This window comes from Myodes glareolus, unplaced genomic scaffold (assembly GCF_982192425.1).
Source record: "Myodes glareolus unplaced genomic scaffold, mMyoGla1.1 HAP1_SCAFFOLD_51, whole genome shotgun sequence".
Taxonomy (NCBI): domain Eukaryota; kingdom Metazoa; phylum Chordata; class Mammalia; order Rodentia; family Cricetidae; genus Myodes; species Myodes glareolus.
In genome coordinates, this window is record NW_028263222.1 from 1,177,183 (window position 1) to 1,249,271 (window position 72,089).

The window sequence follows — 72,089 nt, forward strand, 5'->3', positions numbered from 1 at the left end:
ACATCATTGGAGATAATGTTTAAAGGAGGAGGCATGTGCCACCTTCATCAAAGTGTCTTATTCAGAACTTAGTTCTTGTGAACTTACACTCTATATCAGCATGACACTATGAAAGGCACAAATACAAGGTTTTGAGAGAAAGGAAACTGGAAGATATGTTAGGTCTCATTTAAGCTCTACAGTTGCTTCTAGAGGGCAACCTAGTAGTAGCTATATAAGCTCAAATTACATGTCCATTATAAATGCAAATTATATAGACCTGACAATCCACTTTGAGAAATACATTTTATTGGGTATGGTGGTACATGCTTCTAAACTCAGAAATTCTGAAGTTGAGGCAGAATGATTATAAATTTGAGACAAACAGAGAGTAAGATCCTACCTTAGATAAAAGAAAACATGATAGGATGTCACATGAAGGCTGTCACAACAACAGAGTAGCATTCAATTCAACTTTAAAATATAAATTGCAAACACCATGAAGCCGCTCAAGTTGTGCCTTCTCCATTTCCCACCAGGGCCTCTTTTAGGAAGATGTGTTGTTGAACCAGGTGACATTTATGAATGAAATATATGTGAACATATGCATCTGTTGAAGTCCCTGAGTGTTAAAGAACAATGTGCACCAAATGTAAAGATCTCATATATTCACCAGAAAAACTTATAGATTTACATGTTCTAGGCAGTAAATAACACACTATACATCATGGTTATTTTTATATATTTACATGTTCTCGGTAGTAAATGCCACACTACAAATCATGGTTATTTTCAAAATGGTGTTAATGTGTTTTGTTTTATTTTTGGTTTTATTATTTGATTTTACTAATAGACTCTAGAGCCAGATGCTGGGATGAAACCTGCTAGCTCAGAGAAGCAGAGAAAACACCCAGCTGACCTTCTCCACAGATTTCTTTCTCTTTCTCTGTGTGGATAATCTCTCTCCATCCTCCTCACTCCCCTTACTCTCTATCGTTTTTCTTTTTTTTCTTGTTTTTAGGTGTATTTATTTATTTTGTATATATTTTACTGCTTTTATGTATGCCTGCAGGCCAGAAGAGGTCACCACATCTCAAATGGATTGTTGTGGACCATGATGTGGTTGCTGGGAATTGTATTCAGGACCTTTGGAAGAGCAGCCAGTGCTCTTAACCTCTGAGCCATCTCTCTAGCCCTATCATTTTTTCTTAATGATCCTAAATTCACTTCCTGTCAGCTTGTTGTTTGTTCTGCCTCTTGACCATGGTTGACTTTATTTACATTCTGTTTAAGGTATTCAGGCAGAAAGCTTTTGGATTAAAGGTGTGTGCTGGGGCTGTGAGCCATATCATAACTAGAAATGTTTTTTCACAATCTCAGATTCAAAGTATGATAAAATATCCTGAAATAGCCTAAGGAAGATTTTTAGTTTACAATTTTGGATGGGACATGAGTGAAATGTATATTTTTACTATTCACCATCAAAACTCATCTGTAATAAGAAAAAAACCACTTTTTTAAAAAAACCTTGAACTGAAGGTTCTTCTGTTCTTTGGGGCAGCAAAAACATACTATCTGTCATTTTCCCCCCCAAACTAAATTCTCTAGTCCTACATTCTCCATACCAACCTCAAGTTGACAGTCACTTGTAGGATGCTTGCCCTAGTCAGGCAGTGCTGGCATTCAGAGTAGTCTTTTTTAAAAGATTTGTTTATTTATTATGTACACAGTGTTCACCCTCCATGTGTGTCTGCAGGCCAGAAGAGGTCACCAGATCTCATTACAGATGGTTGTGAGCCACCATGTGGGCTGCTGAGAATTGAACTCAGGACCTCTGGAGGAGCAGTCAGTGCTTTTAACCTCTGAGCCATCTCTCCAGCCCCTCAAAGTAGTCTTTAAATAAACACTTTGGTGCATAATTTACAAAGACTAAAATTCACCCATTTTTTAGATGTACTTGTGTAATTACTATCACAAAATACATAGACCACCCAGCACACATATATTTTCATACATTTACAGAATTTCTTTCAAGATTGTGTTTTGTTTGTAGCTATGGCTGGCCTGGTATTCACTTTGTAGATGAGACTGACCTCAAATCCATGGTAGTCCTCTTGCCTCATCTCATGAATGCTTGGATTATAGGTGTGTGCCAGAGTCTGCCTGTTTCTACCACTTGAAATAGTGTAACCACCACTAAAATTGGAGTGTACAACAGTTCTGGACCCCTCCAGAGTTCTCTAGTGTTGTCCTTTGTCATCAAACTCTCTAATGTCTAACCTCTGCGAATTGTTCTACGTTACCTGCTCCTGTAGCTTATCTTTACCAATACACTGTATAGATAGACCCACACAGCTCGGATCCTTTTGACATTGATTTATTCACTGAGCAGGATACATTTGAGATTCATCTATGGTTCTGTATGTATCAGAGCATTCAGTCTTATTGCTGCTGAGTTTTCCATTAGTTGAATGTGTTAGTTTGTTTATTCAATCACTCCTTGAAAAAAACCAAGTAGTTTCTAGAATTTAATACTTTGGGAATATTATGAGACATATGCATCTTTATGTACGTGTAGTTCTCACTTCTCTAGTTTCATTAGGAGTAGTATTACTAAGTTTTGAGGTTAATTTACATGTAACTTCAGGCTAATCTGCCCTTAGCTCTCCATATCCTCTTCAGTGCTTGTTGTTTGCAGCATGGTCTCGTTATGGTTTTCAGTTGTATTTCCCAAGTGGGTAAAAATGTTGAATTATCTGCAGATATGCATGTTTGTCACCTGTCAATCTTCTGCAATGAAGTATCTGTTCAGAATGTCTATCTACTTTTATTGGCCAGTACACACTTTTTTGGAGTAAATTTGTAGGAATAGGTTTGAAGTTTTCAAAGACCTTGTAGACATCTCCTTCCTAAAAATTTCCTTTATGTTTTTGTTCAGCCTCTTGACACCTCAAATGGCTTCATTTTTCTCATCCAGTGACTCACCAAAAAATATCATCCTACAGAGTTTGGTCCCTGAGTGAGCTCAGAATGAGGTCACACAAAGTAAATCTCAGTAAATAGGGATTAGATTAGCCAGATAGCTTATTGTGTAAAGGTACTTGCTGCCAAGCCTGACAACCTGAATTGATTATGTGGGCCTAGGATAAACAAAGGTTGCTTTTAAATGGCAGAGGGGGCTGGGTGGTGGTGGCGCACACCTTTAATTCCAGCACTCAGGAGGCAGAGGCAGGCGGATCTCTGTGAGTTTGAGACCAGCCTGGTCTACAAGAACTAGTTCCAGGACAGGCTCCAAAGCTGCAGAGAAACCCTGTCTCAGAAAAACAAAACAAAAAAAAATGGCAGAGGGGAACATAAAGATAGTACCAATATTATCATGGTATGAGAGACTCAATCAGACTCAACACTCTTGCTCTTAAAGGAGGAAGGGGTTGTTGGTCAAAGAAGGCAGGAAGTTTCTAAAGGATAAAAAAGGCAATAGGAACATGGATATTCTGCTGGAGTTTCAGAAAGTTCAGAAAACATTGACTTCAGTGGTGAGAAATGAAGACTGATAGGCTTCGTTTTTTATTCATGTACTTGTCTGCAGGGTTTAGTATCTCAGTCTATTGGACTGAGGACTTAGTTTTTTGTTGGCTCTTGACCAAACACTTGTCCCATTTCCTGTCACATGTTCCAAAACATTTCACAGAATTGTAATTGTCTTTAATCAGAGTAAAGGAATAAAAAAGCCAGTTTGTTTATAGCCTAATCTTTCAAATTTTTTTTTACTCAGATTTTGAAGGGAATAATTGACAATTAAATGCCACATATTTCATAGGTATGGCATATTTAATGGGCATGTACATTGTTAAATGAATTAATTTAATAGATATCTCTCTTATTTCATATATTTAAGAGAGAACATCACTCTCATCATCAGTGATGATGACATCATCACTGTGCCATCAGTGACTTCAAACACCCAATATGGTATTTGTAGTCAGCATACTGTTCACCACAAAGTAGTTCTTTAGATTCAGCACATGTTCAAGAAAAGAAAATTGCATATGTAAATGATAGTCAGGGGGTTCATCTCTGACACTACCTACCACAGGATCATTTCTATTGTCAGGGTCCAAAGATGTGAGTCCATTCTACCTTGACTATTGGTCAGAGAGTTTGAGCTTGTTTTCTTCTCAGAGTTGTTGACTTCAGGTGGCAATACCATGAAGAAATTCTGACCTAGGGAATGTTTAATTACCATTTTGAGAATAGAGGTGTATCCGCTCATCTGGACCAAAGTTCAGAGATTCCCTGTCCTTGTATCATGTTAGTGAAGTATGTTGCCTTCCCCCTCTCCTTTTAGAGTGGGGGTATAAAAAGGTGTGGAACATTAACAAGAGATGATTCAGGGTTTGGTATTCACTAGAGTTCCCTCCAAAATGCTGGGATTAAAGAAATGCACCATCACCACCTTTTTTTTTATTATAGAGTGAATTTTCAACAGTATGGCTTCCATAATTTACTATTTGCACTTGATAGCATAAGTGTTCTTTAAAATATGGAAGAGCATTGTTTTGTTTTTTTCTCTGTATATTTCTGTGGAGAACAGCTTTTGCTTAAATTTAGTAGTGGGTATAGATATTGAGCTTCTCAAGTTCTCTGTTGAAATTTGTTAGAAATACTTCTTGCTTCTTGCCAAATAATTATGTCCCTCCATTCTTCTAGACCACTCCACATTCTTATACATATTGTATATTGAAGAAATATACACATAAACATTTACATTTTATATAAAATTCTGGAGAGTAAACAGAAATTTTAAAATTGATTTTTGTAAGCAACAATATCATTGCAACCAAAATTTCAAACTAAAGCAATTTGATTCAATTCCAAAATGAAGTAAGTCAGACAAGAATGTCAGAAAAACTGAGTCTAAAAGTAAGAAATAGCATGCCAAGTAGCTTAGTTCACAGCCAAGGCAGATATTTTCATGAAAAGAATTTTATTCTTTGATTTCAAACCCTCTCAGTTCTGGATTCTAAAGTAGTGGGGAATACAAAGCTGGAAGTATCTGATTTTATTTGTTTTAATTAGAATAGAATTATATAACTGATACATATATTAAAGAACAGTTAAATTTAATGAAAAATAATCAGCTGAATTTGCCAGTCAATATTGTTAAGAAAGGGGCAAACTTTAATCAGTGAGATGGCTCAGTGAGGAAAACATTCTACAGACCTCTGTTGAATCCCCTAGGTGGATGGAAGAATGAAACCAACTCATAAGTTGTCCTCTGACTTTTAAAGGAACACTGTCATGTGTATTGATTCACACACACACACACACACACACACACACACACACAGACACACACACACACACACACACTCACTCACACACATCCATACACACACATACACAGAGCGCAATAAAATTTTTAAATAATGAGTAAGCTTTAAACTGAACAGAAATAACCAGGCAAGGATTTCACAGAGTCTACTATTAAAGAGAAGAGAAGAAACTTAGGGTGAAAATCCGAGTCACTGTGTTTTCCTCCATCTTTAAGCAACACTGTCCCTCAACTTATTAGCACTTCCTTTCTTTCAAAAAACTGAAAGTTCAATATTTTGTCTTCTTCCAGAATGCTCCAGCCTGCATTGTCAGACTCATTCTCTGAACACTGGCTCAGCATTTCACACAGCACTTCTGTGTAGACATTTTACTAAGGTCACAAATGGCATCTGAAGCAACATCAAAGCAGAATTAAAATCTACTTCTTTTAATATGATTATAGGTTTTACTGTGAAATGTTGTCCACCTTTGCTCAGCCTGTGTTTCATTCATGTATTAATTAGTGCTGCTGATTCTCCTAAAGACCTCTGTGGGCTACTGCTGTACATGCTCCTTAAAAGTTGGAGCTTCTCCAATTCTGTTGTTGATCTTTTGCCCTCATTACTTCACATTCTCTCTTTGACCAACCTATCCAGTGTTACAATTCCCAGCATCCTGTGACACTGCACAAAATTTCTTCTCTCTGATGACTTAACTATGGGTTCCAAGTGCCTAAAGTTGGATTTGAATTACTCTCTTTGAAAATGATTTCATGCTTAATATGAATATTACATTTTGAAATATGATATCGGTGATACACATTCATTCTCTTTAGCCCTTACAGTGGAAATTTTATAATTTTAAATTGACCTTTGTCAATACTATCCATTTTTTTAATCGATTTTGTTTAGCTATACATTTTTCTCAGCTCTCCTCCCTTCTTCTCCCCTCCCCTTCTACTCTCTCCCATGGTCCCCATGCTTCCAATTTATTCAGGAGATCTTGTCTTTTTCTACATCCCATGTAGATTAGATCTATGCATGTCTCTCTTCAAGTTCTTATTATTGTCTAGGATCTCTGGGATTGTGATTGGTGGGTTAGTTTTCTTTGCTTTAAGTTTAAAAACCACCTATGAGTGTGTATATGTAATAATTGTCTTTCTGTTTCTGGGTTATCTCACTCAAAATGATGCTTTCTAGTTCCACCCATTTGTCTGCAAAATTTAAGATGTCATTATTTTTTTCTGCTGTGTAGTACTCCATTGTGTAAATGTACCACATTTTTTTAAAAAAACATCTGTTCTTTAATTGAGGGACATTTAGGTTGTTTCCAGGTTCTGGCTATGACAAACAAAGCTGCTATGAACATAGTTGAGCACATGTCCTTATGGCACAGTTGAGCCTCCTGTGGATATATACCCAAAAGTGGTATTGCTGAGTCTTGAGGAAGGTTGTTTCCTAATTTTCTGAGAAATTGTCACACTGGCATCCAAAGGGGTTGTACCAGCTTGCATTCCCACCATCAATGCAGGAGTGTTCCCTTTTCCCCACAACCTCTCCAGCATAAGTTGTCATCAGTGTTTTGATCTTGGCCATTCTTACAGGTGTATGATGGAATCTCAGAGTTGTCTTGATTTGCACTTCTCTGATGACTGAGGATGTTGAACATTTCCTTAAGTGTCTTTCAGCCATTTTAGATTCCTCTGTTGAGAGTTCTCTGATTATGTCTGTACTCTATTTTTAAAATGGATTATTTGCTCTTTTGATGACCAATTTCTTGAGTTCATTGTGTATTTTGGAGATCAGACCTCTGTCCAGTGTGGGATGAAGATCTTTTCCTGTTCTGTAGGCTGTTGTTTTGTCTATGACCTTTGCTTTACAGAAGCTTTTCAGTTTCAGGAGGTCCCATCTATTAATTGTTTGGGGTTATATTTAGGAAGTGGTCTCTTGTGCCTATGCATTTAAGTGTACTTCCTAATTTCTCTTCTATGAAGTTCAGTGTGGTTGGCTTTATGCTAAGGTCTTTGATCCATTTGGACTTGAGTTTTGTGCATGGTGATAGATAAGAATCTATTTTCATCCTTCTACATGTTGATATCCAGTTATGCCAGCACCATTTGTTAAATATGCTTTCTTTTTTCTATTTGGTATTTTTTGTTTCTTTGTCAAATATCAGCTGTTCGAAGGTGTGTGTATTCATATTTGGGTCTTTGATTCAGTTCCACTGGTCCTCCTGTCAGTTTTTATGCCAATACCAGGCTGTTTTCAGTAGAGTAGCTCTGTAGTAGAGTTTGAGAATAACATACTAGTACTCATGGAGAGGGGCAAGTTCTCACAGGGACCCTGAACTGGGGTCAGCATTGATGTGTCTAACTTCTGTCTGAAGGACTGCCCACTCTTCAATGAGGGTAGGCATTAGAGTCGTGAAGCTAGTGTCTAAAAATACTTTCTGTGTTACAAGATCAAAGCCAACTGGAGGCTGGGCGGTGGTGGCACACACCTTTAATCCCAGTCCTTGGGAGGTAGAGGCAGGCAAATCTCTGTGAGTTCGAGGCCAGCCTGGTCCAAAAGAGCTAGTTCCAGGACAGACTGAGAAACTATAGAGAAACCCTGTCTTGAAAAACCAACCAACCTACCAAACAAACAAACAAACAAATAAACAAAAAACACAATTGGAAACTCCTGGCAGAGCCAAGGTGCCTCTGCAGGAGTAGTCACCCAGAAATCTGCAGAAAGCCCTAGAAGCACCTTTGAGACCTGGGAACCTAGAGTTGAGACTAAGGCTATCAGCTCTCTCACTTCCCATGCCTGGTTGATTGGTTTTACTTTTTAAAAAACTTCATAGTGTGTGTGTGTGTGTGTGTGTGTGTGTGTGTGTGTGTGTGTGTGTGTGTGTCTTAGCAGATCTTGTGAAACTGGAGTTTATAGGTGATTGTAAACCACCTGACATAGGTACTTGGAACTGATTAAACTGGGGTCCTTTGGAAAACAGCAAATGCTCTCAAGTACTGGACCATGTCTCCAAGTGTCACCCCTGCCCCTCCACTGTACCCCTATAGATTTTATTCTCTTGTCCTTCAGTTTCTCTTGGAAGGGCAGTAGCATGGCTGAATGGTGAGTACAGAAACAGCTCCCAGAGCCAACCTGCCAAGCACCTGTGCTAACAGAATATGGCTTCTCAAGGACTCACAGAACCTGGCCCTGAAAAGCACTATGCCAAAAATAGGGGCCCCCAAAGCTCCACTCCCTTCTCAGTAGTGACATCAGCCTGTTGACCCAGCACAAGACGTTTGAGTGCAATGGACTTCAGTCCTAACATAGGATTTTTACCTGTGGCATTCCATGAAACCCATTCTTATTTTTTCCTGCCAGAGATGGGTATGCCCTGCAGTCCAAGATACCATTTTAAATGGAAAATACTCCCATACCTTTAAGGTGCAGGAAAGTCAGAAACTCCATTACGGTGTGCACGATGTTGCTCTCAGGCAGGGGCCCATCAATGCTGCTTAGATAATGGAGAAGAACAGTGTTCATGGCCTTTTTTCTTACCACCCTTGTATCACCCATCTGAAGCCAAAGAGGCTGGATGAAAGCCTGGGGTCATCCACACACAAAACAATGTAACATTAACTTAAAAGTTCAAGGCTATCTTGGACTGCATGCTGAGTTCTAGTCCAGTCTAATATATGTATGGACATATATGTCTAACCATCACTATGATCTCTCTTCAGAGTTCTTCCAACTTGTAGACACACCCTCAACTCCTCATCAGCTATTACCCATTGTCTGTTGCAGAATATTTATTTATATTGTGTGAAAATGTGTCACCGTGGCTGGTTTAATATAGAGCTGAATGGCCAATAGCTAGGCTGGAAGAGGTTAGGTGAGACTTCTGGGGACAGAGAGGGAAGAGGAAAGATGAGGTTGCCAGCCATAGGTGGATAAAACAGCATGAGTAGTATAGAAAGATGTGGCAACTAGTCACATGACTGTTGTGATCTAGCTGCCCTCACTTCCCCTGACTGACAGCAGGACTTCCTTGTGGTCTGTAATTGACAAGGATGTTTGTGTTCTTTCTGGCCTGTGATTTTCCACAGAAGCAGTAGAGGTATAAAAGACTTTAGCTGGGTCAAAATAAAGGTTACTTGTTCTTCCACCTGAAAAGAAGCCTCCGTGTCTCAATCCCGGCACCTCCCCCCCCACACCAGTCTTGGCATCCAGACTGCACTGGCTGCAGCAAAGTGGAAGTTCCACAGAGATCTGGAAAGTGGGGATTTGTGAACGGGGTTGCTCTGTCCACTGGCTAAACCAAGAAGCATATTGGGGAAGGTAAGTTGTTTTTTTTTCATCCCCAGAGATACTCGGAGGGACATGCTCTAAAAGACTAGCAAGTATAAAGAAGAGGTGGGAGGGTGAATTGAAGACCTCAAAAAGTAACTGAAACTCTTTTTTTTTTTGCCAGTTGAAAGTCTTTATTCCAGCCAGTATTTAGGACCAAAGTATAGCTCTAAGCTTTAGAGGAATGGGCTTCTAAAGGCAAAAAACACATCTGTATTTCACTTAGCAGTTACAGGGGGAGGTTTGTACTAGCAAGTAGCTTAACAAAAGCTAAAATAAGCTGTTAGATGGTGTGTGTGTGTGGGGTGCAGTCTATATAAGCAGGCAGTTTAGTGGAAGTCAAGATAATTTAGCAAGACTATCTTAACCTCAGGTTTCTGAAAAGAGTTGGGTTATTTTCTACAATACTCCACATCAAGGAGATCCCATTCTACTTAAAACTAAAATGGCCTCAGCAAGAATACATGATGGGGGAACCTCTGCACCATCTTGTCCTATAACAGAAGCTCAGATTTGTGATGTGGAGTAAAGAAAAAAAAAGCCCTTTTTTTTGTTTGTAACGCAACATTGTGGATTTATCAGTTTCTTTTTGTTTAACTAGATAATTTATAATGTATGGCTAATTGTGATACATAAAATAACCAAATGCTTTAATACTATTTAATACTACATCATTAGTTTCACTTTTATGTTTCACTTTTACATTTCCTCAAAGCATCTTTGAAGGATCATTGTTGTGTAAGAGTTTCCTCCATGGTTAAAACCTTCCATTTTGGAGGGAAACTTCTTGAGAAATGGACAATAAAAGGAAAGTAAAACAGAAGGAGGTTTGCAAGGAGGTGAAACAGCAGGATATTCTAGGGTGAGGTGAGAACACTACAGAGAAGCACCTCAACGGGAAGTAATCAAATAAAGATAGCTTCAGGAAGTCCCTGAAACTGACCAGGTACCTCTCTCTCCAAGAGTGCATAACCAGTAAATCCTACTGAGTCACTCTCAGCTGAGCAAAGCTCCTAAGGAGAAACTAACTGAGCAGCCTGGAAGAGACAACAAGCAGCAGAGCTCCTAGCAGAGGCTCAGGACAACTAAACCATGTGGAGAGGAAACTCACCACCTGCTGTGCTGCCTGCAGACTGTGTAGTGCACTCCCAGTTTCCCAGCTTCTGTGATCTGTTCCCCACGCTGAGTTAGTACTGGTGAGTAGATGCATGTGGGGAGTGTGTATCCCCAGGAAAAGTCAGCGCGCAACAGTCATGCCATTTCCATCTCTTTTGCTAACAGTAAGGCTTAGGCATTGGAAGGAGGCTTAATGAATGCAATGCCACAGTAGTTAGAAGCCATGAATGTATTGTTCTGGGAATTTGAAGGGATCAAGTTGTAGTGATTTTTTATTAATTTATAAAAGTTTCCACTTCCGCCCCTCCTCCCAATACCCTCCCACTCCCCCCACTCCCTCTCCTCCTTCCTCTCCAGCCCTAAGGGCAGTCAGGGTTTCCGGCCCTGTGGGAAGTTCAAGTTCCTCCCCACTCCCTCCAGGTCTAGGAAGGTGAGCATCCAAACTGACTAGGATCCCCAAAAGCCAGTACATGCAGAGGAAACAAGTCACAGTGCCATTATCAATGGCTTCTCAGACAGTCCTCGTGCCAGCCACATTCAGAGAATCCAGTTTGATCACGTGCTCGTTCAGTCCCAGTCCAGCTGGCCTTGGTGAACTCTCATTAGATCAGTCCACTTGTATCAGTGGTTGAACGCACTCCTCACGGTCCTGCCTTCCTTGTTCATGTTCTCCCTCCTTTTGCTCCTCATTTGGACCTTGGGAGCTCAGTCCAGTGCTCCAATGTGGGTCTCTGTCTCAATCTCCTTCCATTGTCGGGTGAAGGATCCCTCTGATCCTGCCTTCCTTGCTCACGTTCTCTCTCCTTCTGCTTCTCATTTGGACCTAGGGAGTTAAGTCCAGTGTTCCAATGTGGGTCTCTGTCTCTATCTCCATCCATTGCCCGATGAAGGGTCTATGGTGATATGCAAAAATATTCATCAGTATAGCTATGGGCCAAGGCCAGTTCAGGCACCCTCTCCTCTGCTGTCCAGGAAACAATCTGGGGATCTCTCCTTGGGTCTGGAAACCCCTCCAGAATTAAGACTCTTACAAACCCTAAAATGGCTCTCTTAGTTGAGATATATACTTCCCTAGTCCCATATCCATCCTTCCTCCCCCCTCCCATTCCCTCAAGCCATCCCCAATCCTCCCCCTCTCCCTTCTCTCTAACCCTCTCCCCTTACGTCCACCCCCCCCCCCCCCGCTGCACCCAAGTTTGCCTGGCAATCTTGTCTACTACCAATATCCAAGAGGATAACTGTAAGATTTTCTTCAAGTTCACCTTCTTATTTAACTTCTCTAGGATCAGGAATTATAGGCTCAAAGACCTTTAACTATGGCTAGAATCCACTAATGAGTGAGTACATACCATATTCCTCTTTTTGGGTCTGGGTTACCTCACTCAGTAAAGCGTTTTCTATTTCCATCCATTTGCATACAAAATTCAAGATGTCATTGTTTTTTACCGCTGAGTAAAACTCTAATGTATATATGTTCCACACCTTCTTTAATCATTCTTCTATTGAGGGGCACCTAGGTTGTTTTCAGGTTCTGGCTATTACAAATAGTGCTGCTATGAACATAGTTGAACAAATGCTTTTGTGGTATGATAGGGCATCTCTTGGGTATATTCCCAAGAGTGGAATTGCTGGGTCCTGAGGGAGGTTGACTCCCAGTTTCCTGAGAAACTGCCACACTGATTTCCACAGTGGCTGCACAAGTTTGCATTCCCACCAACAATGGATGAGTGTTCCCCTCACTCCACATCCTCTCCAGCATAGGCTATCATTGGTGTTTTTGAGTTTAGCTATTCTGACCACTGTAAAATGGTATCTCATAGTTGTTTTGATTTGCATTTCCCTGATCGCTAAGGAGGTTGAGCATGACCTTAAGTGTCTTTTGGCCATTCGAATTTCTTCTGTTGAGAATTCTCTGTTCAGATCAGTACCCCATTTTTAATTGGGTTAGAGTTTTAGTGTCTAGTTTCTTGAGTTGTTTATATATTTTGGAGATCAGACCTTTGTCTGATGAGGTGTTGGTGAAGATCTTCTCCCAGTTTGAAGGTAGCCTTTTGGTCTTACTGACAGTGTCCTTTGCTTTACAGAAGCTTCTCAGTTTCAGGAGGTCCCATTTATTCATTGATTCTCTTATTGTCTGTGCTACTGGGGTTCTACATAGGTAGTGGTTTCCTGTGCCTATGTCTTGTAGACTACTTCCCACTTTCTCTTCTATCAGGTTCAAAGTGGTCAGATTAATGTTGAGGTCTTTAATCCATTTGGACTTGATTTTTGTGCATGGTGATAGATATGGATCTACTTTCATTCTTCTACAGGTTGACATCCAGTTAAGCCAGCACCATTTGTTAAAGATGCTTTCCTTCTTCCATTGCATACCTTTAGCTCCCTTGTTGAAAATCAAGTGTTCATAGGTTTGTGGGTTAATATCTGGGTCTTCTATTCGATTCCATAGGTCTACTTCTCTGTTCTTATGCCAATACCAAGCTGTCTTCAATACTGTAGCTCTGTAATAGAGTTTGAAGTCAGGGATGGTTATACCTCCAGAAGTTCCTTTATTGTATAAGATTGTTTTGGCTATCCTGGGTTTTTTGTTTTTCCATATAAACTTGATTATTGTTCTCTCAAGGTCTGTGAAGAAGTTTGATGGGATTTTGATGGGGATTGCATTGAATCTATAGATTGCTTTTGGTAGAATTGCCATTTTAACTATGTTGATCCTCCCAATCCAAGAGCAGGGGAGATCTTTCCATTTTCTGGTATCCTCTTCAATTTCTTTCTTCAAAGACTTAAAGTTCTTGTCAAATAGGTTTTTCACTTCCTTGGTTAGAGTTATTCCAAGATATTTTATTCTATTTGTGGCTATCGTGAAAGGTGAAGTTTCTCTGATTTCCCTCCCTGCTTCTTTATCCTTTGTGTATAGGAAGGCAACTGATTTTTTGGAGTTGATCTTGTACCCTGCCACATTACTAAAGGTGTTTATCAGCTGTAGGAGTTCTTTGGTAGAGTTTTTGGGGTCGCTTATGTACACTATCATATCATCTGCAAATAACGAGAGTTTAACTTCTTCCTTTCCAATTCGAATCCCCTTGGTCCCCTTATGTTGTCGTATTGCTATTACTAGAACTTCAAGCACTATATTGAAGAGGTATGGGGAGAGTGGACAGCCTTGTCGTGTTCCTGATTTCAATGGAATGGCTTTGAGTTTCTCTCCATTCAGTTTGATGTTAGCTGTCGGCTTGCTGTAAATAGCTTTTATTATATTTAGGTATGATCCTTGTATCCCCAATCTCTTCAACACCTTTATCATAAAGGGATGTTGAATTTTGTCAAATGCTTTTTCAGCATCTAATGAAATGATCATATGTTTTTTTTCTTTCAGTTTATTTATATGATGGATTACATTGATGGATTTGCATATGTTGAGCCAGCCCTGCATCTCTGGGATGAAGCCTACTTGATCATAATGGATAATTTTTCTAATGTGTTCTTGGATTTGGTTTGCCAGGATTCTGTTGAGAATTTTTGCGTCGATGTTCATGAGTGAGATTGGCCTGTAATTCTCTTTCTTGGTTGTGTTTTTATGCGGTTTTGGTATCAGGGCAACTGTAGCTTCATAAAAAGAATTTCGCCATGATTCTTCTGTTTCTATATTGTGAAACACATTAAGGAGTATAGGTATTAGCACTTCTTGGAAGTTCTGGTAGAATTCTGCATTAAAACCATCTGGTCCTTGGCTTTTTTGGTCAGGAGGTTTTTGATAACAGCTTCTAATTCTTTCGCGACTAACCGGTCTATTTAGATTGTTCACCTGGTCTTGATTTAACTTTGGTAAATGGTACTTATCTAAAAACCAGTCCATTTCTTGTACATTTTCCAACTTTGTGGCATATAAACTTTCATAGTAAGATCTAATGATTCTCTGAATTTCCTCTGTGTCTGTTTTTATGTCCCCCTTTTCATTTCTAAACTTATTGATTTTAGTGTTCTCTCTCTGCCATTTGATTAGTTTGGCTAGGGGTTTGTCAACCTTGTTGATTTCTCCAAGAACCAACTTTTTGTTTCATTGATTCTTTGGATTGTTTTCTGCGTTTCTATTTTGTTGATTTCGGCCCTCAGTTTGATTATTTCCAGTCTTCTACTCCTCCTGGGTGAGTCTGTTTCTTTTTTTCTAGAGCTTTCAGGTGTGCTGTTAAGTCTCCTATGTGTGCTTTCTCCATTTTCTTTAATTGGGCACTTAGTGCTATGAACTTTCCTCTTAGCACTGCTTTCATTGTGTCCCATGAAACAATGGTTTGAGTATGCTGTGTCTATATTTTTGTTAAATTCAAGGAAGACTTTAATTTCTTTCTTTATTTCTTCCTTGACCCAGGGGTGATTCAGTAGTTGACTGTTTAGGTTCCATAAGTTCGTAGGTTTTCTGGTGTTAGAATTGTTATTGAATTCTAGCTTTATTTCATGGTGATCCGTTTACTAATATTTTTTTTGTATCTATGGAAGTTTGCTTTGTTACCGAGTATGTGGTCAATTTTCGAGAAGGTTCCATGAGCTGCAGAGAAGAAGGTGTATTCTTTTTTATTTGAGTGGAATATTCTATAGATATCTGTTAAGTCCATTTGATTCATTACCTCTATTAATTCTCTTATTTCTCTGTTTGGTTTCTGTCTGATTGACCTGTCCATTGGTGAGAGAGGTGTGTTGAAGTCTCCTACTATTAGTGTGTGTGGTTTGATGACTGCCTTGAGTTCTAAAAGTTTTTCTTTTACATAAGTGGGTGCTTTTATATTAGGGGCATAGATATTCAGGATTGAGACTTTCTCCTGATGAATTGTTCCTGTTATGAGTATAAAATGTACGTCTCCATCTCTTCTGATTGATTTTAGTTTGAAGTCAATTTTGTTGGAAATTAGAATGGCCACACCCGCTTGTTTCTTAGGTCCGTTTGCTTGGAAAACCTTTTCCCAATCCTTTACTCTGAGTAGATGTCTGTCTTTGTGGTTGAGGTGTGTTTCTTGTAAACAGCAGAAAGTTGGATCCAGTTTTCGTATACAATCTCCTAGTCTGTGCCTTTTTATAGGTGAGTTGAGTCCATTAATATTAAGTGATATTAATGACCAGTGGTTGTTGACTCCAGTAATTATTTTATTTTTATTTTTATTTTTTTTGTGTGTAGTAGAGTTTGTGTGTTTTCCTTCTTTGAGTTGTGGTTGTGAAGGGTCGCTAGATGTCTGAGTTATCGTAGGTAGTGTTGGCAATGTTAGGTTCCCTGGGTTGTGATTTTCCTTCTATTACTTTCTGTAAGGCTGGATTTGTGGCTATAAATTGTTTAAATTTGTTTTTATCCTGGAATATTTTGTTTTCTCCATTAATAGTGAACGATAGCTTGGCTGGGTATAGTAGTCTGGGTTTGCATCCATGGTCTCTTAGTTTCTGCAGTGCCTCTATCCAGGACCTTCCGGCTTTCATGGTTTCCATAGAGAAGTCCGGTGTAAGTCTGATAGGTTTACCTTTATAAGTTACTTGACCTTTTTCCTTTGCAGCTCTTAATATTCTTTCTTTAATCTGTACGTTTTGTGTTTTGATTATTATATGGCAAGGGGATTTTTTTTTGATCAAGTCTATTCGGTGTTCTGTATGCTTCTTGAACCTTCATAGGAATATTGTTCTTTAGGTTGGGAAAGTTTTCTTCTGTACCTTTGTTGAATATATTTTCTGGGCCTTTGATCTGCAATTCTTCTCCTTCTTCAATCCCTATTATTCTTTGATTTGGTTTTGTATTGTGTCCCAGATTTCTTGAATGTTTTTTGATGAGAATTTGTTGGATTTGCCATTTTCTTTGATCAGAGTGTTTATTTTTTCTATGGTGTCTTCAGAATCTGAGATTCATTCTTCCATCTCTTGTATTCTATTGGTTATGCTTGATTCTGTAGTCTCTGTTCGTTTACCTAGATTTTTCATATTCAGCCGGCCCTTGGTTTGTGTTTTCTTCATTGCCTCCATTTCAGTTTTCAATTCTTGAATTGTTTCCATTACCTGTTTGATTGTTTTCTCTTGGTTTCCCAGGGTATCATTCACGGATTTACTCATTTCTTCAAACTTTTTGTTATACTTCTCATCCATTTCTTTACTCATTTCTTCAAACTTTTTGTTATACTTCTCATCCAGTTCTTTAAGGGAGTTATTCATATCCTGTTTAAGGGACTCTATTGCTTTCATAGTGGCACTTTTTTCCACTTCTTCTGGATTAAGGTGTTCAAGTCCTTCTATTGTAGGGTCGTTGGGATCTGGTGTTTTCATGTTGTTTTTCAGATTGTTGGAGGAGTTCTTGCCTTGGCGTCTGCCCATCTCTTTCTTCAAATGCTCTCTAATGGATCTTCTGATATCAGGTCAGGTTCCCTTGTTGGGCAGGGACTTCACTGAGAGAAGGCCTATCTTTACTCAGGCATGCTATTGAAACATAGGAACTGCCTCCTGCCCAGGCCCAGCGTGCAAGGCCGCTGAGCTGGGGAAATTTTACGGCCCCAGCGGGAAGGGAGGGATGGAGGAAGGTGTACATGCATGAAAGCTGGGATGGGAGGCTGGAGAGCTTAGCAGTGTGGAGCTACCACTGCAGGGTGACCAGGGAGTCATGGGGGTCGGAGAAAGTCTGAACTCCACCTTGCCGGGCTTCTGCTGCGGGCCAGGAGCAAACTCACTCCTCTGATGTATGTCCGCCAGAGCAGTAACTGAAACTCTTAAAGCAGCAAGGCATGGAAGTAACAAGGAAGATAGCCAACGATTTTGTATAAACAATAGATCAAGTTAGCCCCTGGTTTATTATGGGAGGGGGTTTAAATGTTCCAGACTAGGAACAAGCAAAGTCAGATTAAAAGGGGTATGTGTTTTTTTCATCCCCAGAGATGCCCAAATTCCCTAAAAGATTGTTAAAGTAGGGCCCCCTCAATGGTTCTGGAGCAGGTGCAGTGAGCCTGCTTCCCTGAGTTTTGCTCTGTTCCATGCAGCAGTTTGGACCAGAGAGAGCACATCTGGGGCCAGAAGGCAGCTGGAGCAGAGCTTTGATAGTTGGCTGAGGTGAAAGGCATGTTGCCATGACTCAGTCAGTGCCCGGCCTGGGGGACGCTGCTGTGGTGTCAGGAGTATCAGCAAATATGACAACAAGTGCTGGACCATAGAAGATTGGCAGAAGAGAAACCTTGGAATATTGCTATCTCTGCCACTGCAGATACTGCTGCCAGAATTGCTCTTTAGACTTGAACCAGCTGGCTGAAAGAGTCAGCAATGCTTTGGACATTCAAAATGACAAGTGACTCTGGTTCAGGAGCAAGTGGACTATCTTTGGACTTTTCAACAGTTAATCATGTTGTGTGCATTACTCCTGGCACTGTATTGCATGCTTCTTCTGCTGTTGTGGAACTCAAACTCAAACGTCATATGAGAGGGGTTTTGAATACTGCTTCTGTTAATTTTATCACCCAGTTAGTGCATGCTAGATGATTGCTGCGCTGGTCTGGCTTGTTGGTGCTGTCAGTCCTGGGGATACTTGGTTTAGGACTATGTGTCTGGGTAGCCACAGACGGGGAATACTTTGGGGGCAGGATGCCACCTAAGACAGGGACTATTAGAGGGCTATTTCTCATGACAAGAAAGATATTCCACCCAAAGTATCAAGGCAGGCACTATTTATTTTATAAAATAAAATGGGGGGAGTTGTTGTGATCTAGCTGCTCTCACTCCCACTGACCGACAGCAGAACTTCCTTGTGGTCTGTAATTGACAAGGATGTTTGTGGTTTTTTTGGCCAGGGGATTTCCCCCAGAAGCAGTGGAGGTATAAAAGGCTTTAGCTGGGGAAAAATAAAGGTTGCTGTTCTTCCACAGGAAAAAAAGCCTCTGTGTTTCAATCCCGGCACCCCCTGCCAGTCTTGGCATCCAGGCTGCACTGGCTGCAGCACATGACAGAATGTAGATTAAAGTAAATGGGTTAAATTATGAGAGCTAGTGGGATAAGCCTAAGATAAAGCTAAACTTCCATAATAATAAGTCTTAGTATCATTGTTTGGGAGCTGGTGTATGTAGAAAGACTTGCTACAACTGTCCTACTGTTTGTCTTCACCTTGGTGTCTCCAGTATCTCATACATAAGAAATCCCACAATCTCTGTGATGGGCTTAGCTTACTCAACATGAAGGCATTAATGTGTTCATCTATGTGGTAGATGTGCCTGAATGTCCTTCCTTGATTAGGGCTGGAACCTGGAACCATCCTGTACCTGAGTTGGCATGGTGATACTCATAGGCATCCCTGCACCTTTCCTTCCATGTCACAAAGCTATTCCCATAGAGACACTGTTGATGGGCACCTCTCCTCTCCATTTGCTCCTCCTCAACTTCCACCCCAGTCACAAGCATTGAGGTCCAGACATCTTCCTGTGTATGTGGCTCTGGCCTCAACTCCAGACAGGGAAGCTTACAATTTCAACACATAATTACCAAACTTCCAGGCCCTGGCTGTCCCCTGGCTGTTTTTCTCACATACCTTGGGCTGCTTATTCCAGGCCTTGGTTTCTTTTCCCCATGAAGGGACTAACCCTGAGGACCTGCTGATACACATCCTGCTAGATTATTAGGGCTTGCAAGTCAGGAAATAGCCATGTTAGCCTCTTCATCCATCTCAAATTGGAGTTATGTTTCCAAATTTTGGCTGCCAGTTATGGATTCTACTGTTCCCAGAATCCAGTACACACTCCGAGGCTAGCCCTGCCACACAAGGATAGAGTGATGAAGCGGTCCTTGAAGGCAGACATTTTTTTTTACATTGCTGACTATGTAACCTAGGGTGTTTAGCATATGATGTGGCTCTGAGCTATATCCCATCAGATGTGTATGTATACCTGCCTTTCTGAGCCTCTGTTTCTGTCTTTCTTTCTCTTTTTCTCTTTCTTTCTTTCTTTCTTTCTTTCTTTCTTTCTTTCTTTCTCTCTTTCTTTCTTTGGTTTTCTTCTCCACACCTCTTTCCAGAAAGCTTTCTGTGTGTGCATGTTGAGGAGAGGTCTATGTTATGTCTTCTTCTAGCACTCTCTACCTTATTTTTGAGACAGAATCCCTCTCTGAATTTGAAGCTCATTGATGGGCTATATACACTGAGCAGGGAGCCTCAAGGATCCTCCTGTCTCCACTTGCCAGCTGGGGTTTACAGCTGTGCCCTGTCATGCTCAGTTTTTATGCCCAGGTGCTGTGGACTTGAATTCAGGTTTGTATTCTTGCAGTTTCTTCTCCATAGGAACCCTCTTCCCAACCATTTTTCTTTTGGGGGGAGTTCAAGACAGGTTTCTCTGTTTAACAGCCCTGGTTGTTCTCTAACTAGCTCTTTTTGACCAGATTGGCCTCGAACTCACAAAGGTCTACCTGTCTCTGCCCCCCCTCCCCAGTACTGGGATTAAAGGCGTGTGCCTCCACTGCCTGGCTCTCCCTACCATTTTTTTTTGTGGATTGTTTCTCACTACATAGCCCTGGTTGTCCTAGGAATTGTACTCCTCCTGCCTCAGTCTCCAAGTGCTGTGGTGACAGGCACTACCTCTTCTGAACAGTGGGTCTTCACTGAGCAGTGTCTGTGAAAACTCCCTAGTATCTAGGATTCCAAGGCAGCTCACAGGCCTTCTGCCTCCTGGCCACCTCCCTCTTAAGTCACACTTCAAGTTTTGAGGGCCAATGACCAGTGCTCCAAGGATCCCTTGTTGTGGGATATTTTACTTCTTTGGCTTTTTTTTTGGGGGGGGGGGGAGCTTCTACCCAGCTTCCAAATAAATCACACCCAGAGGAGGATTATTCTTAGTTATGAATGCCCAGGTTTAGTTTGGCTTGTTTCTAGTCATTTTTTTTAAATCTTATGTTATCCTGACAATTTTTTGCCTCTGAGCCTTCATCTTTCTCTATTTCTATATACATTTCATTGCTTCTTTCCCCATGGCTTGTTGTGTAGCTGGGTGGCTGACCCTGATGTCCTCCTGCACTTGTTCTCTTGTTGCTTGTTCTTCTTTTCCTTTTATACTTTCTGCCTGAAAGCCCTGCCTAATCTTGTTTCTGTCTTGGTAATGGCCATTCAGCTCTTCATTAGACCATCAGATGTTTTATATAAAACAACAACAATAACAACAAGAACAAAAAAACTACAGTCACAGAGAAGTAGTGGGTGGCTTCAGAAAGGGCTAAGAGGCCCATGTCAGGGTGATGTGGAGGACTGGACCCTTGTCCAAACAGAGTTTTTTTCTGACTAGCCAGCAGGAGATGTTCACTTGGTTCACAGATGTTTCCTGGGCTTGGAGGTGCTAGGGGTAGGAGTAGAGCTGAAGCCCAGGATCATCTTCTCCATTCTTGTCCCAGTGTTGTGAGGCATCTTGGAGAGACAGAAAGACCTGGATAGGATACTCAGACCTCCCAAGCACACACAGGAACCTCCCATGCACTCCAAGGTGAGCAAGAAGACCTTAGTGGATCAGTGGGTGTGGGTGCTCTGCTGTAGGATTATCTCCTCAAGGTATAGTCTTCTTTTTGCCAAATCTCTGGAAGCCAGGGTGGCATTGACAGGGCAGGAAGCTCAGGCTGCAGCTCGGAAATGAAGTCTAATGAAGGCAGCATGTTCTGGCTACTATTGTGTCCACTAGTATTGGGGCAGAGGACATCCAGACCACCAGTGTCTAGGATAATGGGAAGAATACCAGGGAAGGCCATGGTGAGTGACTGTTCATTGAAGGGGTGAATCAGAAATGAAGCTATATCTGGGCAGGCTTTCAACCTTAGTTCTCTAAACCCTGAGCCTTTGGGGGCCTGGGAATATCTTTCCATTCATCAGACCAGGGTTCTTGCATGCTGGAGTGGGCATACTGAGTCCCCCACAGTGTCTGAAACTCAAAAGTCACCCTCCCAGGGTCTTGTGTCCCCAAAGGCAGGGTATATGGAGGCCCATAGAAGTGGCTCTGCTCCATCTTGACAAAAGGTCAGAGAGTTCGAGCATATTTTTACTCCTTCAAGGTCAAACAACAGAATGTTTGGTCTCAGGTGAAGTTGTTCTATATCTTGCCCAAATAACAGGATGTTTTGTCTAAGATGTTGCTAATGGATGTTTTGCTCTAAATATCAGGATGTTTGACCTAGGGCATTGCTGTTAGATGTTTTGAACATTAAGAAAGTAATCAGTCTTGTTTGTTCCTTACATAATGATTAAAAAAACAAATAAACAGTCTTTTGCCCACCCCTTTGGCTTGGGTTATAAAAGGGCTATGAAAATAAACTTGAGGCAGATTCAGTATTCATTGGAATTCTTTCCTGACTGTCTTCAGTCTTTTGTCTGTTTCTTTTCTCAATCCACATTCCACTTTTCAGGAACATGTGGACAAGTCGGCTGGACCATGGCGCTGGATGTTGCTGGGGTTTGAGAACAGGAGTAAAGTGATGGACACCACAAATTAAAAGTGAGTGCTCAGATAGAAATAAAGTGACAGTGTGGTGAGTGGTTCAAGAGTAAAGCTGTAAATATAGAGCAAAGGCTTTTATATTCTTGTTGGGTTTTTATGTATGGGTTGTATGTTTTGTTCCTATAACCAGAGATGTCAGTGTAAATATATGCTATTTATAAATAATATTTCTATCATTGCTTTGTGTGTTGGCTACAGTGTAAATGTTTTTGATGTGCCCAAATTATATATAAATTCTATGGTTATTGTATGGGCAGGAACTTCTCAAGGTCACAGATGTTGCATAACTTGCTGTCTCCAAACTCTGTTTAAAACTCCAAGACTGTTGCATAGCTTATGTAGAGAAGGACAGGGACAAAGAGACTGACCTGCTTTTGGGGATGACTGTTAGAGCACGGCATGAGCCCTGCCCCATGGGATACCAGTTGTGCTGAAGGACAAACAAACCTCACCCGTAGCTCTGGCTCCCACCTCCGCGCTGGCAGTCTGCCTAAGGTGGACACGGTGGTGAGACCAGAGCAGGAGCCAAAGCCCAGGACTGAAGGCAGAGTGAGCTTAGTGGGGCACAGTCAGTATCTGGGATCCAGGTCCAGTGGGGGATTGTGCATGCAGAGTACCTGTACATGTGTTAACTCATTAGCAGGGCTTTGCTTAGCCCCTCCAACACACATGTGACAGTGTCCCAAGGAACCTGAGCAAGCAGCAGGTCTATGTGCAGCTGGAGCCAAGGGGAACATGGCATCTCAGAGAGGGTTTCACCCCAACATCACTCGTGTGGAGGCTGAGACTCTCCTGCTAACCAGAGGAGTTCATGGCAGCTTTTTGACAAGGCCAAGTAAGAGTAACCCTGGAGATTTTACTTTGTCTGTTAGAAGAAATGGAGCTGTCGATCACATCAAGGTTCAGAACACTGGGAACTACTATGACCTCTATGGTGGGAAGAAGTTTGCCACCTTGGCTGAACTGCTCCAGTATTACATGGAACATCACGAGCAGCTAAAAGAAAAGAATGGAGATGTTGTTGAGCTCAAGTATCCACTGAATTGTGCAGACCCAACCTCTGAAAGGTGGTTTCATGGTCACTTGTCTGGAAAAGAAGCAGAGAAACTGCTAATGGAGAAGGGTAAGCGTGGCAGCTTTCTTGTTCGAGGGAGCCAGAGATACCCTGGAGACTTCGTTCTCTCTGTCCTCATGGATGATGACAAATGGAAGAGCAATGATGGCAAGTCCAAAGTGAACCATGTTATGATCCGATGTCAGGAACTGAAATACGATGTTGGTGGAGGAGAGTATTTTGACTCTTTGACAGACCTGGTGGAGCATTACAAAAAGAACCCCATGGTGGTGACACTGGGCACAGTCCTGCAGCTCAAGCAGCCTCTCAACACAACTCGTATTAATGCTGCTGAAATTGAAAGCAGGGTTCGAGAGCTAAGCAAGGTAGCTGAGACCACAGGTATGGTCCAACAGGGCTTTTGGGAAGAATTTGAGACACTACAGAAACAGGGATGCAAATTTCTCTATAGCCAAAAAGAAGGATGGAGAGAAGAAAATAAAAACAAAAATAGATACAAAAACATTCTGCCATTCGATCACACTAGGGTTGTCCTGCACAATGGTGATCCCAATGAGCCCATTTCTGATTACATCAATGCGAACATCATCTTGCCTGAATTTGAAACCAAGTGTCACAATTCAAAACCAAAAAAGAGCTACATTGCCACTCAAGGCTGCCTGCAGAACACGGTGAGTGATTTCTGGAGGATGGTGTTCCAGGAGAACTCTCGAGTCATCAGCATGACCACAAAGGAGGTGGAGAGAGGGAAGAGCAAATGTGTCAAGTACTGGCCTGATGAGTATGCACTCAAAGACTATGGAATCATGCGTGTTAGGAACATCAAAGAAAGTGCTACTCGTAACTACACCTTAAGAGAACTCAAGCTCTCCAAGGCTGGACAAGAAAACACAGAGAGAACTGTCTGGCAGTACCACTTTCAGACATGGCCTGACCATGGTGTGCCCAATGACCCTGAAGGTGTGCTGGACTTCCTGGAGGAGGTCCACCACAAGCAGGAGAGCATCATGGATGCAGGTCCTGTTGTAGTTCACTGCAATACTGGAATAGGCAGGACGGGAACATTCATTGTGATTGATATCCTTCTTGACATCATTAGAGAGAAAGGTGTTGACCATGATATCGATATTTCTAAAACCATTCAGATGGTGCGGTCCCAGAGGCCAGGAATGGTCCAGAAGGAGGCACAGTACCGGTTCATTTACATGGCTGTCCAGCATTACATCCAGAGGCTGAAGCATAGGATCAAGGAGGAAAATAAAAGCAAATGGAAAGGACATGAATATATCAATAGTATGAATTCCCTGGTGAACCAGAGAACCAGTAACCAGAGCCTTGTGCCACATTGCACTCAAACACCACCCAGTGCAAAAGTGAGGGAGGTTCTGGGCTTGGAACATAGTTCATTGCCATGTCCCACGAGCATCAGAAATTTCCCAAGAACCCTGTATGACTCTAAGAAGGATGATAATGACAACAGTGGGCATAGCTCCCAGAGGAGGGACAGTATCTCCAATAGGGTTTTCTATAAAGAGCTCCAGGCACTGGCAAGACGTGTTGATGGTCTGGAATACTCCATAGGCAGCATCATGTCCAATATGGATGCTGTGATTTTCAAGCTTAGGACCATGGAAAATGTGTATAAACAATGGAGGTAGATGTTAAGTGCTATTCTGTTTTGGCAATTATATTCTCCATTTGCAGGACAAGCACTAGTTTACCTGAAGAAACCCTGTTAATGGAAATTGTAAAGAAGGGCAATTATCTAAGAGTCACCTCAAAATTGTAAAAATTCCTTTGTTGTTGCCTAATTCTTGTTGCTTCTTACTATAAGGAGGAGTTCAGATACCAGTTTTTGCCACAGTCTTACAAGTCCATCTCTGGCTGTGGTCTCAAGGAGATTTATTTACTTATTTTTTTATTTTTATTTTTTCCTGGAATAAAGTTTGCTTCTGGTTTACTAGACTTTGGTGGTTTTTTGTACAAACCCCTTTGGACCTAACATTTTGGGGACCCATACAGGAAGCACAAACCTGGTTCTGGGGGACACCCCAGTCTCTAGTCTCTTGTAAACTTTATTATTATTGTTTTTACCAATTGGTAAGTTTCTGGCTTTATCTGGTATATGGACAATCTGGGGGCTCAAGAAGATCTAGTAGACATGCTTCTAATCTCAGAGTCTGAGGAAAATGGGGGATGTTCTAATTCCTCCTCTGGACATTGTGTCATTTGGTTACCACCCTTTGGGACTGATAAGGGTTCACATGACCCAACATGCAGCAATGTCTTGTCCATTCTGTTTAATTGTCATGTTCTGTTTAATTGTCATATCATGTTGAAAATTGTCTACTGTCAGGCTCTTTGTGGTGACTGTTAGCAAATTAATGTCTACCCTGGGCTAAGGTTCCTCTGCGCCTCAGATCCTTTCAGATACTATGCTCTCAATTCCAGTGATACTGCCACTTTAACATAGCAGGATTTCAGGAACATAACAGTAGATTTTGCCAGCCTTCCCTGCCCTCTTTGCCTCAGGAGTCCAGGCTTCAGTGGGCAGTTGTCTGTGCTAGCACTGCTGTTAACTGTAGGGGTCGTCCTTCCACGCCACCCACATCCCACGAGTTCCATATTGTCCTAGGGGTTAAAACATAAGACGCACACACACAGATACAGAGTTCCAGTCATCCTCAAGAAGAGAATGTCCCTTTATTCAACTAAATCCAGGGTTAAAATACCTTTGGCCCCAGTAAAGGAAAACTCCTCCCACCCAGAGGGGGCTGGGGAAACTGGCCTCTGTGGGAGTTTTTCCCCAGGCAGGTGGTCAAGGGTTCAAGGCAATGTCAGACAGGTTAGATGGGCCTTGGCGCCTGAGTTTCTTTGAGGCAGGTTGAGAAATTACCATTTTAAAGTAAAATAGATCCCTCAGGCTAATGTACCAGGCTGTAGCAGAACCAAGGACAGAACTAGCAGGAAGCTTAGCTGGTTAGTGTAAACATTATTTGCATCCAGTATTTTGGTCTCAAGGATCAAGGAGGACAGGTTCCCACAGTTAACCAGGGAGAGGACTGTCCCTCTCCTGCAGGTACTGTAGTCCCAGGCTGGCTTGTCAGGGAGAAGCCAGGAGGACAGAGGCAAGCAGAGACAACTGCAAGGCCAGGTACCAAGGATAGTCATTGTTGGCCACTTGTCCTGGAAAATAATTGGTTTTGGTCTCAAAAAATGACACATGTTCCAAAGCTGCACAGCGAGAATCATGAGAGTGGAGCAGCAGTGGGACCAGAGCCATCAGGAAAGCAGGAGCTGATGCAGAGCTCATAGTGGGTGCTACATACTGGTTTTCTTTCTCTGTGATGATCCTAGTTTCTGTCAAATTGACATAAAACCTGCCAGTATACCCTTAGTAAAGCTTGGCTCTGGTTGACTGTTGAGGTCTTGCTTTCCTTGCCTTCTTATTTTTTAAATCAGCAGAAAAAAACATTCATTTCTGTAACCGTCTAGCCTGGCCCAGCATAGACCAACAAGACCCAACTATGTCACCGCCTCACCTATGGCCCCTTTTTTCCCACCACTCTACAGTCCCTCCCTTGTCCCTTTCTCCCCTCACCTTCTAGGCCCAGCACTTCAGTCTCTGATGGAGACTGTCCTGGGAAGAACAGAACCACCACCTCTTGGAGACCCTCTGGCCCCATTATGCTTAACCCCTGGATGGCCCCTGGGCTCTGGGAACTCTCCCAGAGTAGACTGGGAGACTGTAGACTGCCCCAGCTGTACAGACACAGCCTGCTGCTCCCCTTCCCAGCTCTACTTCATATAAGCACTAAAATGTCTCTGCAACCTTTGTCTGTTCTCCTTTGCTCCTTGTCTGCCTTTCAGATGCTCTGCTGCACCCTCTGATCACAACAGGACCCCAACATGGCCCTTTTCCTGAACCCAGCAGTCCACAGCAGCCCAAGCCATGGGGCCACCAGCAGCTTTGGGCCCAAGACTCGGGGCTCCTTCCTCCTTAAATGGTCACCACAGGCTGAGACAGGTTGGCCTGCTGCTGGGTCCTTCCTCTCCTAGGCCTCAGTGCCTCTGAGCATTCCTGGGCCCTGTCCCTCACTGCAAACCAGCAGCAGCTGCTGCCTTCCTAGCCCTTCATCTTCAGTCACAGCTGCCCCACTGGAGTTTCTGGTGTACCATGAAGCTTTCCTCCCAGGACTGGGGATGTCTGCATGCTTGGCTTGTGGCTGCAGCTGGACATGGAGATAGCACCTGACTGTGTTGTGCAGGCTGACTTCACACTGTTCAGGAGATGCTCCTGCCCCTCAGTTGCTGGGATGACGTGTGTGCTACCATGCTGGCTAGAAAATAGGTTCAGTCAAAGACAGTCCTGGGACTTCAACAGCAGGTATGACAAAGTCCAAGACATCTTGGACTATGTCTAACACTGGGGGTCTCTACGAAGACTCTGTCACCCTCAGGACATGGCTATATTAATAAAACTAGGCAGTAAACAAACCTGTCAGAGGTTACAAACAAGACTGCCAAGCTGGGGCCAGTCAGTGGCAGAGTGTTTTCTTGGCATTGTGAGGGCCCAAGTTCTATCCCTGCCACCAGAAAACAAACATCTGCTGGTGATAGCTTAGCATATGTGAGGGTCTGAGCTCCAGCCTCAGGACTAAACCCCAACACCACAAAATGATCACTGTTAACACTGAGTTACTGAGTACAATTCTCATGACCCTTATGGTGCAAGGAAAGAAGCAACTCTCCAAGCTGTCCTTGACCCCTACATGCTCCTACCCCCTCCACACACACAAAAAGTGTAATTAAGGAAAACAAGAAGCAGGGCAGTTGCCGGCGCACCCCTTTAAACCTAGCACATGGGAGGCAGAGGCAGGTGAATTTCTGAGTGTGAGGCCAGCCTGGTCTACAGAGAGAGTTCCAGGGCACCCAGCGCTGCACAGAAATCCTGTTTCACAAACAAAACAAAACAAATTGGGTCTGAGGAGCACTTGCTGCTCTTCCAGGAGATCTGTGTTTGTTTCCCAAGATCCACACTGGGAGACTCATCAGGTTTTCCAGTGGAAATTCTATATGTGTCCCTGTGCCACTGGCACCCATTCACCACGGGGACTGTAGCTTTCTATGCAGATCTGATCTCCAGACCAGCACCTTCAAGGGTCCTGTCCCGCATCTACTCAAAGGCAAGTTTTTAAGGGCCCCACCTGCCAGGAGGGAGTACCACTTAAAATAGAGACTGGAGGAGGGTATTCTTTGCATACAAAATGCAAGGTAAGTCCAGAGGTTCTACTTAGTATCTCTGGCAGAGGGGTGGTGTGAGTGTACATGGCTTCAAAAAGTCCCTCTATTGCCCAGGGGTCCGGGCATACCTAAGCCTAGAATACTACACAGCAGAAAAAAAAAAATAACGACATCTTGAATTTTGCAGGAAAATGGATGGAGGTAGAAAACATTATTTTGAGTGAGGTAACCCAGAAAGGCAATTATCACATGTACTCACTCATAGGTGGTTTTTAAACATAAAGCAAAGAAAGCCAGCCTGCAAACTACAATCCCAGAGAACTTAGACAACAATGAGGACACTAAGAGAGACTTACATAGATCTAATTCTCATGGAAGTAGAAAAATACAAGATCTCCCAAGTAAATTGGGGGCATGGGGGCTTTGGGGGAGGGTTGAAGGGAGGAGAGGTGAGGCAGGGAGGGGAGCAGAGAAAACTCTAGAGCTTAATAAAAATCAATAAAATAAATAAATCAATAAACGTAAATAAATATAAAATAACTGGGGCAGAATTGGGGACACAAGGATGAAGGCTTGGAATGAGGGGAGTCTATTATGTTTCCTGTGAAGAGGGTGCTGACTCCAGCCAAACACAGAAAGCCATGTCAAGGATTAACCCATGATGACAAGAGCAGAGACCCCATAGCTCTGCTCTTTGGGACACTTGCTGTGGTCCCTGCTTTTGTTTATCTCAACTGACTTTTCCAGCCAACTATCAGGACAGGGTCCTTGTTTATTCCTATCTATCTTCTTAACTTAACTTAGCTCATATCTGTTGTTATCGTTAATCAACAATGGTGCAGGTGGGGGTTGGGCGTGTTAGTCTCTCAGTTTGCAGAGAAATGCTTCAGTTTTTTAAACAGAGCTATGGGTTTTAAAGCAGAGTAACCCGCTGTTAATAGTTAATCCTTAACTTGCTGAGAAAGCTGCTGACAGTCTGCTCTCATTCTCCTAGGCTTAGAACTTTATATTTCTTTATTTCTATGCTCTTATTTTTGGAATTTATATTTTTATATATTTATTCTTGGGCTCTTCGTTATATATGTTCAAGTCACACTCAATTTCTCAGACCACTTTCTGTTACCTATGAGTCAAGACATGAGAATGCTCAGCTCCTTCTCTAGCACCATATCTGCCTGCATGCTGCCTAGGTTCCTACCATGATGGTCATGAACTAAATCTCTGTGAGCCATCACAATTACCTGTTTTCCTTTGTAATACTTGCCGTGGTCTTTGTGTTTGTTCACAGCAATGGAAACCCAGACCTAGACAACAAGCAAGAGGACAAATAATGGAAATTTGGAAAATGTTTGTCATTTAAAAGGTTTTTTCATGAGGTGCCAATTGGTGTGTCTGTTGAAGAATAATATAAAGGAACCTTGTAGTAATAGGAATATCTTTTTTGTAATTGTATCAAGATTCACATCCTGGTTCTCTGGTTGGATGCAATTTGGCCTTTAAAAGAGGATACCATCATCATAAATCGTATCTAGGCCAGGCCAAACCTGATAATACCCAGGACTTCATCCCATATCAGGGGAGATGCCCAGAAGTGTGGGTCCCAAGCCACTCTCAGAAGTTCCAAACCAAAGTAGCAGATGTCCCAACACCAGAATCAACAAAACCAACCAAGCAGCTGTTGATGGTACCACAAAGGCTGATGGTTATCAGTGCAGCCTCATAGTCAGTGATGCAATAGAGTTACCAAGGACATGGAGAGTGTCACCTTTCAATTGTGCCAAACATGCTCAAGACCCTCAGAAGTCCTGTCCTGTCAACATCTTATTATGTAAGGTGGGACTTTATGAGCCTCATTCTTCCCTAGGATTTACAGCCAGTTAGTAGTTGATGGGGGCATGGACAGGCATTGTCTTCAATGGTGTAAACACTAGTAAGGTACTCATGTTCCTGTACACAACCCTTCCCCCGCCCATGTTCTTGACAGCAGCCCTGATGTCGTTCACTGAAATGCTATGAAAACCATTTTGAAATGTTACTGGAAAAATAAAAGACATGAAAACAGAAGGACTAGTTGGGAAGAGAGAGGGGATGAATAGGAATGAGTGAATAAGTGAAGGTAAAGAAAGATCATTACTACAAAAGCATGTCACATACATACATAAAAATGAGAATGAAATTTATGTTATTCATAATAATATATGCTAATAAAGGCATTAAAAAAGCCAGTGGTTCATGAGGAACAACACCCAAGACTGACTAACATCTGGCCTCCACATACATGGAGGGGTATCCACATGAATCTGCACCTACATGTACACAGCAATAACAAAAACAGAAACCTGTATGTCAGGTACAGTGAAGTGGTACATGCACTAAAAAATCAGACTAGAACACACTTGAAAACACCTGGTCCTCAGGGCTCCTACTGTCACACATGGCATAATGTTTTGGTACTGGGAGTGATATTTGCCAAGAATCAGACACTTTAAATTTAGGTTTCCCCTAAACTTCCAGTAGAGAGCAAGATAGTGTATGTGCATGTTGATAAAGATCAAGCCCCATGTATGCTAGGCAGGCAGTCTACCACTGACCTACACCCTCAGCCATACTCTCTGGAAATGGCTATGAAAACAGCACAGGGAATGAATGGGTTAAGGGACTAAGACCCTAGGTCACCATGGGTATCTTGATTTTTGGTGATGGTCAGTTTTCCTGTGGGATAAGATTTAGGATATGGGCAGAAGTCATGTTTCAACTGGCTGTGTTACAGTTCTCACACTGGGAACTTACTAGAACACCTGGCCCTGTCACTACAATTTGGCCTTTTGATGGTGACACCTTACATTCTTTCCAGGTCAATCCTCACAGTGGTATAGTTTATATGCCATAGACACTCCCAGATCTGTTTGCTGAACAGTGAACTTCAAGACCTGGCATCTTGGAACCTCCCCTCCATTGCACTTTGTAGGTCATAAAGTTGGAGAGCGGCATCACATGCCTAATATTAATGCTCATGCCATGACTGACTATAGCGTTCTGGAGTTCACTGATGATAGCTGCCTGTTTAGCCTGTTGTGCAGATGCAGGACTTCACTGTTTTAGCATTCACCTGCAAGATGCCAGGGAACTTTAACAATGCACATCTAGAGACTCCCATGACAACGGCTTTCATCCTTGCTTTCCTGGTGGCTTTTTAATAAGTGTTATAAATTTTATGCCACCTTCTCAACCACAAAATTTATTTTTATTCGTGTGTGTGTCTGAGAGTATGTTACCTGTGGGAGTGTACATGAAATACCTGAAGACAAGAAGTGGGGATTGGATTCTCCAGGTGCTCTGATTAAGACAAGCAGTGATGCAAAAAACTGAGATGGACTACACCAAGAAGGAGCAAACCCAAGATTCTGTGGTCTTTTGTTCTTGTTGTTTTTATTTGTTTTGTTTTGTTTTTTGTGGGTGGAAGGGATGTGTGTGCACATGAATGTAGGTACTCCAGGAGGCCAGAGAGAACATTGAATCCCCCAGAACCGAAGTTACAAATGATTATGTTCTGCCATATGAATGCTGGGAACTGAAATTCAGCCCTCTGCAAGAGCAGCAAGAGCGCAAACACTTTTTAGAATTACACTTATTTATTTTAGGTGGGTAAATGCCAGTTCATAATAATGCCTAAACATGATATAACTATTCCAAGAAGAAGACAAGCACATCATGTATTAGATCAGATCAAAATTACACCTAATTTTATTTAACTATTTCTATACATCTGCAAACACATTATAAAATTGCAGTAAGTGCCAGTGTCCCTAGAGGCCCATTCTTTTAATACCTCAAGTTTAAGTATGATAACCATCAATAACTATCAATATTCTCCTTTTTTGGCATGAATTTATTTTTATTATTTTTTTATTTTTACAACTCAACCAAAATTTCCCCTCCCTCCTCTCCTCTCACTAACTCCCTCCTATCTCCACTGTTCCCACTCCCCATCCATTCCTCCTTCTCTCTTTTCTCTTCAGAAAAAGGTGGATTTCATATGGATACCTGCCAGACATATTCTATCAAGTAGTGGCAAGACTAGGCATGTCCTTTTCTATTAAGGATGGATGCATTAATCCTGTAGGAAGAATGGGTCCCAAAAGCAAACAACAGAGACAGGCTCTGCACTCACTGTTAGGAGTCCCACAAGAACACCAAGTTACACAACTGGAACATATATACAGAGGGCCTAGGTCAGTCCTGTGCATGCTGTCTTGATGGTGGTTCGGTCTCTATGAGCCACTATGATCCCAGGTTAGTTAGTTCTGTGGGATTTCTTGTGGTGCTCCTGCCCCCACTGGATCCTATAAAAATTTAATTTTTTTTATTATTTTATATGTATTGGTGTTTTGTCTTCATGTATGCCTCTGTGAGAGTGTCAGATCCTCTGGAATTGGAGTTACAGACAGTTTTGAGCTGTCTATAATTTTTTCATTATTATAAACATTTCTTAATTCTCTATTCTGACATTTTAAAATAAACTTTTATACAATGAATGTGTGAAGATCTACTGATAGGTATTTGAAATAATAATAATATTTGTTTATTTAGGGAGAGTAGAATTATATATATAATACACAATCACTAATATATTGATATTATATAATATATATTTATAAATATAAAGGTATGTTTGTATATACTTCAAATGGGGAGCAGCATCCATCAGTTAAATAAACAACCCACTAGACTGAGACTAGAAGTGTCAACACCTGACTAATTCACTAATATGGAGAAGTCATAGAGTAGTGAGGAACAAGGCAGTAATGCATGCTGGAGGCTGTATGGTGGACAGTCCAAACACTTAGCGTGTGGGGCTTAGAGCCAAGACCTGAATTTGAATCCTTCCTCATATAGTTCATAGCACTATTGTCTATGAGTTATTTCATTTCCCCTGAGCCTCTGTTCTCCATTCTTTACAATGGGCATTATAATGGTAACCATATTACAGGATTGTTAGAGGTTGAACTGAGATGATACCAGTAAGTCTGTTGAGACTGGGCCTGCCATATCACCAGCATTCCATGCCTTGTTGGACTATCTACCTGATAACATGAGGTAACTTTGAAACTGTGATCACTTTGTAAAAATGGAAAAGAATTGATTTTCTGTCTGTACGTATGCATGTCTCTTGTCTCTAGTTTTCCATACCTAGAGACATTTATATGGCAAGGGGATGCTTTTGGTTTGTATTATTTGATTGGGAGTTTTGCTTTTATTTTTGAGGTAGTATCTTGTATAATCAGAGTGTACTCAAACTCACTATATAGCTGAGGATGGCCTTGAACTCTTGATCTTTCTGCTATCTCCTACCAAATGCTGAGTTTTAGGTCTGTATCATAAAGTCCATCTGGTTATAACTTCCTTTCTTTGTTTCAGAGTCTTATTATGTAGCCCTAGTGGGCCTGGAACTTACTATGTAGAGCAGGGTGGCCTCAAGCTCAAAGAGATGCACCTGCCTCTGCCTCCCAAGTACTGCAATTCAGAGGTATTCCCCATCACACCCTGGTTGTAACTTCTAGGAATGTCATTCCTTTAACCTGGAATTCACTGTACTCTTGAGGAACCATAGTCCTGTCCCAAGGTTGGTGAATTCTGGGATCTTCTCTCCTAGCACCCACCAAAGAAACTTGGGATAAGCTGACCTTCCAGATGAAGACCATCTCAGAGGCATCCTTGGCCTCCTTCACTAGTCAGATAGGCTCGTCCTCGTAGTGTTGTGGACTACTAAGTCACATTTTTCTTTTCTTTTTTTTCTTTTGTCTTTCTGAGATGGGGTTTCTCTATGGAGCCCTGGCTGTCCTGGAGCTCACCCTGTAGATCAGGCTGGCCTCAAACTCATAGAGTACCACCTGCCTTTGCCTCCTGTGAACTGGGATTAAATTCAAGGGCCACTTCCCACTATGGCATGTATGTGTGTGAATGCATGTGTGTGGAGGTCAGAAGACAACTTGAGTCAATTTTTCCTTCTGCCTTGAGGGTTCTGAGGATTGAACTCAGATCATCAGACTTAGTGGCAAGCACCTTTATTTACTGACCCATCTATCTGATCAGTCCTGTGTTCATGTACAGAAATTCACATTGATTTTTCTCTTCTTTGTCTATTTTAGAAGATTTGGGAATCCCTTCTGTGTGATTAAGAAGTTAAGCTGGTTGTGCCTTAACCTGCCTTCTCTTTCCTGGGTCTTGAACTTGTATGCTAGCAACTTTTTTACTTGAAAAAAAAATCCTTTATATTGGGTCAAGCCTAGAATCCCAGGATTTGGCAGGCTGAGAGAGGAGGATCATTCTGGAGTCAGCCTGGGCCAGAGTGAGATCCTGTCTCAAACAAACAATAACAAAAGGGCTGGAGACTTAGCTTAGCAGATAAGAACACTGGCTCCTCTTTCAGAGGACCCAGGTTCAATTCCCAGCACACACATGACTGCTCAGAACTGCCTGTAATTCCAGTTTCAGGGAATCCAACACCTTCATGCAAACATTTGTGCACTCAAAACACAAGTGCATGTTAAATATAAGTAAATAAATCATTTAAAAAAACCAATAACAACAAAAGTCTCTGGAAGTAAACAGAAAGAAATGACAATAGATTTGAGGGGATTTCTGGTCTTCTAACAGTTTAAGGTGGTATGGGAGAGAAATTTGACCCTCTGATCTACAATTTTCAATGGTTTGTTTATTTGTTTGTTTTTGTCATTGTTAGAATTTTATTGATTTGGGCAGTTTGGTAGTTTTTATTTATTTATTGAAGGGGTGTGCCCTGGAGGTCAAAGGACAACTTGCTGGAGTTTGTTCTTTCCTTTCATCATGTGTGTTCTGAGGACCAAACTCAGGTTGTCAGGCCTGGCAGCAAGCGCCTTTTCTTGCAGAGCCTTATTGCCAGCCCAGTTCATTTTTTTTTCTGGTTTCAACTCTTTTGTAAAGATTTGTTTGTTTTATTTCACATGTATAAATGTGTCACTGTACGTATATATGTTCACTGCATGTGAACAGAGCAGATGGTTTAACATCCTTAACCACCACGGAAACAAAAACTGTAACTACCTGGAGGTTTCATCTTATTCCATCCAGAATGGCCCAGATGAAAGAAAGAAATGATAGTGCAAACTGGTCCAGCCACTACTGAATCAGTGAGGAGGTTTCTCAGGGTTGAATATAGATTTACCTCTGGATCCAGCTCTACAACTCTTGGACATACACACAAAGGGCCTCACCTGCCACCAGCACACCAATGTTCATTGCTTTTCTCTCCAACTAATCAGAAAGTGGTAACAGCTTAGATGTCTATCAAGAGTGGAAGGGATAATGGAAATATAATCCATTTATACAATGGAATATTATTCAGCTGTGAAAACAAAATGAAATTATAAAATTTGCAACTAAATAATGGAACTGAAAAAAGTCTTACTAAGTGAGGTAACCAAGACCAAAACAGACAAATAATGTATTTTTCCCTCTTTATACATAGATGCTATCATTTAAATGTGTGTTTCATTTAGGATACAAACAGAGGTCAGGTTTCTACAAAGGGTAGGGTAGGGGCTCTTCCAAAAAGAGAAAATTGAATAAAATGTTACAACAGGATAAGGAAAGATTCAATGGAGGAAGTAGGTGGGTGGGCAAAGTAAAGGAAGGTATATGGGAAGTGTGGTCGTTTGAATAAGAATGGCCCCCATAGGCTAATATATTTTATATTTGTCATCAGGAAGTGGCATTTTTGAAAGGATTAGGAGGTATAGTCTTATTGGAGTAGGTATAGCTTTGTTAGAGGAAGTGTATCACTGGGGGTCCAGACCGGTGACTCTCTATTCCTGCTCCCTGCTGATCTAGATGTAGAACTTTCAGCTCCTCCAGCACCATGTCTGCCTGCATGCAGCCATGCTTCCCACCATACCAATAATGGACTAAGCCTCTGACAGTGTAAGCAAGCCCCAATTAAATGCTTTCTTTTATAAGAGTTGTTATTGTTATGGTGTCTTTATACAGCAATAGAATACTGGCTAAAACAGGGAGGCTAAAATGATACCTGGAACTCTAGAAGTTTCCTGAAATATGCACATATATAAAATTTGTTTAAATATGGTTACTATGTGATGAGGAAGACAGTACTCCAGTTAGATATCATATGCTATAAAATCAAATTTCCAGGACTAGGAATATGCTACATCTTGATGAGTTGTTCCTAAGGGAGTCACATAGTACACCTCCCAAATATTATAAGTTATTATGCTGTTGTTAAACCTTTACAACCTGACAGTAAGGCCTAATGGCTAAAGATACCATTCACATTCACTTAAGTCTCCATTTGCTTATGTCATAAAACATGAATAAATTGAGAATTTGACCTAGAGACATCAGTACTACTGACTAGTTAGTGAGGGTTCTGTTAGGAGCTATGACAACTACCGACTTCATATTCTCCTGGCTACACAGGACCTAGATTTAACAGCCCTTTGTGTGAGGGGTAAGAGATCAGCAGCCTGTGTTGAAGGGTTGTCTACAGCCTTCTGTGTGCAAATGTTGAGCCCACCTGCCTGACCCCCAAGCTGGCTACTCTAAAATCAGAAACTGGGTCTGTTTACTTATGTAATGGTTAAAAACTAGTTTCATTTCAAAGTGAGTGTCAAACTAAGTAAGTTATGTAAAAAAAGAAAAACCTTGGAGTCAGCAAGACTATTCTCAGCCTAAGGATTATTAACCACAGGATGTCTGGACTACAACCCTAAGTCATGGCCCTCAGCATTTGAGTCTCGATAGCAATCTAAAGGGAAGACTGATCCCAGAGCCACTTGGATCATTTCTCAAAATTGTTCTCATACTGTATAATTGTTATTTTAAAAATATTAACCAGATGCTCATTCTGTTTCTGTAATTTCACTTATCCTTGCTTGTTCTAAAAAACAAAAACAGGATAATTTCTCACATAGCAAAAATACCCCAGGAGTTGAGACAATTGAGGTTTGTGCCTTTAAAAACTCCCATCAAGCCTTCCCCTTTTGTAGCAGCTCTCAGATAGTCAAGAAGACTCTTGTGGCAATGCTCCTGTAAATAAACTTGCATTGTTTTTCAATCTTTTAACTTCAAGGAAGTTTTGTCTGCTGGTCTCACTGAGGGTCACACATGGGTGATGGGTGCAAGGGACAACTGTCAGAGGATGACAGAGCAAGACTGCCATAGGTGACACCTGGAGCCACCAGTGGACTGAGAAAGTCTGCAGGGGAATAGAGAGACCCTAGAGGGCATGATTCTGCTGTGGCAAGGGATGATGGGCCCTGGGGCCTTGATTGCTACTTCTGCAGGAGTCTGAAGAGTAACAACCTGTTTACTTCTCAGGAAGGCCAGTCCCTGGGGGTTGGGAGGGGGGAAAACTTTTTCAAAAAGAATACAATGAAACATTTAGTTAGAAGCCTCCCAAAGCATAAACATCCTAGAAAACTGCTGAGGGGGTTTAAGAGTAAATGGATCCAAAACATCACAATTAAATTTACCTTAATTTTACCAGTTGTAGTCAAAAGAAAAAAAATAAAACTTAGAGAAAATATAGCGAAGAGCTCTGCCTCTATGGAGGGAAAGAAAAGAGAGGGACCACAGAAGGTAGAATGGTCTGGTTTCTTGTTTCTGGTACTTGAGGCCCTCCTGTCTTCCCCATCCCCTGCCCCCGCCCCCAGACCACCTCTACGCCTACTCAGATAAACTTGCTGGTCTCCTCCCACAGACTCTCCAGAGTGGATCTACCCACACTGGACCAGAAGGTAGGCATTGGGGATGTAACATCCCCATGCCTTGTGCATGAGGATGCCACTGCCATCTCCAGCCATGGGAGTCCTGGCTTGTTTGCTAGTGCTATGCACAGTGGTTGGGGTCAGAGCTGCCTCCCAACCTCCTAGCCCAGAGCAGAGACTTTTGAGGAAACTACCAGGTATGGACTGACTCAATGTGCCTGGCTGCAGGGTGGATACATGTGGGGTGATGATGTTGGCCATCAGAAGCTTTGGGAATGGTAAATAGCTCCTGAGTGAGTATGGGATGTCAGGTTGAGTAGCACCAAGGGGAGCAGTGAGTTTGGTTTTTTGCCCAAATCCACAGATTGCTATGTGTCAGTGTATGAGGTATCTAGAGTCTCAGGACCACTACCCAAGTGTGAGGCACCGCATAGAATGGATCACAGTGGCAGGGAGCCTCAGGCTCCTCAGCCTAAGCGGTCAGGAATGCCACTTGCTGGGTTTCCATATTCCCATTGTTGACAAAAACTGCCTGTTGTTGGTTTCCAAGGCCCCAGGACAGTTCTTGCTCATCTTAAGCCAAAATGAAGGCTAGAGTTGGGGGGGTATACAGGAGGACTCCAGCCAAAGCTCAGCTTTTGTCAGCCAGTGTCTCAGTCTCACATGATACGGTGACAGCTTCAGGTCTTCCACTCCTCTCTTTGCCTGGAGGTGTCTTGAGGGGTGGTCTTTCAGTGGCATACCTCTGTAGACCACACTCTGGGAGGTGAGGGGCACTTGTCCCAGAATACCAGCTCAGCTACACAGACTGGCTGGCCAGCAAAGTCTGATGGGACACTGAATTCCATTAAATAAAGCCAGAGTCTGAGGCTTTACCTCCCCGAGGTAAATATATGTGTACAGGCTCTCCCTAACCTCTGCCCCCTGCCCACTGTGCCTGGGTATGGCATGGCAATGCAGGCCAATGGCCTGATGGTGCCACACAGTGCATGGTGAGCTGTTGCCCCACTGGAGCAGATGTCCCAACAGTCACTCCATTGAACCTTGGCTTTTGTACCCTGGTGGCACAGCTCGGCCTCCCTCTCCTCCACCCAGTTGATGGAAGCTCAGTCTCCCAGGAAGGTGCAAGTGGGGACAAGTACCTTTCTACCTGAGCAGTTGGGTCTCCTGGAACTTTTTTCTTTTTTTTCTTTTTTTTTCTGAGACAGGCTTTTTCTCTAGCTGTGGAGCCTATCTTGAAGCTAGCTCTTGTAGATCAAGTTGAGCTCGAACTCACAGAAGTTTACCTGCCTCTGCCTCCCAAGTGCTGGAATTAAAGGCATGAGCCACCACTGTCTGGCCTGGAACTTTTTTTTTGTGAATGGTAGTGGACTGGAACATTGAGTGTGCATGTCACTCAGCTGGAGTGACAGCAGTTGTCAGAAGATCAGCTCTCTGTGAGCAGAACATTGAGTGTGCATGCCACTCAGCTGGAGTGACAGCAGTTGTCAGGAGGTCAGCTCTCTGTGATTGGAACATTGAGTGTGCATGTCACTTAGCTGTATGACAGCAGCTGTCAGGAGGTCAGCTCTCTGTGCGCATCGGCTTGCATATTAGTGCTTCCCCAGGAACCAATGGCCAGTGACAGGGGACCATAGTAATGTCAGGAGAAGATATTATTCCCTGTGTCTGGTGTCAGTGATCTCAGGTTCAGGGGAAAGCACTGACCTTCTCTGTGCTCCAGACAATGAAGGTGAATTGGTGGGAAATGCACCAGCCCTGCCCCACCCAGGGAGTTTACAGGCCAATAAACCTCATCCTATTCCTTAACTAGATGGGCCTGGCAATGAAAATACAAAGACATGGCTGACTGTCTCTGGGAACATAAATCACCAAGCAGGAGCTGGCTGACCCTAAGGGTTCTGGAGCAGGGCTAGTCCCCAATCACACTGGCCACCCCTGGTAGGTAGGGCAATCTGGGTTCTGTGTTCTCAGTAGGGGTAGACAGTAGCCTGCAGTGGTTTTCAAGTTTCCTAATTAATTTTCCTTTAATACAATTCCTCATGTTGTGGTGACCCCCAACCATCAAATTATTTTTATTTCTACTTCTTAACTGTAATTTTGCTAGTGTTATGAATTGTAATCTAAAATATCTGTGTTTTTGAAGGTCTCAAGGCTAATGGGGGTGTGATGGCTCCATTAGACCATGATCTGATACTACCTCCTCAGCATATACCATATTCTGTGTTGTCTCAAGCTGCATCCTACACTGTGTTTCCCTTCTTACTTGCATAACTCACAACACAAGCCCCTATAGGCCCTGTGACACTGGAATGGGATCATAGGGTTGGATTTGCTGTTGCCTGAGGCCCCCAAAGTCCAGGTATCTGTGCTGTGCTGGCTCCTAGTGGACAGGATGGATGGATAGATCAAATGTCAGCTCAGCTGATTCAGGGCCATTTCCCTTCCCTACCCCATACATCCAGGCATTTGCCTCTCCATCCTGTGGAATGCTGTGTCTTTCCCCAGTCCCTCTCCTTATGAGAGTACTTGTGTGAATAACTTGACCTTTTGCCTTGCCCAGACTAAACCACAACTGTTGCTGTTGGGTCATGGTTGCCCTGAGGCCACTGACTAGACAGTTCTGGGTCTTCTGTGGAGCCTCAGGAAGCTTACAGCATTAAATTGCCTCCATAGGACATGGCAGCAGGAGAACTGGAGGTCAGGATAGAAGATCCCTTACTGTGAGGCCCACTCAGAAACAGACAAAATCTGCATGGCTCCATGGGACACAAGCTTCATGGATACTTTTGGGGACAGTCCCTCTCACTGTTGGAATCTTGGTGGGATGACCCTGGGATGGGCAAAACTGGTACTGGTTTGGTTTGAGTGGACATTTGGGCATCGAATGTAGGCTATGCATCTGCAGAATGGCAAGTGACATATTAACCAGTCCATCTGAATCTAAGGAAGGAGTTCTGATCAGCAGGACTACCTGCCCCTGGGCCCAGAGCCCATCTGTACTTGTGATGGGCTTTGTTAGGTCCTAGCAGGGAAATCTGAGTGTGATAATGAGCTGGTGGTGTCTCCCTAAGTGTGAGACTTTTGGGTCTCCTCATGAGCTGGGCACCATCTGGATAGGAGAGAGGGGTATGGCTACCTGTGTCTAAGCACCCAAGAACTCCAGTTTCTTAACTCTCAGGATGGGTGACTGTCTCCACTTGGCTGTGATCCTAGCTCCAGTTGGCTCACATGGCCCCTCTGACATCCCCTAGCCAAAGCATGGCCCTCATTTGTGAAATGGGGATCCCAGGTGTAGGAGTTTAAAGCTTCATTCATTCCAGGCAGGTGCTGTACCATAGAGCTGTCCCCGCCCCTCTTGACATTTTTAGATATTTTGGCTACTAGGAGTGCTGCTGTGTGTCAGGGCACACAGATGTGAGTCCATTCCACCTTGATTAGAGGTCAGAGTGTTTGAGCTTGTTTTGCTTTTTCAAAGTTGTTGACAAGTGACTACAAAACAAGAGGTCCTAACCTAGAGTGGTTAATTGGTATTTTAAGTACAAAGGTGTATCAGTTTCATCTTGACCAAAGATCAGAGGTGCTTTGTTTATTTGTTATCATGTTGATGAAGTCTATTGCCTCCCCCTTTCCCTCTTTGGAGTGGGGTATGAAAAGATATGTGGAAAATAAAGGGGTGGTTCAGTATTCACTAAATTTCCCTCCTGATGCTGTTCTGTGTTTTGTCTTTTATTTCTCTCTTATCTCTGTTTCTCTTTGCTTAATAATTCTAATCATCACACTCCTACCCTGGAATGTGTGAATCCAATCTAGGCTGTCTTAAGCAGCTGTGTCTCTTCCATATCATCCTTGGAAGACAGCTTCCTCCTACAGGACAGAGACAGAAACCTTAACACACACCACTGACAGTTGAGATACTGACACCCCTGGGCTCTTACTGAAATAGTCTGCCCACTCCTGGTTTGAACATTGTCTGAAAGAACCCTAAGCCCCAGAAGCATGCCCCTCACTTGGCTGCCACAGCTTTGCTAGTTTGCAAAGTAAAGTATGGGGCCTTCAGCGTGCTACTGTGAAGAATCTGTTTCACAGCTTTCCATTTCATCCACAGAGGTCCCAGGCCCTGAGCCTAGCCAGCAAGAGCAAGTGGTCTATGTCAGCGGGGACACCATGGAGCTGGTCTGCTCTCTGCCTGGAGGTGCCTGCACAGGCTGCACTGTCTGGTCTAAGGATGGCACAGAGCTGGTAGCTTCCCACCGCATCCTGGTGGGGCCCCAGAGGTTACAAGTGCTGAACGTCTCTTATGTTGATGCCGGAGTCTACACGTGCCAGCGGCAGCTTACTCAGGATGTCCTGTGCCACTTCATTGTGCATGTGACAGGTAAGTTCTTGGTGGCTGGGGCTGACAAATGTGTTGAGCAGCTGCATAGCTAGGGAGGTCAGAGCAGTCCTAGGCAGCATGGCTCCAGTATCCCTGGCTCAAGAGTGTTGCTGGCTGTAGTTCCCCACATCGGAGGGGGTACCCCCAATTATGTGCTATTTGAATGAATGGCCTTGCAAAGGCAGGGAGCAGTGGTCCCTAAAGATGGAGAGCAGTGTACTCTGAAAATAGGGAGCAGCAGAGCTCTGGATGTAGGAGTGTCACAGGTCCACTGGTTGCTTATAACTATTGCAGATGCTCCATTCTCAGGAGATGATGAAGATGGCAAGAATGTGGCTGAAGACACAGGTAAGATCAGAGCCTAGGCATACTGAGCTGGTCAGGATCAGGCTTCTTCCTTCATGTAGTCTTCTTGCTAAGGGGCACTGCTACAGGTAGACAGTGCCCCAGGGGCAGTGAGGGGGCAGGGCTGCTTGGCAGGGATTTTGGTAAGGTTTCTGGTGGGAAGGAACATCACAGGTGTGAGTAAACCAGGCAAGGAGCTCAAGTTGCCACTGACGAGTACATAGATCCAGGGATTCATGTTGTCTAGGTTTCTTTCCTGCCCAGTTTCCACAATTGTTAAGTCCCAAAGAAATCAAACAGAGGTCTACATTAGTTATAAACTGATTGGCCCATTAGCTCAGGCTTCTTATTAACTCTTATAACTTATATTAGCCCATTATTCTTATCTGTGTTAGCCACATGGCTCAGTACCTTTTGCAGCAAGGCATTCACATCTTGCTTCTTCTGTGGCAGGGCCAGGACTGCAGAAAGAGCTATTCTCTTCCCAGAATTCTGTTCTCATTGACCTGCCTCTACTTCCTGTCCAGTTGTCCTGTCTATACTTCCTGCCTGGCTACTGGCCAATCAGTGTTTTATTAAAATACAATTGAGAGGGTAGAAACCATTGTCCCAGAGCAGATTCACAGAATTAGTGGCTGTTGCTGCAGACCAGCAGGAGGGGAGCAGTGCCATGCTGAAGCATACATTGTAAAGGGGGCATCACAGATTTGGTGTGAGCATACGGCAGTGCCCATGTTATGGCCTAGAACCATGGAGGGAGGGAGGGAGAGAGAGAGAGAGAGGTACCATCCGTACTACTACGTATATGATTATACTGCACATGTAGTGCAGAGCCTTCACTAAAGGACCATCTGTGAGCTGGGCAAGGGCCTGAAGATTAAAACACACGAAGACACACAGACAGAGACATGGGTCATCCTTGAAACAAGAATGCCCCTTTATTGTGTACCAGAGCCACTTATATATGAATCCTTAACTGATAGCCATGCCCCAGGCAAACCCACCAGAGACCACTCTCCTACCATCAGGAGTTCCTGAGGAGCTCATGCTCAGAGTAGCTACAAACACAGGAAAACAAGTTGTTTTTCTCAGAGCAGCTGCAAGCATAACAAGTTATTTACAGGAAGTTCAGGGTCTGGGTTCACAGCCCCCAACAGAAGGGGGGGGGAACATCAGGGATCCAGACATTGTATGTGGCAGTGTTTATGACTATGAGACTAGGCTGGTGTTAAATGAGTCCTCAGACCACCTGGAACCTTCTGGGGTAGAGTGGACAAAGGGCTGAGAGGAATCAGAGAGACAAACTTAAGGGGAAAACAGGGTAATGAGTCTTATGAGTGTGTGTGGGTGAAGAAAGCAGCTATAGGGACTTGTTTGAGGTTTCACAACCCTCATAGAAATGGATTAAGATTCTAGGGCTGAAGCCAAAAAAAGGTAGTAGTCCGGAGAAGTGGGTCAGCTTCTCATTTTCCTTTTCAACTTTGGCTATCAGGTTGTTCAGAGCAAAATTTCTAACCCAGTTGGTCTCTAGCTTCTGCCCCAACAATTACCAATGTGTTTGCCCTAATTTCCTGTTTTCATCTGTCATCCTGGCCTTCCCAGGTTGTATTTAGTGGTTTTGCACCATGAAGGCTTAGGTAAGATGCCTGAAGGGTCACCTTCTTGACCTTACCTGGCATTAGGCAGCATTAAGTTGCTGTAGTCTCCCATTGTGGCACTCTTCTCTCAAGCCTACTGGCCAAATTTGGAGCCTGGAAGGGCAGTTCAGAGCTAGCAGGGACACCCCACCAGTGTCTGCACACTTTTTTCTTACTTTATATGGCAGTTTTTCCTCCCAGAGATGCATAGGGCCCTCCAGTTGAGTCACTATGGAAGACCCTGCCCCTGCCTTTGTTCTCTGTTTTGGAAATTTGTTGCCTCCCTCAGCTTCCACATGAGTCCAAGCAATATGACATCCTGTTGCTGGTTGTTTACGCTCTACTCTTTGGGAGCCCACCACCCAGCTTCCAAATAAACACATGGAAACTTATTACTTATGATTGTCTGGCCTTAATTGGCTTATTTGTAACCAACTTTTCTTAACTTAACATTATCCCATCTACCATTTGCTTCTGGGGTTTTGTCTTTCTCTATTCTATGTACCTTTTTTTACTTCTTACTCTGTGGCCGACTGTGAAGCTGTGACTGGGCCTTTGCATCCACCTCTTTCTTTTCTTGTTCCTTCTTAAACTTTCTCCTTCTATTTATCCTCTCTGCCTGTGAGCCCTGCCTATTTCCCTCTCTTGTCCTGTTATTGGTCATTTAGCTCTTTATTAGACCAGACAGAGTAACACAGCTTCACCAAGTTAAGCAAATATAACATAAAAGTGTGAAACACATCTTTGCATCATGAAACAACTGTTCCACAACATACAAAAATGTAACACATCTTCAATTGATATTACATAACAGCATCCTCCACCCAGCCAAGAGGAAGGAGGGAACTCAGTGCAGGGGAAGCATGACCTGAAGGGTACCTGCCTTCACTGGGTACTATACAGGCTAACTCAGGTTTGGCATACTGGTGGAATGACCTGGCTTAGTTGCCTCCCGGGATTTACATCCTACTGGGTTCTACTTCCTGGGTACCTACACCTGTGAGCCTGCCTCAGATGGAGAGAATAGCCCAAGACTGAAAGTAGGACAGCTGTGCATGCAGTGTTCAGACAAAACAAAGGAGTCTCAGTACAGATGAGGGATGAGGCTTGAGGGTGTGTTGGTAGGTGAGCTTTGCAAGGGTGTACTGATTATGCTGTCATGAGTACTTCTGCCATCAGGGGCCCCTTACTGGACTCGGCCAGACCGTATGGATATGAAACTGCTGGCTGTGCCAGCCACCAGCACTGTTCGCTTCCACTGTGCAGCTGCTGGCAACCCCACCCCCTCCATCTCCTGGCTGAAGAATGGCAAGGAATTCCGAGGGGAGCATCGCATGGGGGGCATCAAGGTAAGTCTGGGAAAGGGGCACTGGATACAGAGGGTATAGCCCATATCATTTGTCATAGACAAGCCTCAACAAAAATATCTCCTGCCAGGGTAGGGGCATGAGATTTTAGAAATAGAAGTAAAATGAAAAGTAATAAAACTGAAACCATAGAAAAGTACCGGGAGGGCATTCCAGTGAATACTGAAATTTTCCCTGTTTAGTTTTCCTTATACTTTTATATCCAAATACAAAAGGAGAAGAAGGCAACAAAAGACTTCTTTAACTTGATACAAAGTACAGGTAAAACAGTTAATTACTTTAACGTTTTGAGGTGTTAAGTCATTAGCATTTTGTTGTTTAAGTAGTGAAGCAAATCTAGACCAAGTATCCTGAAGGCAGTCACTTCTTAGGTAGCCTTATATTACAAAAGAAAGAGCAGAAGTATGTTTGCATATCCTAACTGTCTGCCAGATTGAAAATAGGCTCACAGTTTTGGGCATCCACAGTCACTCACCTACTAACTTTACCTGCAGCTTAGGCACCGGCATTGGAGCCTGGTCATGGAGAGTGTGGTGCCTTCTGATAGTGGCTACTATACCTGCGTGGTTCGGAACAAGTTTGGTAGCATCCAGCAGACTTACACACTGGATGTACTGGGTAAGAGCCAGGCTGGGTGACTAAAGCAGGTCAGCCTCGGGCCATTGGACCCACTGCACTTGACATGTCTGTGTCTTACAGAGCGCTTCCCACATCGGCCCATTTTGCATGCTGGGCTGCCAGAAAACCAGACAGCCACTCTAGGAAGTGATGTAGAGTTCCACTGCAAGGTGTACAGTGATGCCCAGCCATACATCCAGTGGCTGAAGCATGTTGAGGTGAATGGCAGCAAGATAGGCCCGGATGGCAAGCCCTATGTCACCGTACTCAAGGTGGGCTCTGTTTTTGACTGCTGGTTGGGTGGATGGGTTAGCTAGAAGTGTCTTGGCCCTGGTCCTTAAGTCCCTCTTTGGCTGAGGAATACCTTGGGACTGAGACCCAGGTATTGGAGTTTCTGGAAGGGGGTACCTGAGTCTCAGAACTTATCACCTGTTCTGAGCTCCAGGCAGGCTCTGTTACTTGTGCCCTCCCATAGGACTTGTTTCCCTGTTTGCTCTGAGGCTTGGGCCTACAGAAGGCTTCTCTTGGGTGATAGTTGTGGTGGCTCAGGGCAGGAGGATGTCTGCTGAACTAGTACCCTCTGACATCAGAGTACCGACTGTTCACTCTCCAGCTGCATGCACTGTAGCACTCCACCCTGCCTTGACAGACTCTTCATGCCTCCCTCTGCCTGTAGCTTTGCTTCATAACCTCAGGAGGGGGCCACATGAGAGAGAGTTTGGACTTTGCAACACAGAAAAGAAAAATATTCTTTGAGAGACTTGGAGGTCTGCTGGGAGTGAGGAACAGGTGTTGGCAGGAGTTGGTATCCTGGCTGTTGTGAGAGACCACTAGGGCCATGTCCAGTGTACCTCCCACTGTGGGTGTGTGGTTTTGTTAGCACAGGCTGATGTGATATGACCCCTGGGACGAAGATTTGAAGAGTATGGGTTTTGTCTCTCTCTCTTCCCCCTCTCTCTTTCTGTGTGTGTTTTTCTCTGTCTTTGTTTGTGTCTGTGTTTCTCTCTCTCTCTCTCTCTCTCTCTCTCTGTGTTTGTGTGTGTGTGTGTGTATGTGTAGGGAGAGTGGACATGAAGGAGGCCAGTCTGTGAAACCACACCTACCACTGCCATTATGTGCCTCGCTTCAGGCAGCCTTCCAGGTGCTTTCTCCCATTCTTTGGCATCTCCCTTGCCTGGTCTTGTCCTCATTTTCTTCTAGAGGTATCCTAGAGATATCCTAGATCAGTGACAATCTGAAGGCAGATGCACACCTTTATCTTTCAGTGTGTCAGAATGGAATGGGGCAAGTACATTTGTTGAGCCATCAATTTCATAAGCATGGCTGAGAAGGCATTTTGGTGGTATGTTCACAGTCCTCAAGTAGGTGATAACTGTTCTATGACAATCTGGCACACAGTTCCAGCTCCAATGCCCCAACTATGTACCTTCCCAAATGCCTTGTACCATCTGTTCCCTGCTTGACTCCACCTCTGACTCATGTTCTCTTTCTGATGCCTTGATAATACTGGTAGCTCCCAGCCAGCACTGACTTACTATCTCCTTCAAAGCCACTTGAGTCTGTGCTGTTCTTTTGCTTCACCACATGCATGCTTAGAAGTTTTCAGAACCTTCCAGGGGCTGAACCCTGTGCTGCTTGAGAACATCAACTTTCCACCATTCTCTGGCTGACACCGATTTCCTCTGGTTTTCTGTCCATACATCTGTCTGCCCATATTGTTTTCTGTACCTCTTTTATTTCTGCACTAACTCTGCATGTTGCTTCTTTGTGGCACCATGCTGCCCAAATACCTGATGCTTACCTTGGGACAGGGAACTATCCACCAATAGAGAGACTAGTTCCAGGCTCTGTGCCTTGGTTCAGGATGCAGAGGGCATTCATTGCAGTGGTAGGGCTGTAGTTGTCAAGGTGGTAGGAGAGGTGGCATTTTCCTTGAAGCCTGCCTGATCATCTCCATGTGGACTGTGCTGTGGTACCCAAAGGGACACGCTGGTGCTTGCCTATTGATCTCTGTTCTCTCTTTGTAGACATCAGGCATTAACACAGGCAACAAGGAGCTAGAAGTTCTGTCTTTGCGCAATATCACCTTTGAGGACTCAGGGGAGTACACCTGTCTGGCAGGCAATTATTTTGGATTTTCCCATCACTCTGCATGGCTGGAGGTGCTGCCAGGTACTTGCTTCTGCTGCTGCTGCTGCTGCTGCTGCTGCTTCTTCTGTCCTCTTGTGGTGCTGGCTCAGAACATAACAAAGCTGCCAGGGACAGGGACAGCAGGGGTGCACTTATAACTTACTGCAGTCCGTCCTGTGGTAATCACCCTGGCCTTGTGCTTGGTATGGGAGGGTCACCTTGCCTCATCTTGATCTTGCAAAGGCCTCCCACACAATCCTCTGTTGGATTTTCACAGTCTAGCCTTGAGGATCTCCTGGGAGTCTTGGTAGTGGTGTGGATGCTTCTGGCTCTGCCAGGCTTCTCTCCCGAGTCTGGTCCCTGCTGACTCACAGATGTTTTTGACTACCAATGTGAGTTGGGGACATAGGTCACCAAACTCTGAGTATCCCAGGAGCTTTGCTCCCCAACAGGTACCTAGAGCTCAGGCCAACGGGAAGTCCCACAAGGCTGGATGAGGCCCCAATATTTATGTCTTTGCAGCTGAGAGAGAGCTGGCGGAGAGTAGTGCGGCTGGAAGGTTATCTGCAGGCACCATCAGCTTCTGGGTGGGCTTCTCCATCTTAATCTTGACTGCATCAACTGTGACACTCTGCTACCTGCGTAGAGTCTCAAGAAAGAACCTGGGGTCTCCCAATGTTGACAATAACTTTCGCTTCACACCTGAGCAACAGGTAACTGAAAGTAGATACCAAGTTTTGATCTCTCTGTTGTGCCTTGAACCTCCTAAAGTCTCAGCAGTACCTGAGGCCTGTTAATACTCATTTCTCTGCAGTCAGATGAACTGACCCTTCCCTGTTCCTATCCTCCACATGGATCCCACGTTACTCAAAATAACTTTGAGTCTTCAGTAACCACTGTTTGAGCATCCTACTTCTTGGCGCTACAAACTGCCTCTCATGGACTTGACCTTGCCACTCCTGGGAGTTAAACCACCTCAACCCTTTCCCAATGCCCAGAATTCATTGTCTGGCACCAACCTGTCCCCAATAATCCAAGCAGGTGACCTTCATGAACTCTGATATACCCTTGGTCCGCATCGTCCACCCATTTTCAAGAGAACGTACTGTAATGGCCAATATTTCTGAGCTTGAGCTGCCAGTTGACCCAAAGTGGGAAATATCTAGAACTCGGTCAGTGCTGGTGTGGTTTTATGTATACTGTGGCTGGGGGCTAGATGGTTACCAGGCAGAGGCCTGTTGGAGGTGGGATGAAATACTCCTGAGGTGGGGTCCACGGTGAGACTTGGGTTACTCTGTTTTCATAAGCAAAAGCCCGTTGCCAACTATGGATACAGTGGCAAAGGGCCATGAGGGCTGAGGGTCCTGGTCACATACTCACTGCCTCTGCTTCTTTGGACAGGCTGACACTTGGCAATTCTCTAGGAGAAGGCTGCTTTGGCCAGGTCTTTATGGCAGAGGCTATTGGCTTTAACATGAACAACATTGTCAAGCCTGTCACTGTGGCTGTGAAAATGCTGAAAGGTGAGGAGGGAGAGAAGTAACACAGGTCCTATGGGGCTGTAGGGCTACCACCTGACATTCCCACTTTCAACACAGATGATGCCAATGACCAGGACTTGTTGGACCTGGTATCTGAGATGGAGATGATGAAAGGTATTGGCAAGCACAAGAATATTATCAACCTGCTGGGGGCCTGCACACAGGGTGGTAAGTACAGCAGGTGGGTGGACAGTTAAGTTAGATGGGGACCCCTGAGTCACACATCATCTCCGAGGTGCCTGTGCTTCCAGGGCCATTGTTTGTGCTGATGGAGTATGCAGCCAAGGGCAACCTCCGGGATTTCCTGCGGGCACAAAGGCCCCTAAGCATGGAATACTGTGATGACTCCAGGCTGCCAGAAAAACAGCTTACCTACAAAGACCTATTGTCCTGTGCCTATCAGGTGGCCCAAGGTATGGAGTACCTGGCTTCTCAGAAGGTGAGCAGAGCTGGGACACAGACCAGGTAGGGTCTTTCTGAGTGGAAGAGTGGATGTCAAGCTTGCTTAGGCTAGGGAGATGTCAGTTTAGCACAGGTTCCTTTCATGCCTCCTCAGTGTATTCACAGAGACTTGGCTGCCAGAAATGTGTTGGTGACTGAAGACAATGTGATGAAGATTGCAGATTTTGGCCTGGCCCGTGATATGCACAATCTGGAATACTACAAGAAGACCACAAATGTGAGCCCCATTCCAGGGTGGTTGGGGTGCTGTGCTCCACCAGGGGACACCTGACAGCCAAAAATTCTCCTTCTGCCTAGGGCCGGCTACCTGTGAAGTGGATGGCACCAGAGTCCCTGTTTGACCAAGTCTTCACCCACCAGAGTGATGTGTATGTGTCCTAACATAGGAAGGGAATAGCAAGACCCAAGTCACACCTATAGCAGCCTTTAGATTCCTGGCCCTCTCAGACTGTGTTCTGTCTCCTCATTTGGGCCAACAGCATAGCCCTGTCATCCCTCTCATCCATATACCCCTCCTTGCCCATTGGTAACCTGTCCTGTTGTAGAACTGTTACAGTAATTGACCAGGAGTAACAGGCCTCTGCCCTCACTCCCATACAGGTGGTCCTTTGGAGTCCTGCTCTGGGAGATTTTTACACTGGGGGGCTCACCATATCCTGGCATTCCAGTGGAAGAGCTTTTCAAGCTATTGAAAGGGGGCTACCGCATGTACAAGCCTACCAACTGCACACATGACCTGTGAGCAATGCATTCCTTACTCACTCCCCTAACTAGTCCCTGGGAGTGGCTGGTTTCTTACCAGGGCCCCTGGTAGGAGACTGGTAGCCTAGGGTGGGGTGGGGATGGACAAAAGGCCAAGAAACCACAGCCATATTTGCCACAGGTATGCAATTATGCGGAAATGTTGGCATGCAGTGCCTTCACAGAGGCCCACCTTCAAGCTTCTGGTAGAGGATTTAGATGGCATCCTCACTGTGACATCAACCAATGTAAGTACCACTCAATCCTGCCCTCTCTGCCTTCTGTGATTCCTGTGCAGGCTGCTCCTCCAAGTTCCAGTGATGCGGTGGGCCTTCAAGGGCCAGCCTGAACATAGATGGCCGTGGGATCAAGGGGATGCATACTCACACAGTCCTATAACCTTTTCTACCAACAGGTATACCTGGACCTATCAATGCCTTTTGAGCAGAGCTTGCCAGGTGATGAGGATACCAGGAACCCCAGTTCCTTACAGATAACTGTTCACCCACGACCTGCTGCCCCCAACCCAACCCAAGAATTGGAGGCCTCAGACGTGAGGGGTCAAGAATCTCATAGACCAAGCCCCGGTTAATGTTTATGTATATAAAATGTATTGAGTCTTTACAAGTTGTATTTGCTGTAGGGTTAACACTTCTTATGTGACACTTCCTCATTTTATAGTATTGACTATTGTGTTTCAAACCTAGTAAGAAAAAGCAGTGGACTTACTCTTGTTATTTTTTCTGTACTGTTACTGAGCCCTTGACTTTGGTGGCTGTCTCTTGCCTATAAGCTAGCAGTGCCAGGACAGTGTCTCAGGGCAACTTTTCTTGGAGCCCAGCATGTGGTTTGTCAGCCCACATTGGCAGATGTAGTTTTGTTAATGCAAACAACTTACTTTCCAAAAGAATAAAGAGATAACTAGTTCTGATTCCCACCTGTGCCACTTACCTTCCGTTCTGGTGTCTGTCCAGCTCTGTCCTCACTCTCTGTGGGGACGGGTTGTGAGATTTGTCTCTGTGCGGGGTAGGGGATAATAACTGCTGAGGAATCTGAGCTGTTGACTGGTCCCTAGTGCAAAGTGCTGGACTCAGGCCACAAAGGACTAATTGTCTTACCTTTTCCTTCCCAGTGTGTGGGCAGCTGGGCTTGGACATGCTTGTCTGTGACCCAAACTACCTGGCAGAGCCTCAGGGTTACCAGTTTAGAGGTTCTAAAGAGGATTCAAGAGAGTTAGTGTCCATAGGAGGGCACAATGGGGGTGTGAAGGATGTACTCTGGGACTGTCCAGCTCCCTGACTGCCTTGCCAGAGGAGGGATCCTATGAGGACACAGGATGCTCAGATATATGTAGTAACTTCTGTGGGAAAGAAGGTAGGCAAAATCCCTGGTTTAAACAGTATACACTGATAGGGAATGCCTTTAATTCCAACACTTGGTCTATGAGACCAGTTTGTTCTACACGACAAGTTCTAGGACAGCCAGATCTATGTAGAGAAGAAGCTGTAGGTCTGGATGTTTGTTGGTTCCCCCACAGCAACCAAACAAGGGGCACCAGACAGCTTCATACCAAGAACTCAGAGCCATGAAGATACCTGGTGACAGTGAACAGGCAGGAGGAAGTAGTTAAACAGCCTGAGCCTCCTACTCAAATCTCCCAAGTCCTATTGAAGTTAGGTTCCTTCTGCTGTGTCTGGTTTCCTCTGATCGAGAGGAGTTTCTCTACCCAAATGCCTTACCTTTTGGACATGGGTTGTGATAATGACAATCAATTTTCTTGTTTGCTCTGGGTAGTACTGGGAATAGGCTGGTTCCCAGGCTGACACTCCTGCTTATTAGCATTGGCCTGTGGCTGGCCATCATCCTGGGTTGGCTATGAAGGCTCATCCGGTTGTATCTATCTTACCCTCAGTGATTAAAGTACCTACTGTAGCATTTTTTCCAAAAAGGCAATCTATGATCTGTGGGGATGTGTCATTTTCCTGATACCTAGGACTGTCTGCCTTGATTGACTTCCACATATGACTTTGTCCAGCTGTCCCCAGTGACTGGGGTTCTGAGCATTTGATCTATCACCACTGTGACCCAAACCTTGCTCTGAGCCTGGGGAGAGAGCACATTGGGGTAAGACATTGTCAGCTTGGTGTGTGGAGTTGGGGGTTCATAATGGGGGAAGGACTATGCATACACCCATGTGCATCTACTGTCAGGGTCACAGGTATAATTTATGACATCTCTTTTTATTAATTGTTACATGCATGTGTATATGCATGCAATTATATACTGCTAACTTTAAACCAGTTATTCTGTATAGGTAGCAAGTATGTTTTCAGGACTGGCTATTTGATAATGGATATTCAACTTGTATGCTCTTCCTTGGGCTCAGAAAGGTCTATAAAAAGATGAAGGAGGTTCCTAAGACTTCGGCATTAAACCATGGCTGGGAAAACTGAAACTGACAAGATTAATAAGGCCCTTCCCCTCCCAAGGTTATATAGGTGCTGAGCAGGACAGCTGAAATGGTGAGTAATGTAGAGATATTCAGGCTTGAGATATTGGTTTTCATGAATCACTCATTTTAATATGAGCCTTGGTGATGTTGTTGCATTTGAGTCATTCATATTATTGTAAGTAATTCCTTACCTGTACTCCTGTTAATTAACTTCAATAAACTCATTAATTCGAGGGACTAGGAATTGCACTGTCTTCCCTGGGAGGCAGTCAGGTAATGAAAGGGGGAACTGGTAAATAATAGCAATGGCCAATTTCTTGATTCCTTTTGATTTTCTATCCAGATACATTGAGGAGGGCCATGTTACCATCAACACAGATACAAAAGCATAGTGGGCTTTTTCTTCCACCAGCAGGCTCCCTCTCCTAGCTCTTCGGTTCAGTACAGATAGATATGTTCAAGGTTAGTTCTGAAGATGTTAAGTGAAGCTGCAGGTGGTCATATGTTAACTATGACCACGAGTTAACTATGGTTACGCCATGTCCAAAAGACATTTCACAGCATGTCTCCTCATCCTCAGTCACAATATTCAGGACGTGTTTCTATAATATTCTCTAAATATGGCAAGCGGCTTTTCTTCATGGCCCCATAAAGAACTCAGTGTTCATGGTCTCTTCAGCATTTTGAGGTTTCGAGGCTGTGCATTTATGGCTGCCTACTACAGAAAGAAGAACCTCTGACCAAGATTGAGAGCTGAAGAGATCTATTTGTAGAAATAGAAATATCTGCAAAGCAGTTACTAGTAGCATAATCTTAAAGGGCTATGACCCTTCCAGCCATGGTCTTCTGATCGGGTACTGTATACGGTACTAATTTCTTTTTGTAGTGCAGATCAGAAGGAAACTAATTACACAGTGACTCTCATGTCACTGTTGCACCAGTGATTTTTTTTCATATTTTCTTGCCTTGTAATGAAAAGTTTTAATTTCATGAGATCTTATTTGCTAATTTTTTGTCTCATTTTCTATTAGATGAGGGTTCTATTAGAATAGGTTCAAAAATCCCTTACTTGTGCTTAGAAGTGGGAATATTTTCTCTACCATGTCCTTTGGCATTCTGGGTATCAGGTCTCATTCTGACATCCATGACCCATTTGGTACAGAGTCTGTGTGGTAGAAGATAAGGGACAGAGGTTCATTTTCTGTATACTGAAAACAGGTTTTCACAATCATATCTGAGACAGTATCTTCAAATGCAAACATATATATATATAATGAAACACAAATATGTATGCAACATTACACTAGGTACTCTGGAGAGTATTCTGTTTAACAAATGTAATAGGCGATCAAGCTCTGACCATTCAGACGAAGGCATGGCAACCACTTGCATTAGAATAAATTTACTTCCTAATGTGAGCAAAGGATCCCACTTATAAACCATATTACATGAGGAACAGCAGCACCACAAACCACATAAAGATTCTTTGGGAAGTTGGATGGAGCTGGTGGCAAATGCTTGTCATCCTTGCAAGGAGGAGGCAGAGGGGAGGCCTACCAGGTGTTCAAGGGCAACTTCTGTTATAGAGCGAAGCAGAGAGCAACATGTGCTATGAGAGATTCTTAAAATGCCAATGGGCTCAGTAACTTTCACTTTCCTATGCTGAGCAGTAGGCTAGAAATCTTGGTAGCTTGTAGGAACTGCTGGAAACAACACCATTACTTGTTCTCTTGGTCAAGTGCATTGACAAAAACAAAACCAAAGCTCTCTCTCCAAAACTCATCTGCCACTGTTTTGCTCTATTCTTTTTGAGACTGGAGCCCTAGATGGGGCTGGCCTCAAATTCTTGCATCTGTTCTGTCATCCTCTGCAGGGCAGGGACTCAAGGCAAGAATTGCATCCATCACCTCTGAATCTTCACAAAGGACATCTAACCCTTATGAGAACATGGGCTATGAGGAGTCACCAGACTCTGAGGAGATGGTGGTCTACCAGCTGTGAGACCCACTTGTCAGAGGCCCTGAGTCAGGTCTCCATGGCCTGGGGGCTGCTCTCACCATGCTTAATTTCACAGACCTCTTCTTCCACTGCCTCAGCAGTTCCTCAGCAGCTCTTTTAACAGTCTCTAGTGTGCACATGCTCAGTGTTCCAGACCGAACGTACATGTTGTGAGGGGCAGGGGGTGTAACACTCCTGCCCTAGTTTCTCATTGGGCCAGAGTACCTCTGATATGGGCTTAAACCACATGTTATTTATAATGGATGTGTTTTTTGTCGCTCTATTTGGAGACTGGCACTTTCTGGTGGGATGTAGTGGTGGTGGGAAGGATCTGGAGCATCTCAAGGGGGACAAACCTTAAGGAGTATCTGAACACTGGGGTCTGATCATTGCAGGCCTCTGGCTCCACACAGGAAAAGTGAGACATTCCGGCCTCCCTGGCATACTCATGAGTGACAAGGGAGGGTCTTGTGGCCAGCACTGCACACCTATCATCCCACAGTTCTTGCTCTGTTTCTCTTCACCTCCTCTCACCTCATCTCATTTCTCCCAGCCTCACAACACCTGGTCCACAAAACCTCTTTGGCCATGTCTGGGAGGCTACCATATAGCTCTGCTTTCTTGCAAAGAGGAGAAAATTAAAAGCGGCTAGTCAGTTTCTGAAAATCTCACTGCTTCTTGTATATGACAGGGACCCTACCCGAGTCAAGTCCTCACATAGGTAGAATAGACTTTGCTACAACTCTGCAGAACTGGCCAAGGCCTATTGTGTCTAGTCCCACTAAGGAAGTGGTACCTGATGTTGATTCTGTACCAGGTCATCAACTTGATGTTCCTGTGGCTCAGCATGGACAGGGAGCTTGCATCACTCAGCCTGCACCCATATCATTCCCCAGCCCCAGTGATTTGATAAACATTAGGAATGTAGAATGACATAGTCTCTCTTGCCTGAGAAATAACAAAAGCGTAAGTTCGAGTGATTTTATGATAATTAAAATAGGAACTCTCAGGCAGAAGGAAAAAAAGAAAAAGGTTGTATTCTGATAAACAGATTTTTAAAAAATCTACTGTGAGGTTTCTAAGTTCTACCTTGTCTCTTCCATCAGGATCACTTTTAGGACTGAAGGTGTTGTCAAACCAGCTGCCACGATAGGGAAATGGTTTGGGGCTGGAGATAGTGTTTAAAGGAGGAGGCATGTGCCACCTTCATCAAAGTGTCTTATTCAGAACTTAGTCCTTGCAAACTTACACTCTATATCAGCATGACACCATGAAAGGCACAAATACAAGGTTTTGAGAGAGAGGAAACTGAAAGATTTGTTAGGTCTCATTTAAGCTCTGTGTTTGCTTCTAGAGAGGGCAACCTAGTAGTAGCTATATAAACTCAAATTACATGTCCATGATAAATGCAAATTATATAGACCTGACAATCCACTTTGAGAAATACATTTTATTGGGTATGGTGGTACATACTTCTAAACCCAGAAACTCTGAAGTTGAGGCACAATGATTATAAATTTGAGACAAACAGAGATTAAGATCCTACCTCAGATAACAGAAAAAGCGATAGGGTGTCACATAAATGCTGTCACAACAACAGAGTAGCAGTCAATCTACCTTTAAAATATAATTCACAAAGACCATGAAGCCTCTCCTCCAACTCCCACCAAGGCCTCTTTTACGACAGAAGGTGTTGTTGAACCAGGTGACATTCATGAATGGAATATTGTAGGGGCCGGATTATACAAGCCCATATTCCTACATTGTATGGCAGTCAGAATTTTGAGTAACATGGCAAGGCACAATTTGCACCTGCCATACAGAAGGTGATCACTTAGCCTTTTGATAGTGATACAACCGGATGTTATCCTAAGCAGGTGGTCAGGATATGCTAATATGTTGTTCTGCTCCTTCTATTGTAATTTAGGAGCTTTCAAGTGTGTTTTTCAGCCTATGTGTTTTTCAGGCATAGATGTGGATGTGACCTAAGTCATTCTCCCTGCTACCTAGGAAACAGAATGTTAATGAACTTCTCCCTCAGTTTACATTTTGCTATAAAAGCTATTTGAATAATAAATGTGGATGAATTTCAGGATGTGAATTTAGGATTTCATGAAGTATCCCTGAAACTCCCTCCCAATATAGTTGTGTGAGTTGTGTTTTCATTCTCACACCTCCACTCTGGTATGAGAAATAGTTTATGTCTGGGCTGGTCCCTGATATATTGGCATCCCGCAATGTGAGGCTCCAAACACATGGAAGAATGACCAGAAATATGGAGAATGTGAGGAACTCCTGAGAAAATTGCACCACAGATGGAAAGGTAAGGAATAAATGCACAGAAATAAGGGGTAGAATTTTAAAAAGCATGAAAGTGGGAGAGTAAATCAGGAATAAAAATAATCATAATAAGGTATGTATATTTGACAAGGAGACAGTATTCAGTTATGTATGTTGGCAACTAAAGGAAGTTAAAGTGGAGCAGAAACAAAGGCAGAGATATTTAGAGTCTGTAGGCATTCTGATCACAAAGATGTAGCTTTTATTGCTGCTGAATGGGTAAGAAGAATGAAGGAAATATGGCATTTGGCCCACAAACGACCTAGGTTACCAATGAGATTGTCCATGCACATGCGCTGCAGCTAGTGGGGTTTGACCCACATGCAGTAGGAAGCTGAGTCTCACTTGCCTGTGTGGTGGAGCCAGAAAGGCCAGCAGGTGACAAAGTTCAGAGAGCTAATGTTACCTCCCACACTCAGCACTCTGGGTACAGGATTGTTTAGGCTATCCTGAGGTTTTGTTTTCCTTATGAAGTTGAAGATTGTTCTTTTGAGGTCTGTGAAGAATTCTGCTATAATTTTAATGGGCATTTGCATTGAATCTGTAGACTACTTTTGATAAAATTGCCATTTTTTGCTATGTTGGTTCTACCATCCCAAAAACATGGGAGATCTTTCCATTTTCTGATGTCTTACCTTTCTTTTTTCAAAGATTTAAAGTTCTTGTCATACAGGTTTTTTCACAAACAAAGTTGGAGTTACGCCAAGATATTTTATGGTATTTGTAGCTATTAGTAAAGGGTGATGTTTCTCTGATTTCTATCTCAACTCATTTATCATCTGTGTAGAAGAGGTGAATTTAGGCTATTTTCAGGTTCTGGCTATGACAAAATAATTCTATGAACATAGTTGAGCACATGTCCTTATGGTAAGGTCAAGCATCTTTTGTGTATAGGCCCAAAAGTGGTACTCCTGAGTCTTAAGGTAGTTTATTGCCTAATGTTCTGAGAAATTGCTATACTAGAATCCAAAGTGGCTGTGCCAATTTGCATTCCCCACCAGCAGTACAGGAGTTTTTTCTTTACCTCGCATTCTCTTTAGCATAAGTTGGCATAAGTGTTTTAAATCTTGGTCATTCTTATAGGTATAAGATGGAATCTCAGAGTTGTTTGATTAGCATTCTTTAATGGCTAAGGATGTTGAGCATCTTTCAAATGTCTTTTGGTCATTTTAGATTCATCTGCTGAGAGTTTTCAGTTTAGGTCTGTACCCTGTACTTTTGTTGGATTATTTGTTCTTTTGATGACCAATATCTTGAATTCTTTGTATGTTTTGAAGTTGATTAGTAAAGATCTTTCCCCATTCTATAAGCTGATGTTTTTTTCTTGTTGACTGTTTATTTTGCTTTATAGACGCTTCTCTGTTTTAAGAGATATCATTTATTAATTGTTTCAATGTCTGTGCCACTGAGGCTGTATTTGAGGTACACCAGTGCATTTTAGTGTACTTCTAACCTATTCTGTGAGTTTCAGTGTGGTTGGTTTTATGTGGAGGACTTTGATTCATTTAAACCTGAGTTTTGTGCACAGAGATAAATATGGATCTATTTTCATTCATCTACATGTTGATGCCCAGTTATGCCAGCACCAATTTTTGAATATGCTTTCTTATTTCCATTTTTATGTAAGCTAGGCAGACTTACAACTCATAAGGAGGATAGTTTAAAAACTTTTAATTAGATACAATGGCTAAAGTCTTTATAATATTCTTATAGGAGACCTTGAGCCACTAAGTAAAATTCTTAGAGGAAGCAATTGAGCCAACTTCCAATAGACAGCTTATAGGAGGTACCAAACAGGTACTCAAGCAGGTAGAGTTTGCTGTACAATAATCAGTGAGTACATTATATTAATTTTGATTCAGCCTTAGCAAGCATGTATAGTGAATACAAAACTTATTTCTACAGCAGTTTAATGAAAAAAAAATGGTTTGCTTTTTATGACAGCACCTTCCCATTCTGCCAGTTAGAATATTAAACTCTTAACTGAAAGCAGGGGATTGAACAGTACAAAAGAGCAGTGTGGAATCTAGGGGATGTTTTAGCAGAGTACTGACTATGATCAATGTTTCTTATACTAAGCAATAAATTAATAATTTTAAAGATTCTTGGACAATTGTGTTTGTTCAATTAAAAAGCCAGATTAATAATCTTTTCCCAGCTGATTGCTGCTGCTATTTGCACAGCTATATTTTGCTAATGTTATAGCTAAAGATTCTTTAAAGGATATTCTGTTAAATTTTACAGATGGTTCATCCAATGGAAGAACTGCATATATGGTTAATGATAAAAAGGAACTGTGGAGTGTGCCTGTAACTCCTTGAAAACAGCTTAAATGGATAAACGTTGCAAACAGATTCTGGCATGGTGGCACCAAAGTGACCTTTGTTAAGGCAAGGTGAAAAAAACCCTTGCAATGAATTATAAAAAGACCCGGTCCTTTATTAATTTGGGGTCCAGAAAGTGTTTGTGCCTTTTTCACAGAAAGAAAATAAAGCTGGATGAGATGACTGCACGCACAGGAAAGGAGTGGCAGTCCGATGACATCATAGCTGATCACATCCCCATAGAGGAGTCGGAGTGAAAGGAGTTGGATAAAAAGCCCACAGTCTTCTCCACCTCCGCAGAGAAGAGTGCCCGGTTCATGGGACCTGATGACATCACTCTGCATTGCTGGATGCCATTCTGAGCTGCTTCCAGATACTTGGGACACATACAGTCACAGAGGTCCTGCTGTACGATGACTACAACTTGCTTACAGTCTGAATCCTGTTTACTTTGGAGCTGAAATGCAGACTGAACATTTGACTGTTTTAATCTTTGGGACACAGAAGCAAACTAAGAACTAAACTGTCTTCTCATGGAAGGAAAGACACAAAATAAGAAATGATTGAAGCCCTTCTTCACTTAAGAGGAGGGCAAGCCTGAGGGTTTAACTGCTGCTCAGAGACCGGAACTGGTATTTGATAGCAGCAATGTAATTGGACTCTCACCTATTAAAAAAAAACTTTTCTTGTCTTTTGATTAATATGGATTTTTAAAAAATGTGATGTGTTAAATTGTGGATTTATTTTTATTCCCATTCTAGAATTATAGTATTGACCTGATAATGTTTGTAACTGCTTATAAGATGTTGAGAAAAGTTTTGACATGCCCTGTAAATGTTTGGACTTAATGCATGTGTTAAGAAGTCTAGATTTTGATACAGTATAAAATTACCAAGAGGTGCTCTAGACCAGCTGAGGAAACATTTTCAACTCAGGCAATCTTCCTCTCCTTTAAATAGGAGATTATAGCCTTTAGGAGCAGGGTTATTCATAATTCTCTCCCATAATCTCTTATTCACAGAGGTCAGTGTCAGAGATGGGTTGGAAACTTCTCCCCTGATGCCTAAGACAGTAACTCGAATGATTAGAATGCTTGTTTCTGATGGTAAGCATTGGTAGATGAAGGAGTCTTTGCCTAAGGTGAACACAATCATCTGCCCTGTTGCAGAAGCACAGATCTTATTAAAGTTAATATAAGGGAATGGATTGTAGGCGGTGGATTATACAGCCCCATTTTCCTACATTGTATGGCACTCAGAATTCTGAGTGACCTGGCCAGTCACAGTTTGCACCTACTGCACAGAAAGTGCTCTCCTAGCCTTTTGAGAGTGAGACAACCTGACACCACCCTAAGTAAGTGGTCAGGCTATGCTAATGTCGTGCTGTTCCTTCTGTTGTAATTTAAGAGATCCCCTGGGGGAGAGGTGGTTTTTCAGTCTCTGTGACAGAGCAGGCATACATGTGGATGTGACCTAAGTCATTCTCCCTGCTCCCTAGGAAATGGATGCTAATGAACTTTACCCTCAGTTTACATTTTGATATGAAAATGGTTTAAATAATACATGCAGGTGAGTTTCAGGATGTAAATTTAGGATTTCATGAAGGATCTCTGAAACTTCCTCCCTATGAAACTGTGTGAGTTGTGTTTTCTATCCCACACCTCCACTCTGATATGAGAAATAGTTTATGTTTGGGCTGGTCCCCGGCAGAATATATGTGAATATATGTAACTGTTGAAGACACTGAGTATAAAAGAGCAAAGCATACTGATTGTAAAAATCTCATATATTCACCGGAAAAATGTATAGATTTACATGTTCTAGACAGTAAATAACACACTATATATCATGATTATTTTTATATATTTATGTGCTCTAGGCAGTAAATGCCACACTCTAAATCATGATTCGTTTTAGATATTTACATGTTTTAGGCAGTAAATGCTACACTATAAATCATGGGTTTTTTTATATATTAACATGAGCTAGACAGTAAATGCCACACTATAGATCATGGTTGTTTTATATATTTACATGTTCTAGGCAGTAAATGCCACACTATAAATCATAGTAACTTTTGTATATTTACATGTTCTTGAATGTAAATACCACACTATAAATCATGTGTGTTTGTTTCACATTTATATTTACTTGTTCTAGGAAGTAAATGCAACACTATAAATCATGGTGATTGTTATATAATTGTATGTTCTAGGTAGTAAAAGCCACACTATAAATCGTGGTTATTTTCAAGATGGGGTTAATGTGTTTTGTTTTGACAAAATCTCAATTGTTTGATTTTACCAATAAAGACTCTAGAACTAGATGCTAGGTTAAAAGCCTGCTAGCTCAGAGAAGCAGAGAAAATACCCAGCTGACCTCCACTGGCATCCCATCTCTTCCTTTCTCTCTCTGTGTGTCTGTCTTCATCCTCCTCACTACCCTGACTCTCTATCGCTGTGTTCTTAATGATCCTAAATTCACTTTCCTGTCAGCTGGTTGTTTGTTCTGTCTCTTGATTAAGTAAACTTGACTTTATTAAACCTGTTTACAGTATTTAGGGAAAAAGTTTTTGGGTTAAAGGTGTGTGCTGGGGCTGAGTCACACCAAAACTGGAATTGATTTTTCACAATCTCAGGGTTTACAGTATGATCAAATACCCTGCAACAGGTAAGTAGGATTTTTAGTTCAAAGTTTTGAAAGATTCATGAGTAAAATGTTTATTTTTGCTATTTACTATCTAAAGTAATCAGCAATAAGAAAAAAAGTATATTTTATCTCTAACTGAATGTTCTTATGTTCTTTAGGGCAGCAAGAACTTACTTTCTGTCATTTTCTCCCCAAACTAAATTCTCTAGTCCTGCATTCTACATACCAACATCAAGTTGACAGTCACTTGTAGGATGCTTGCCCTAGTCAGGCAGTGCTGGCATTCAAAGTAGTCTTTTTTTAAAAGATTTGTTTATTATTTATGTATACAGTGTTAAGCCTCCATATATACCTGCAGACCAGAAGAGGTCACCAGATCTCATTACAGATGGTTGTGAGCCACCATGTGGGCTGCTGAGAATTGAACTCAGGATCTCTGGAGGAGCAGTCAGTGCTTTTAACCTCTGAGCCATCTCTCCAGCCCCTCAAAGTAGTCTTTAAATAAACTCTTTGATGTATAATTTACAAAGACTAAAATTCACCCATTTTTAGATGTACTATCACAAAATACATAGACCAGTCAGCACATATATATTTTCATACATTTACAGAATTTCTTTCAAGATTGTGTTTTGTTTGTAGCTATGGCTGGCCTGGTATTAACTTTGTAGATGAGACTGACCTCAAATCCATGGTAGTCCTCTTGCCTCATCTCATGAATGCTTGGATTATAGGTGTGTGCCACAGAGTCTGCCTGTTTCTACCACTTGAAATAGTGTAACCACCACTAAAATTAGAATGTACAACAGTTCTGGACCCCTCCAGAGTTCTCTAGTGTTGTCCTTTGTCATCAAACTCTCTAATGTCTAACCCCTGCCAATTGTTCTACGTTTCCTGCTCCTGTAGCTTATCTTTACCAATACACTGTATAGATAGACCCACACAGCTCGGATCCTTTTGACATTGATTTATTCACTGAGATGGATGCATTTGAGATTCATCTATGATTCTGTATGTATCAGAGCATTCAGTTTTATTGCTGGTGAGTTTTCCATTAGTTGAATGTATTAGATTTTTTATTCATTCACCCGTTTAAAAAACCGAGTAGTTTCCAGAATTTAATAGTTTGGGAATATCATGAGACATATGCATCTTTATGTACGTGTAGGTCTCACTTCTCTAGTTTCATTAGGAGTGGTATTACTAAGTTTTAAGGTTAATTTATGTGTAACTTCAGGCTAACCTGCCTTTAGCTCCCCATTTACTCTTCATTGCTTGTTGTTTGAAGCATGGTCTCATTATGGTTTTCAGTGGTATTTCCCAAATGGGTAAAAATGTTGAATTATCTGCAGATATGCATGTTTGTCACCTGTCAATCTCCTGCAATGAATATCTGTTCAGAATGTCTATCTACTTTTATTGGCCAGTACGCACAGTTTTTGTAGTAAATTTGTAGGAATAGGTTTGAAGTTTTCAAAGACCTCATAGACATCTCATTCCTAAGAATTTCCTTTATGCTTTTGTTCAGCCTCTTGGCAACTCAAATGGCTTCGTTTTTCTCATCCAGTGACTCTCCAAAAAATAATCATCCTACAAACAGACAGTTTAGTCCCTAAGTGAGCTCAGAATTAGGTCACATAAAGTAACTCTCAGTAAACAGGGATTAGTGAGAGAGCTTATCATGCAAAGGTCCATGCTGCCAAGCCTGACAAGCTGAGTTCAAGTTCTAGGACCCAGATAGTGGTACAAAAGACCTGACACTAAATGCATGATTTAGAAAATGTACATGTGTGTGCACACCCTCTTGAGTACACACACTTAGACACAAATTAACAAGTTAAGTAATAAATTAATATGAAAAAGAGAATCTCTGTAAGTAAATCTTTTCCGTGTAGCTGCTGGACTGATCAAATGAGTAACTATCTGGAGAGGGTGTGGGCAAGAATCCCAAACCTCTTCCACCCCCTCTAGTGGTTTCTAGGGTGTTGTTTTCACATGGACTGCTTGTTTTCAGTGCCAGAGTATAGTCTGTGTTATTAAAGCAAATTGGCAGCACAACTTAGAGTTTAAAGCAAACTAAAATGACATGATGATTACAAGAATGAGGAACCCTTGGTTTCTGTAAATGATGTGTATATAATATATATTATATGCATTGTGAATGATTTAATTAAATTGATAATAGTCCATTACTTCATATAGCCAATAATTGTGAGAACATTTGAGATGCCCAATCTAATCCTTAGAAAGTGTAAATATGTTAACAGCACACGAAAAGGGAGAATTAAAGTTGTGTAAGGTTTCATTAGAAGGCCCTTGGAATAGATTATGTGTGTGGGTTAAGTATAATCTCTAGGTCACTTTTAAATGCAAGAGGGAAACATAGAGGGAGAGCCAATGTGATACCATATGAGAGACTCAACCAGACTCAACACTCTTGCCCTTTGAGGGGAAAGGGGTTGTTAACCAAAGACGGCAGAAAGTTTCTAGAGGATAAAAAAAGAGATAGGAACATCGATTTTTCTGCTAGAGCTTCAGAAAGTTTAGTCAACACCTTGACTTTAGTGATGAGAAATGAAGGCTGATAGGCTTCATCTTACGTTCATACACAGTTGTATGCAGAGTTCAGTATCTCAGTTTATTGGTCTGAGGACCTAGTTTCTTGCTGGCTCTTGACCAAACACTTCTCCCCATTCCCTGTCACATGTTCCAAGACATTTCACAGCATTTTAACTGACTTTAGTCAGAGGAAAGGAAGGAAAAAAGCAGTTTGTTTATAGCCTAATCTTGTGAATTCTTTTTCTCACCCAGACTTTGAAGGGAATAATTGACAATTAAATGTTGCATTTTTATAAGTATAGCATATTTGATAGGCATGTGCATTGTTCTGACACTACCTACCATAGGATTATTTCTATTGTTGGGGCCCACAGGTGTGAGTCCATTCCACCCTGACTAGTGTTTAGAGAGTTTGAGCTTGTTTTGCTTTCTCAGAGTTGTTAACTATGAGTGGCTACAACACAGAGATCCTGACCTAGGCTGGCTATTTTGAGTATAAAGGTGTATCTGCTCCACCTGGACCAAAGATCATAGATGCTCTGTCTATTTCTTGTACCATGTTAGTGAAGTATGTTGCCTTCCCCATCCCCTTTTGGAACGGGGTATAAAAAGGTGTGGAACATAAACAAAAACAGACTCAGGATTCATTATTCACTGAATTTCCCTCCCAAGGGCTGAGATTAAAGGTGTGTGCCACCACCACCTGACAATATTCTTTTTATAATGCTATGTTATTATAGTGAAAATATTTAACAGTATGCCTTCCATAATTCACTGTTTGAACAAGATAGCATAAGTGTACTCTAAACTATGGAAGAGCATTGTTTTGTTTTGTTCCCTGTATACCTATGTGGAGAACAGCGTGTACTTAAATTTAGTTATGGATATAAGCTGATGAGCTTCCCAAGTTCTCTGTTGAAATTTGTTAAAAATAGCTTTTGCTTCTGGCAAATAATATCATCCCTTCATTCTTCTCAACCACTCCTCATTCTTATACATATTGTTTATTGAACAACTGTACACACAGACAGTTACATTTTATATAAAATTCTGGACAGTAAATAGAAATTTTAAAATTTATTTCTGTAAGCAACAATATCATTGCAACCAAATTTTCAAATTAAAGCAATTTGATTTAATTCTAAAATGAAGTGAGCCAGGCAAGAATATCAGAACAACTGAGTTCAACAGTAGGAAATAGCATACCATCTTGCTCAGTCCATGGCCAATGAATATATGCATTGAAGAGAATTTTATGCTCTCATTTCCAACCCCCCCAGTTCTGGATTCTAAAATAGTGAGAAATACAAAGCTGGAAGTTTCTGATTTTAATCATTTTAATTAGAATAGAATTATCTAACTGATACTTATATTAAAGAACAGTTAAATTTGATGAAAAATATTTTTTCTAAATTGAAGAACAGTATCTAATGTTATGAAAAAGTCAGAAACCTCAGTTTGTCTCCTAGTTCCCATTACTCTAAAGGATGAAGAGAAAGCATGATCAAGAGCTTTCTGTTCATATTAGTACTGAGGCTATTCCTTTTTGTTAGACTATATTTTACTAATGAAACATTCTTTTAGGAAATTAGTTTAAAAATATGGACAGTCAAAAGAAAGGAGAGTGTTCATAAATCTATGAGATGAAAGTAATGAAAATATTCCAAAATATAGTTTAATTAACTGCAATACTGCTTGGCTAGTGACTCAGGCATATTTCTAGCTAGCTCTTACACCTTGAATTAACCCACTTCTATAATCTGTGTGTTACCACAAGTCTATGGCTTACTGGCAAAGGTTCTGGGTGTCTGTCTCCTTTGGCAGCTACATGACATCTCCTTGAGTCCACCTGCTGTCTTTCTATATTTCTGTTCAGATTTCCTGCCTGACTTTACTCTGCTAAGCCACTGGACGAAACAGTTTTATTCATTGACCAATAAAAGCAACACCATACAGAAGGACTTCCCACATCAATCTTGAATGAGGGAGCAATTTGGGGGCTAGCATGAAACCTGGCACCAGAGAAATTCCCATGAATCCACAAGGATGATGCCAGCTAAGACTCTAAGCAATAATGGAGAGGGTGCCTGAACTGGCCTTCCCTTGTAATCAGATTGATTACTACCTAATTGTCATCATAGAATCTTCATCCAGCTACTGATGGAAGAAGATGCAGAAGTCCACAACTAAGCACTGGGCCAACCATCTAGAGTCCAGTCAAAGAGAGGGAGGAGCAATAATATGAGCAAAGGGGTCAAGACCATGATGGGGATACCCACAGAAACAGTTGACCTGAGCTAGTAGAAGCTCACTGACTCCAGACTGAAAGTGGAAGAACCTACAGAGAGCCAAGTTAGGCCCTCTGAATGTGGGTGACAGTTGTATGGCTTGGAAAGTATGTATGACCACTGGCAGTGAGACTAGGATTTATCCCTAATGTTTGAACTGGCTTTTTGGAGCCCGTTCTTTTTGGAGGAATACTTTGCTCAGCCTAGATATCTGGGGGAGAGCCTTGGTCCTGCCTCAGAGAGATGTGTCAGACTTTGTTGACTCCCCATGGGAAACCTTACCCTCTCTAAGGAGTGATTGGAGCTGGGGTAGGGGAAAGGTGGGGTAAGTGGGAGGAGGGTAGGGAGTGGGAATGGAGATAGATATGTAAAATGAGAAAAAACTGTTTTAGACAGATAGATGGATGGATGTGAAAGACCCCCGATTAGGGGAGACTCTCACTCAAGCCTCGGGATGACGCGAACCCCCCCAGTAACTCACGAGAGACCGTCCTTGCTGCAATCACACGAGGTTTAATGACAAGACGACAAGACGGCAAGACGGGGACCAGTGCACTGGGGCCGAGACTCATAACCCACGCAGGGGAAGAGTTCGACCCTGAGTGACCGGGAGAAGTAGTTTTTATAGGAAGAAACCACGCAGCCCAGTAATCTGAAAGGGGGGCAGAGAGGGTGTCACAGAAAATTCCAGTGATGATTACAGGGGGGCAACTCCCTGCCTCTCAAGATCATTCTCAAGGTCATAATCAGCTAGTTCCTATACCAATGATAATTACTAGGGGGTGACAATTATTAGGGGGAATCTCTCTGTTTCTCAAGATTACGCTCAAGATTACAATCTACCTTTATCTTCAGCTAGTTCCTGAAACCCTGAAATTGGCTAATCCTAGATTTCTGATTTTTCTCTTCCTGCTAGATTTTTGGATCTGTTTTCCTGCTAGGGGGATCTGGATTTATCCAGGTCTTTCAGATGGATGGATGGATGGATGGGTGGATGGATAGATAGCATGATGCTAAAAAAATCTTGAGGTTACCAAAGGGGGTTTATTAGAGAAGCATGCACAAGCACAAGATGCTTTACAGTCTCCTGGTTGTCTGTCAGGCTGGAAAGCCAGAGAATCTAGTAGCTGCTCTGCTTTAGATACAATCAGTGATGCAGTCCCACCCTGAAGATGAAGGCTGGAAGCCTCTGAGAGCTACTGCTATAGGGCTGTGCTGAGGGACTGGAGAATGAGATGACATCCAAGGGCAACAGCAGCATGTAGATGCGCTCTCTCTAGAACAGTGGAGTTTGCATGTGATAGCTGTTTCTCCTCTTTCACACACATGCTGTTGGATGGCACTGCCCACATTCATCCTGGGTCCTCCCCTGTCCATTTACTGTCTTACATGTCAATCATCTCTAGAAATGCCTTCCAAGACACAAAGAGATGCTTTATTAATTTCACAGATCACTATCTAATCACATTGACGTTCAAGATGAGTCATTACACAGCCCGGGCATGGAGGTTGGAGATAAAGTTTGCCTTGAACAAAAGAGCTTCAAATTCACCTTGAGTCTGAGGATAAAGTTCAGGGATGTTTGTAAAGCAGAATGAGAGCTGAAAGAAAGTGATACGGCCAGTGGCCTGTGCATGTGTACTCAAACCTCACATCTCTCATGGGTCAGAGATTCAGAAAATGTTGGTGTTAATGTGAGATGAGGTTGCCATATAATCCTTTGCACAGGCCATGTAAAGTGTTGATGATTTAAACAGAGACATCCTTCACTCAGTTCCTTCAACATTAACCACCACAGATGCCCTAGAAATGGACAAAGCATGACCATTCTGGGGTGGCTAGGCTTCCAACTAAAACTGGGGCTTTATTTCATAAAATGGAAGAGTAGTCCTTACTAAATCGAAGAATAAGCTCTTTTAATTGGTACAATGACTTTCTGAGCTACAATGTCCTGTACAATGTCTTTACTCTGTGCACATGGTTCCTTTTAGCTCCAACCTTCTGCAGTCACACAAGAAGTTTGAGGTACCACAGCTTCAGAGATCCAGAACCTACTATTTCCCAGCCAAGGACTACTCTGGGGGCTTGTGAGAGTCTAAGCCCATGTTAGTAGATGCCTGGTCTCTATCACTCCCACTGAGGACCCTGACCTCAACTATTCCTGGAAGCACTTTATCCTCACTTCCATATGAGTCATCATAGGCTTCATCCCCCGACTCTGCAGCGCCCTATGGCCCCTGACCAGACTCCTGGAGGGAAAGTGGGCACTGCCCTGCTGAGTGTGGATCAAGAGTGGAGCAGGGGGAGGCAGATGCTACCAGGTTGTTCATTGATCAAGAGTCTAAAAGGTGATGGGAATGTTCAATAGTTTTTGCATGTCTGATCCTGGGTGTCTAGTCCCTCCCCTCAGACCATCTGCCTTCTGCCTGCCTCTGACCTGAGCTGCAGACTGGGACAAAATACCTCCTTCACCTACCCAGTAACACCCCCTTATGTCATGGCATAATCCCTAAGGACTCTGGCTGGCTAACTCCCTAAGCATGTATGAGGTCCATCCACCCAGACCAGAATTTCCCTATTGTCACCATCACATCTAGGACACAGATGAAGAGTCAGAAATCTCAAGCCACATTTGGGGAGGAGACTCTATAGAAGAAACCACACTCTCAAGGGTCAGCATGATCAGAAAGAGCGGCTAACTCATGCAAAGTAGTTTGGACTGTAGCCTAAGTAAGTGGGGAGCCAGTGAAAGTCATTGTATAAAAGAAGGATATGGTCCATTGGAAACCTCTATGACTGTGGTGTGGAGCTGGGGGGAGGTGGGTAACAAGAACAAGTCCAGTCTCCATTTATCTCTCATCCCCAAATGTAGCTGAACAGTTGAAAGCAAGATTACTTGAGGCATAGTAGGTGCTGAATAAACATTTCTTAGCTGATTTTATTTGCTTAAGTCAATATGATGTCACAAATATCCCAGAGGAAAAACAGGAAGGACATTTGGGCTGTGGAATCCTTATTCAAATGCTTAGCACCAGAAATGTTTCAAGTTGTATATGTGGGGTATTCCGCAAATATATGATGAGGTATCTTCAGGGAAGGTTCAAGCGTCAACAAGGAATGAATGTGCTTCATGCCCGAGGTTGCTCTTATATAATGTGTTTAATAACTCCATGAAGCAAAGTGCTATTTAATCATCCACTTGTGTCTTGTGACGGTCCCAGAGCTGCAGACTTAGAGCATTTGGAATACCTGTGCTAGAGAAAGTGGGGCTGAGACACCTGATCCTTCACTGGTCAGCATTAGCAGGCATTGCTGGAACAGCCACCCCTGCTGATTCTGGGACACCCTTTAGGCAACATGACAGAAAAGTCTAATGAGAAGCCAGCACTAAGATAGGAGGGGCCTGTGTTTCTGGAAGTCAACCCATCTCCCACCTGGCCAGTTGAGATGGAAGAAGCAGTTTTCAGGGGTCCTGAGGGATGGGAGGCCTAACTGGAGAGGGCCCTGATCTCCACTTGCAGAAGGAAATTGGAGTGGAACACTCGTGTTTCTGTCCCCGAAGTCAGGTGAGGCGATTTTCCATTACCTGCCCTGTGGAGCTGGGGACAGTGCAGTATTCAGAGAGTGAGACAGTGGGAAATTCACCTGGAAAACCCCAGACCCAATGTCTGGGAGATGTCTGGCCAAAATGACATAGTCCTTCTGTGAGAACAACCCTGACCCATGGGGTGCTGCTTTCTCCAAAGGAGCCCCCTAGCCACCAATGTCTTCCTGGTCCTGCAGGATAGGGGATGAATCAGGTATGGCTTGTGGGGGGAGGGATGGGAGGTGTTGTTCTGGTTAATCTGTCAACTTGATACAAAATGGTCTCACCTTGGAAGAGGGAATCTCAAGTGAGAAGTTGCCTCCACCAGATTGCCCTGTAGACATGTCTGTTGGCCATAGTCATTATGGGCGAGCAAGAAAAAATG

The 72,089-nt window shown here is 42.8% G+C and overlaps 1 protein-coding gene, 1 long non-coding RNA gene and 1 pseudogene across 3 annotated transcripts; all 3 read left to right on the forward strand.

Moving 5' to 3' along the window:
• Positions 1-9,428: 9,428 nt before the first annotated feature.
• On the forward strand, positions 9,429-22,601 carry LOC148117122 (uncharacterized). 2 transcript variants are annotated; one of them, XR_015737156.1, is made up of 4 exons: positions 9,429-9,623; positions 10,596-10,828; positions 22,119-22,207; positions 22,468-22,601. It is a non-coding gene; the product is annotated as an uncharacterized LOC148117122 (long non-coding RNA). The 2 variants fall into 2 exon arrangements; XR_015737155.1 differs by having other exon boundaries at positions 9,430-9,623; positions 22,119-22,586.
• A 16-nt stretch (positions 22,602-22,617) lies between these two features.
• On the forward strand, positions 22,618-25,250 carry LOC148117123 (tyrosine-protein phosphatase non-receptor type 11 pseudogene; annotated as a pseudogene).
• A 13,037-nt stretch (positions 25,251-38,287) lies between these two features.
• On the forward strand, positions 38,288-52,446 carry LOC148117124 (fibroblast growth factor receptor 3-like). The gene is given in 18 exon segments (XM_087903231.1): positions 38,288-38,487; positions 42,399-42,668; positions 42,963-43,016; positions 45,830-45,999; positions 46,512-46,635; positions 46,717-46,907; positions 48,663-48,807; positions 49,288-49,478; positions 49,807-49,937; positions 50,167-50,288; positions 50,364-50,474; positions 50,558-50,745; positions 50,863-50,985; positions 51,066-51,136; positions 51,369-51,506; positions 51,652-51,757; positions 51,925-52,004; positions 52,006-52,446. Coding segments are annotated over 18 exon segments (2,406 nt in total). The 5' UTR covers positions 38,288-38,357; the 3' UTR covers positions 52,067-52,446.
• Positions 52,447-72,089: the final 19,643 nt, after the last annotated feature.